The sequence below is a fragment of the Cryptomeria japonica genome, chromosome 1 (genome assembly GCF_030272615.1).
Source record: "Cryptomeria japonica chromosome 1, Sugi_1.0, whole genome shotgun sequence".
Taxonomy (NCBI): Eukaryota; Viridiplantae; Streptophyta; class Pinopsida; order Cupressales; family Cupressaceae; genus Cryptomeria; species Cryptomeria japonica.
Genome location: NC_081405.1, coordinates 57,250,197 through 57,322,285, shown reverse-complemented (window position 1 = coordinate 57,322,285; position 72,089 = coordinate 57,250,197). Strand labels below are relative to the sequence as shown.

The 72,089-nt window shown below is 36.9% G+C and overlaps 1 protein-coding gene across 2 annotated transcripts; it reads right to left on the bottom strand.

The window, feature by feature from the left end:
* Positions 1-21,230: 21,230 nt before the first annotated feature.
* LOC131063203 (serine/arginine-rich SC35-like splicing factor SCL33) lies at positions 21,231-48,447 on the bottom strand. 2 transcript variants are annotated; one of them, XR_009111023.1, is made up of 9 exons: positions 48,291-48,447; positions 24,668-24,841; positions 24,181-24,258; positions 23,073-23,237; positions 22,905-22,948; positions 22,714-22,777; positions 22,232-22,462; positions 21,667-21,849; positions 21,231-21,483 (listed from the first exon to the last, which is right to left on the bottom strand). XR_009111023.1 is itself a non-coding variant. In XM_057996992.1 (8 exons), the coding sequence occupies exons 2-7, from the start codon at positions 24,814-24,816 to the stop codon at positions 22,243-22,245; spliced, it is 720 nt and encodes a 239-aa protein (XP_057852975.1). In that variant the 5' UTR covers positions 24,817-24,841; positions 48,291-48,447; the 3' UTR covers positions 21,231-21,483; positions 22,232-22,242. The 2 variants fall into 2 exon arrangements, 1 of the variants encoding a protein (XP_057852975.1); XM_057996992.1 differs by lacking the exon at positions 21,667-21,849.
* Positions 48,448-72,089: the final 23,642 nt, after the last annotated feature.

Below are 72,089 nucleotides of genomic sequence, written 5' to 3'. Positions count from 1 at the left end.
CTGAAAATTTGGTGAAAAGTTGGTCAAACCGTGTCGGGAGTGCACATGGTCCTCGCCTTTTTTCCCAAAATTTTGGGAGCATAATTCTATGATATTATAATGATTAACCCCAAAATATTGGTAGGAAATTCAATTCCCAAGTCGAGATAAAGACATAATTAAGTCAAAATTAAGATCTAGGGTTTCATACATAGGAACTATCTTTCTTCAATTGAAAGAAACTAAGAACTATCTATCTATCGGATCTGAGAATCTAAGAGCGGGTTTTTGGAGCACAAGGAGCCATCTATGTAATGAAAGAGAAGCCTATGTGGACTCTTCAACAATATTCAACAATATTCAACAATATTCAACAAAATTTAATCAAGCATTCATCATCAATTAGGAGCCTTGAAGACATTGAAGAGTAATAGGAGATCTAGTGCCAATATCTCTCCCTTGGGGATTGGTATGATTTCATGTTATTTTCATGTCTTTGTATGAGCTTCTTTACATCAATTTGCACATTTACCTTCATTATTTAGATCATTTAGCATATTTGGTTTGAATCATTGTCATTTATATTCACATTTACATTTAGGGTTTACTCTCATGCATAGGGTAGCTCTAGTTTCTTATCATTTAGGATCTTGCATACACACAAGGTTCTAGCACACATATTTTCAGTACATTATCGGCTATTTGTGGAGGTGGAAATCACCAATATATGTTTTTGACTAAGGCAAAACCCTATATAGCCACCCAAACGCTTCCTTTTCAGTTGCAGGTGCAGAAACAGACATCCGGAGGCAGTTTTGGATCAGGAAAAGGCACAGGAACAGTCCAGAATCTTCATATTTGCCCTAATCTATCTGGGACAAGGGAGTGGCACCATGGTCCTTCCTAGGATAGTGGTGTGGCACCATGGTACCTCCATTTTCAAGTGAATTTTGACAGGTTGCAGCCTTAGAACCTTCATATTTTAGCCTTTCCGTTGCAGCTCTCTGTCAGATTCTCAGTGACAATGGCGTGGCACCCTAGTCCTGCACAGTTTGGCTCAATTTGCAGCATCAGGTACACATCCATAATCCTCCCCCTTTCATTCTTTTAGTATCTCAGTTTCAAATCTGCAAGTTTGTGCAATTTCAAGTTCATTTATGCTTCATTCTTCATCTCCTCGTCTAGTTGATCAATCAAACCCTAGTTTTTTCTCATCATTTACAACAAAAGGAATAGAAACCCTAAGAGGTAATCCTTGGATCTCTCTTTCTCACAAGAAGTATCCAAAGTGATCTATCTCTGTAGGCTCTTTTATATTCCCAATGTGTTGGCGAAAGTGGGATTAGGACCTAGTCACCCAGTCTTTCTTTCCCCGCCCCCACAAAAGGACAACTCTGACTTCCTCTAAACTTAGATCTTTAGCACAAGAAAAGGTCAAAATCTTAGATGGGATGGATTCAAGGAGAAATGATCATTTTTCTCCATTATCAACTTCTTCTTTGTTTAATATATTGTTCTAGAAGGAGAGCAAGCAAGGTCCTTAATCATCTCAATATCACCTTTGAATTCAAAATTCTATAAGAATTTCATTTGTCTCCTCATTTTACTATAGATGTGGAAGAATTTAGTTTTATATTCGTCTTCATTAAGCCATTTTATTTTAGCTTTATGTTTTCAAAATAGTTCCTCACATCTATAGATTTCCTCAAACTATAAGTCACCTCGTTCTCTTTATCCTCCAATGACTGAAAAACCAAGACTACTTGATATTCAAATTGGATTTCAACAATTCTATTTTCTAATCATTATTTTTGTTTAAAATATTTTTGGGCTCTAATATTTTGTAAGCCTTCAAAAATTAACTTCAAATTTATGATCTTTCTTGGAAAAATATAAATTTTAAGTTCTAGAAGAGGAATGAAGGCCTCTCTAGAAAAGAATAAAAACCATATCCAACTTCTTGTAATCCAACCACATTTTAAACCTAAAGGTAATAATCAAAGGTCATTAATATTGATAAATGATCAAAAACCATATTAAATAGAACATAAAAAATAAAAATACTATTAACATGCAACGTTGTAGTAAAGGCCAAAAATCTATCTAATCTATAGTTAAGAAATTATCCTCCACTTTCCTTCTATTTAACCATGTTAACCAACATCTTTAATTTTTGACATCACAAAAATATAGATCTCTTAAGACAAAAATAAATTTATGATTATCTCTCTAATCACGGGATACCCCTTCCTTCTTAGAGGAATCAATTATGGCATTAAATTCATCATCCATAAGAGACCCACCCTTGGATTGATTCTCATAATAGAAATTTATTTTTAAGGTTGGAATTGTTTTATTTCTTGACTAGATTGAGGGGCATTAACATCAACAAGAGAAAAAATAAGTTTAGGAGATAAGTTGCTAACTTGAACAACCATCCATGAGTCACATGAAAATATATCACTAATGTAAACCTCCAAAGGTTTGAAATGATAACAAGGCTACCAATTGAATCTTTAACCTCATTTTTTTGGAAAATCTCATTTCCTTAGAGGGATGTAAAGGGTTTCCAAAATATTCATATTATTCATTTTTTTTCTTGGAAGAGAACAATATCTAAATTATATTTGTCCAAGAGCATCCAAAGGAAATTATTCTTGGAGGAGGAGTTGAGTCTCTTTGTTTTGTAGGAAAAAAGCTTCATTTCTCAACCTTGAATTCATTGGTTTCCACAAAGATAACTTATAATTGGAATCAATTCCTTATTATAATTTCCCCAAGCTTTCAATCATTAAAATAATGTATGTTTTAGTTCTTCCCACCTTATTGTTCTCGACATCTCTCTTCAATTTTACTAGACATATATGAGAGATTTATTTTCCTATTTTTTTCTATTTTGAGGATACCAAATATAGGTGCTCTGCAACTTGTACAGATCCAGGGAGGATGCCCTGTCATCGGATTTCAAACCAGTCTATTGGCATTCGTTTGTGAGGTCATCTTGGTGTCATTTCATGTGATGTGTGTCCTCTTCCCCGTGTTGCTTTTTATTTTTAAGGGATTGATTGTTTTTGCCTCGTGTATGCATTTGTCATACTGTATTCTCTTCTTTATTTTTTCTTCATTTGGCATGCTTGTTTTCTTTCTTGCCAAATTGCCTCTAGACTTAGGTTTTGTTCAAGCCCTTTCATTGAAGCCGCTCGTGCGAGATTGATGGGTAGTCTAAGTAATGAAGAGCCCTCTCGAAGGAATAATGAGGATGTTATCATTAATAATGAGGGGGGTTTGGGAAATGAGGTTGTCATTCCGCAGAAGGAAGAGCATGAGAAACTATCATACGAAGCAATGGTTGCAAAGCATTCAGCCACAATTTGCCCACATTCTACATGTTTTAATGGATCTTTTTGCAAGCCCGAGCGCATGGATACGGAGACCGCCTCGGGAGGGACCGCAACTGATGGAGATAAACGTGAACTTGGAGATGACAAAGCGGCCGACGACCCCGAGGGAGGAGGAAATGGTAAGTCTTGTCCTCTCGGGTTGAAGACCCTCTCCCTGTCACCTAATGAGGATATGGTTAAGGCTATTAGGGTCAAGCAATCACATTTAAGAAATATTGCAGTTTTCTTTGTTTGCATGGATAGAGAATCATTGCCTTCAAGCAAGTTTTGTGATGATTGGATTGCTAATGTGTGGGGTAAAAAATTAGGCATTCATGTTAATTTCTGCAGAATGATCCAGAAGGGTTTGTTTGTAATTTTCTTTAAATCTCATAACATGCAAGATAGAGTTTTGAAGAAAAATTTATGGAATGTTGGGCACTCTCTGTTTAGGGCTTTTCCTTGGTCCCCTAAAGGAAATGTAGAGCAGTTTATTGCTCATTCATCCCCCAATTGGGTTGAAATTGAAAATTTACAGCCCGAATTTTGGCCTTTCATCTCTCAGATTTTGAAGCCTTTGGGCTCCGGCCTGCAAGTCGAGGGCTCAAGAACTACCCTCCCCCATTTGAATGCTCGAGCACTCATTGCTCTTGACCCCAAAGTAGTGTTTCCCGACATTATCTCTCTGGAATTTGAAGGGGAAAGCTATGCTTGGGAAGTCTCTTTGTTGGGCAACTTGGGGGCATGTTTCTTCTGTAAAAATAATGGTCATTTGAGAAAGGAATGCCCTTCTCTAAAGAAAACTCATAATGCTTATTTTAATATTGATGATATTAATAATCTGAGAAGTGATAATAGCAGAATGCCAAAAGGTGTTTCCTCCTCGAAAGAGGGGGTCTCTATACCTATGGATACTCCATCCGCCATGGGCAAAGAGACTATTAAGTCTGGCCTAGAATGCCTTTCTGGTGATATTAGTGGAAATAAATTTGTTAGTCTTTCAAATCCTCTATTTGAGGATGAATGTGAGGTTATTCAAGCCCCCCTCATTAATGATCCCCCAAGAACCTTGGTGAGTGTCAATCGGTACATTCTGATCCTCTGTTCTCTGATCAAGCAAGGGTTGTGAATCCCTCTCACCAACCCAGGTTGAATGCCCAACAGATTGCTCTTGCAAGTATTAAGGAGAAGGCTGATCTCTTAAGGAATGCCACCCTAGTTCCATCTGAGTTGAGGGTGATTAATTTTGTACTTGGTATCATGAACTCCATGGTGGAAGGTTCCTTTGATAGGCAGATTGTACCCTTTGACTTGGATGACTTAGTTAATAGTAATAATGCAGAGCAATTCATTGAAGTGGTTAGTAAAAATTTGAGAAAGAAAAGAAAAACATCTTATAGACAATCTCTCTCCAATGATACTAGTAATAAATTTAATGAGGTACCTGAATGCTTCAATAGATTGTATAAGAACCAAAAACCCTCCTCCAAATAAGTTATCATGATGATGCACATACATAGTTGGAATGTTAGGGGCCTAGAGATGTCTAATAGGAAATATGTTGTCAGAAAATGGTGTAATAGCATCAAGGAAAAAGATATTATATGCCTTCAAGATATTAAAGTGGTGGGGTTTCAAGCCTATACTATGTTAAGATTTATGTGGGATCGGGCCATAGGGTTTCATTCCAATCATGAGAGGGGTGAAGGTGGTACTACCATTATGGTTGGCCCCAAGTGGGCCGACAAGATCACTACTAATGGTGTCTCTCCCTGTCAAAGAGCCTTTTGGGTTACCTTTAAGGAGAAAGATTGTGTTTTTGGTATTTGCAACATTTATGATGCTAATGATTACAGAGACAAAGCTAGACTTTGGGACTGGTTAACAATCAGATTGTCGAATGCACATTGGAATGTTGTGGGAGATTTTAACATGATTGAACATGGTGATGATAAAAGTGGTGGTAATGAACATTGTTGAAGGGTAATGAACATTTTTTTTTGCCCAAGTTCAAAAGAAGATTTAACCTGATTGATCCCATGGAGAAGACAAAAGGATCCTTTTGTGGTATCTAGTTCACATGGTGCAACAACCAAAGTAGTAAACAGAGATTGTATTGTAGACTGGATAGATGTTATGCAGATGCCTCTTTTTTTTCCTTCCTCCCTCAGAGGGGACAAGCCCCCATTTGTGTATCCTCTGCTAGCATCTTGGATCACTCACATGGGGATAGTAATCAGAAGGCCCTAGAAAAATCCTTATTGCTAATCTCTAAGAAAATCTCTTGTGAGGATGCTAAGGCTCTAAGCCATAAGATCTCTCTGGAAGAAATCAAAAGTTCTATCAATTCATTAGCCAATGGTAAGTGTCCAGGGATAGATGGTCTACCTGTTGAGTTTTACAAGAAGTCAATATAGTGGATAAGCTTGGAACTATTGGCATTATACAAAGATGCCTTTGCACAGGGTTCTCTTGGAGAAAATATAAATAAAGGTGTTATCAAGTTGTTAATTAAAGGTGGTGATAAGACTCTGGTTAAAAATTGGAGACCTATCACCTTATTGAATATCTCATATAAAATCATTGCAAAAATACTGGCAAGGAGAATTGTTGGACTATTAGGTAAGTTCATTTCTGCCACACAAACTGGATTCATAAAAGGTAGATATATTCTGGAAAATATGGTCACCAGTTGGGAGGCAATGCACTGGGCCAAAGCTGATAATCAAAATATTGCAATGGTCCTACTAGACTTTGAAAAAGCATATGATATAATTGAATGGTCGTTTGTTAGGGGAATGCTACAAGCATGTGGTTATCCTTCATACTTTTGTAAATGGATAGATATTCTTTTTAAAGACTCTTCCACGGTTGTTGAGGTTAATGGTGATATGGTTGAAGCTATTCCACTAAGGAGGTCTATAAGGCAGGGTTACCCCATTGCCCCAACCCTGTTTGTCATTGTTGCAGATGCTCTCTATTACATTCTAAGGGCCTTGTAACTTGGACCCCCTATCAAAGGTCTTTCTCTTCCTAATGTTGATGATCTGTTTAATGCTCAATTTGCTGATGATATTGCTTTATTTCTAGCCCTGAGTGAGGACAACTTTGATAATGCCATGGAAAGACTCCAGTTTTTTTGTTTGGCCTCTGGTGCTAAGATAGCCCCTCACAAATCTATAGTGCTTGGATGGTCTGAGACTCCCCCAAATTGGATCCCAGGTAAAGCTTGGCAATGGGCAGGACCGAACTCTATTATAAGATATCTTGGTATTGATGAATAATGATGAATCAGTTAGTACCAAACCGGTACTAAGAGGGGGGGTGAATCAGTACAGACAAAAACTTTCCCTAAACCAGTTTGACTGCAAAGACTGTACTTAACAAGTAAATAGTAACACCGGTTTAAAACAGGGCACTACCGGTAAAACACAGTGAGAGTATGAAAGACATAAACTAGTAAACACTTAGATCTCTACACAATTTAATATCTTATTTCCACTTCACCTGTATACATAAACAAGTAATATATCTTCAGAAATATAATGATTGCCGGTTCAACATGCTTTACCACTTGACAGAGAATATTAAAGCATCACATGAAAAGCATCACACATGACATGCTAATTTTTCACGTGGAAACCCAACTGGGAAAAACCACGGTGGGAATGAATACCCACAAGTTGTTCTTTGAACTCTTCTGAAGTCCGCTTTGTTAGGAGCCTAGTCCGGTTAAAGACTTACAATAGGTTATGCTAGGAACCGATCCTACTAGGGATCACCCGGTTAAGGGATGGCTAAATACCCGGTTAAAGGTTAGAACCCTAATAGAGGTTACCTCGCAAAAGGATTTGAAGAACTCATTGAATTGAATCACCCTGTTAAAGGATTTACACAAAATCATGTTAAAGCTACCCGGTTAAGGGATTTTCCAACTGCTGAAATGGTTAGAAGTCAATAGGTAATACACTGATCTGATAACATCACACAATGCTAAGGTGGATCCTCTTTAGCTACTTTTCTTCTGCAATCACACTCTACAGGTATCAACACACTTCTCCAATCTGGCAAGAATCAAGTATCTCTTCACTTGGATACACACATAACATTTGCCAACAACTTCAAAATGAAAAACATCATCGACCTTATAGAAAATAGACAGGTCGGTACCATAAACCCTAAACCCTAAACATTTAGGTTTTACAATTCAATTGATTCAATCCTGGCTATTAATCATACTGCACTGAATACAACAGTCTTGAACAGATCTCAAGGCATTCTCCAACGTTCATTCTTTTCCGCTTCAGGAGGTTGATAACCCATCATGCATTCTCCATCGTTTACAGAGACTTCGTGCATTCTCGAGGTAGATAAGATCAATCTCCATGCAAAATCCTCAAGGAAATCCTTCATGTACACAAGGCTGACGTGGCAACACTATCTGATCTTCATTACAATGCTAACTCATCACAAGATGTCATCAGTTGAATCACACAAGCTTGGAATGCATCAACCGGAAACCCTAAAGTTGAGACTACCAACCGGTAGTCGTGCCAAATGAAACCCCGATACAAAGCTTCCCATATATCGGTTCTCATTCCAACATACCACTTCACTTTTTCACATATACCGGTTCACAATATCATACCGGTTCTCTTACCAGTTTGCTTACTTCAAAGTATTAGTTCGTACTTCAGAATATTGACATAAATGACAACATACAATATCATCATGTCATCAAGCTCTGCACATATGGCAACAATATCCCCCTTTGGCATTGATGGAAATATACAAAGATATCTCTCTGCTTCACATCTTCTCCCCAATACTGCAAATATCTTCTCTGCTTCACATCTTCTCCCCAATACTACAGATATCTTCTCTGCTTCACATCTTCTCCCCCTTTGACAACAATGCCAAAGTGGAGGCACAAACAGCTATGTTCCACTATGTTGGTCCACCTAAGGAGTAGCATCCTTCAACACACCAATCCTGAAAGAGATTTATCAATGCAATACCTGACTGATGTGGAGCACACACTTTTAGTTCACCTCTTGAAGGGGCAGCACCCCTAATTCACCTCTTAAATAGGTAAATGTAGCCTATGGTAGAGGCTTGGTGAATATGTCTGCTAACTGCTCCTTACTGGAAACATGTTCCAATACAACTTCTTTGTTCTGAACCTTCTCCCTCAAGAAATGATACTTGAGCTCGAAGTTCTTGGTTCTAGCATGCAAAACCAGATTCTTGGAAATATTAATTGCACTTGTGTTGTCACAGAATATACTTACCAGTTCAGATACAGGAACTTTGAAGCCACTTAATACATGCTTCATCCAAATTGTCTGGGTGCAGTTCATAAATGCTGCAACATATTCCACTTCTGCTATAGACTGAGAGATACAACTCTGTTTCTTACTCATCCATGAGACTAGTCTACCACCAAGAAAGAATGCACCATCTGTTGTGCTCTTCTGGTCGTCCACATTACCAGCCCAATCAGCATCTGTAAACACTTTTAGGTTGAAATCATTATTGTATGGATACCATAATCCATAGTCAATAGTTCCCTTCAGATATCTAAGAATCCGCTTGACTGCTACCAAGTGGGATTCTCTTGGACTTTTCTGGAACCGTGCAATAATGCCTACTGCATGTGCAATGTCTGGTCTGCTATGTACTACTTAGTGCAACTTACCAATCATTGATCGGTATTCCTTCTCATTCACCAATGCTGAGTCATCCTCTTTTGATAATTTACAACCGATTACCATCGGTGTACCAACCGGTTTGTTGTCTTCCTTGCCAAAGGCCTTCAACACCTCTTTGACATACTTGAACTGAGTGATAAAAATACCATCTTTCATTTGTTGAATCTGTAGTCCAATGAAGAACTTAATCTCCCCTATAAGTGACATCTCAAATTCCTTCTTCATCTCATCTGCAAAATCATGACTCATCTTGTCATCTCCATCAAAAATTATGTCATCAACAAATACCTCACAGATAAGAATATGATCTCCTTCTGACTTCAAATAGATATTGCTATCTTCACTTGTTCTTTCAAATCCAATTTTCACAAGATGGGAGTGTAAGCATTCATACCATGCTCTAGGTGCCTGCTTCAATCTATACAAGGCTTTATGTAGCCTACACACCATGTCACTATCTTCTGGAAGGGCAAACCCATCTGATTGCTCTATATACACCTCCTCTTCAAGTATTCCATTCAGAACTGCAGATTTTACATCCATTTGATATAATTTGAATCCCTTGAAGGCTGCATATGCAAGAAGCATACGAACTCCTTCCAATCTAGCTACTGGAGCAAAGGTTTCTCCATAGTCTTCTCCTTCTTCTTGAGCATATCCCTTACACACCAATCTGGATTTGTTTCTTACCACTGTGCCATCTTCATTCAGCTTATTTATAAAAACCCATTTGGTGCCAATGACATTTTTATGCTCAGGTCTGGGTACCAAAGACCATGTACCATTCTTTTCTATCTAGTCAAGTTCCTCTTCCATTGCCTTGATCCAGTCTTCATCGTTATGTGCCGCTTTAAATGTTTTAGGCTCAAATTCTGCGATCATGCAAGAATTTTCTCTCACCTTTCTTCTTGTAAGAATTCCTACATTCTTATCTCCTATGATTTGCTTTGGATCATGATTCAGCTTCACATACCTAGGAATGATCTTAGTTGTTTCCTCTTGCTTTTCTTCTTCATGCTCATCTTCATCAACATCAGTATCTGCCAGTGTAGGAGCATTGTTACTAGTACTAGGTTGTTTTGCAAACGGTTCCCAGAAGGTTACAACTGGTTCATCTACCACTCACTCACTGTCGGTTTCCTCAAGTTTTTCAGAGGTTTCATCAACTCTGACATTAATACTTTCAGCAATTCTCTAAGTCCTATTGTTAAAACACTTGAGAGCTTTACTCTTGGTGGAATATCTTGGGAATTTTCCCTCATCACATTTTGCATCAAACTTGCTCTGATGTTCACTCCTCTTGATATAACATTTGCTACCAAACACTCTAAAGTAGCTTACTATAGGAGTCTTACCGGTCCAATACTCATAAGGTGTTTTATCCTTACCTTTCTTGATGAGTACCCGGTTCATAGTGTAGATTGCAGTGCTACCGCTTCTCTCCAGAAGGTGTGAGCAACCTTCCCTTGAATCAGTATCATCATGGCTGCTTCAACTACAATCCGGTTGTTCCTTTATGCTAGGCCATTCTGTTGTGGAGTCTGAGGGGCAGACAATTGCCTCTTGATGTTGTACTCTTCATAGTACTTCTCTAGGTATCACACTCTGCAGGTATAAACACACTTCTCCAGTCTGGCAAGAATCAAGTATCTCTTCGCTTGGATACACACATAACATTTGCCAACAACCTCAAAATGAAAAACATCATTAACCTTATAGAAAACAGACAGGTCGATAGCATAAACCCTAAACCCTAAACATTTAGGTTTTACAATTCAATCGATTCAATCCTGACCGTTAATCATACTGCATTGAATACAACAGTCTTGGACAGATCTCAAGACGTTCTCCAACATTCATTCTTTGCCGCTTTAGGAGGTTGATAACCCATCATGTGTTCTCCACCATTTACAGAGACTTCACGCATTCCCGAGGTAGATAAGATCAATCTCCATGCAAGATCCTCAAGGAAATCTTTCACGCACGCAAGGCTAACGTGGCAACACTATCTGATCTTCATTACAATGCTAACTCATCACAAGATGTCATCGGTTGAATCACACAGGCTTGGAATGCATCAATCGGAAACCCTGAAGTTGAGACTACCAACCGGTAGTCGTGCCAAATGAAACCCTGATACAAAGCTTCCCATATACCAATTCTCAATCCAACATACCACTTCACTTTTTCACATATACCGGTTCACAATATCATATCGGTTCTCTTGCCAGTTTGCTTACTTCAAAATATCGGTTCATACTTCAGCATATTAACATCAATGACAGCATAAAATATCATCATATCATCAAGCTCTGCACATATGCCAACAGGTATCCCCTTTGCTATTAACCCGGCTACTCAAGATATGTGGCAATGGATATACTCTAAAATTGAAAAGAAACATCTTAAAAGTGTAGACTCACATGCTCTCCCTGGCTGGCAGAGTCCAGATTGTTCAAAAGGTTCTCTCCTCACACCATATTTATTGTGCCTCTGCATGGGTGTTTGCTAATTATCAAACCAATAAGCTTGAGAAGATTATGAGGGACTTTTTATGGTTTGATGGGATGGGGCACAAGAAGAGACACTGTGTGAACTGGAATTGGTGTTGCAGACCTAGATGTATGGGTGGATCGGGTATCAAGGATATCAGGGCTCATGGCATTGCCTTAGCTTCCAAATGGATTGTAAAAGCCCTATATGGAAATTAACCTTGGAAGGTGCTGATAAGAAACAATATTGAAAGGTTGGTTGTTAAGAAAGGTAAAACATGGAGGAATATCCCTTTATGTGATATTGTACTTGGGGATTATAGCATGAAAGTGTTTGGCTCCAATGTATTTGCATCACTTTGGACAGCATGGTCGCAGGTAAAGAAGTTACTCCCCTCTAAGGATGCAATAGCTAGTTCTCCGGCATATGTTGTTGCGGATAACTCTATTTGGTGGGGGGTGACCTGAACAATAAACCCCTTACTTTGACTCAAAGCTGCTCTACTAAAATCTAGAATGATAAAGGTATTCCTTGATTAGCAATGTACTGATTGACAACTGACTTGGCTCTTGGATGGAGATTAAGTCTAAATATGAGATACCTGCCTCACAAAAGAAAGCATACTCCCTCATTGGTAAGGCTACAGGTTGTTTCTTCCCTGGTAAGATCTTGGATACTGTCTCTTTTTTGGAACAGCTTAAGCGGTTGGATGGTTCTCCTTTTTTGGAAATTTCTACTAAACAGATTTATTTGATGCTAAAAGAGGATTACTCAATCTTCTCTAGAGTTAATCAAGGTTGAGGTTTTGAATGGCCTAAGTCTAGGTGGCAATTTTTTTTTTATTTCTTTTGGCATTCTCCCATTGAACCTAAAAACTCTTGCTTTAATCGACGGCTCCTTCTGTTAAAAAAGCTTGCTTTTGGTTCCTTTCTTTCTTCTGAGGGTCTCATGTCTATTAAGTGTGTTGTGTGTGATGTCCTAGAGTCCTTTGAGCACTTGTTCTTTGAGTGTGAGTATGCTTGTGGTGTGTGGTCCATCTTTCTTGGTCCTTCTATTGTCTGGAACCACATGCCTAGTCCTTCCTAGAGTGAGGTCCTTGTTGATTTTGTAGAGTCTTTTGACCTTAAGATGAACCGATTCTGGTATGTCTTTTCTTGTGAGGTGTTATGGTTTTTGTGGAAGGAAAGAAATGGAGAGGTTTTTCAGAACAAGAGGAGGAGGCTTGCTGACTTTAATAATAAACTCACACATTTCTATATTATGTCACAGGTTTCTGTTGTCCTGGAGATATCTAAAGATAGATTCATGACCTTGGTTCATGAGGGTGCCTTGCAGATTTACAAGGAAGATATCCAGTCTATCCAGTACTTCAAGAAACATATGGATATGTTGCATCTGAAGGAGATCGAGGCCTTGGTTCAGTACATGCAGAAGCTTAAACTTGAATATTCAGATGTGCTTCATCCTAGAGTTGGGGAGAAAGGCACAAGAGAGCAGTGAACATGGTGGCTTCTTTTTATTACCTTTTTGTATGGCCAATGAGGCATTTTGTATTAATCCCTCCTATATGTTGTTTATTTTGTCAGCTGACATGGGGCTATGGCCTGTCTTGATATACATGTAAAAAAAAAAAAAAAAAGATGTTGTATAAAAGCAGGAAATAGAGGAAAAGAAATGCAAAATATATGTAAAAAATAGGACACCTGATAGTATGTTGTATATGTTTTGAACTATTTTAATAATAAATTAAAAAAATCTACTTTGAGCTAGAACCTTCTAAATATTCTTGTGTTGCTGGAGGACTATCTTGATTCTCTTTATTATGAAGGCTAGTGGAGATCATTTGGCTTCTCTTATATGTTTAGAATCTCGGCATTACTAGTGTTCACTTTCTCCTCCAAAATGTGTTCCACATCTACTTTGAACTTATAGTCCTTTAGCAATTTTTAATTATTTAGATCCTAATTAAAGTTAAAATAAGTCTTAATGAAAATCACCTCATTATGAAAATTAAAAGATAATCCTAAAATCTTCTTGTTATTTCTTTTAAATAAAACACATTAAGTGCCAAATATATTAAATATGAGATACTTACAATAGTAGAGGAACATATGACATGTCAAGAGAAAGAGTTGCAAAAAAATGGGAGCAAGGCTCAACCCTTCAGGCAACAAAAAGACTGAAAAACATACTAATAAGAGGGGGGCTACAAAAAATATGGGAGTTGAGCTCAACCATTGAAGCAACAGGTTAACTAGATGGAGGAGGAGAGAGGAGAGATAACTGCTCGATGAACTTCAATGGCGGTTGAGTATTGAACTTGTTCAACATTATTGGCAGGCCATAGAAGAAGTCTCTAATCCTAGTCATGTGATCCTCAAAAAAGAGGTCGTCATTGTTGGCAAGGAACATACTCATTGGAGCTAAGTCATCATATATGATCCATGACTTGAAGAGGGACCATCTCTTCTGCATTTTCTCTACCTTGTCCTTTGAAGCCAAGTCAAAAACTTCACCAAGAGGGTCTAGGATTGCATTCACATCAATTCCTACCACGGCTTCAGTGATTGATGGCTAATACTGCTCGGATACTATCTTGCTTCCCACCATGCATACCCAGTCTGGGAATGCAACTTTTTGCAACAAGGGAGTGAAGAAGAAATCAAAGATTTGACCAATATGAAGGTGATTATCTCCACCCCCCAAATGGTAATGAAGGATCCGAGTGATGGCTTCCCAAACATCATCATCCAATTTTTGAAAGAGGCGCTGACATTATTGTTGTAAAGACTCACTCAGACACATATAGTTCACTCCAAAGTGAAGAGCCATATCCAGTCGGAGAAAAGAGATTTTGATGAACTTGGTCACTTGAAACTAACTTAAAATGACCAAGAAGCAATCGATGCAAGATGGAGAAGATCAAAATGAGAAGGATCTTTTCCAACACACGGCAACACATGATCAAATATAGGCAAACAAAGACTTGTGAGATTGAATCACAAGATGTACACATGTGATCAAGAGACTTCGGGAGTACAAAGGATTGCACTAATAGGTCTGAATAAAAGCATAAATTTTATCAAATGCTTGACAATGCATGCTTGGATTGCACCCACAAAAACACAACACAATACCAAAGTAATGAGAAGGCAAACAAGATGTGGATGAGACCCACTGAAAAGAGCTCTAAAGACAAAAACAAGTAATGTTAGAAATACAAAAAGCAATCTGAGATAAGCCAAATACATGTCATGGAATCATGGCAGGGGGAAGAGGCATCAGCTTGAGAAGGACAAATTAGATGAAGTCGTGCAAGGAGCATGTAAAACAATCTGGACTAAAATTTGAAGGTGGATCCCCATCAAATAAAAAGAGGACAAAATGAAGTCCAAGCTAGGACCAAACCACAAGAGGCAGTGTGAAAACCAAAATAGAAAAAAAAAGAGGGGAATTGAAATGATAATCCTACAATCTTCTTATTATTTATAATCCTACAATCTTCTTGTTATTTAGAGTTTTTCAGTTTTTTACTTTTGATTATTTTCTTCTTTTTCAATAAGATGAAACCTTCTCCATCCTTTTTTTCTCTTTAATTTTCTTTTTTTCTCTAGGATTTTTTTTTTAAATGGGGCAATCTCAAATGAGATGATTATACTCATAGCAACTTCTACATTTTTAAGGGAAATATTCATAAGCTAGAGCCTAAAACTATTTAAAATGTCAAACATGCAAGATAATACTCTTTGGAAGGGGAGTGCTTAGATCTAATACTATGTAGATTATGGCATAAAAAGAATGGTCATGCCCATGGTAAGGTGTAGAGATATTAATGGCAACCCACAAGTAAATGAAAATCATCTCAAAGGCATAGGGAGACCAAAAATCCTAGAGAACAACATGAATACATATGGAAACTAGTTTGTTGTAGGAATGTCCTCATGTTAGTGTTTAACCAACATTCTCTTCATCCTTGCCACGTGCACGAAATGTATAGCCTCATGAGCTATAATAATCCCCTCAACAATTGACCTTCCTAGCAAGAAGTCACTTTTCTCTTCTGAAATAACTAAGTCAAGGGTGCACTTCAATTTGTTTGCAATTGTTTTTTAGATTATCTTGTAAACCACATTGCATAGGGAAATAGGCCTAAAGTCCTCAAAGTTCTCCATAGCATCTTTCTTCGAGATAAGGGCAATGAAGGAATTGTTCAAATATTTTAGGATATAACTACCACGCCTTGACTCCACCACATTACAAATATCATTGCCCAGAATATCCCAAAAAATTTGGGAAAAACTTGAAGGGAACACATCAGGTCCAGGGGCCTTATCCCCACCTAGGGAGAAGAGAGCCTGTTTGAACTCATCATATTTTATCGATTCCATGATCATTATATTCTAATCTATAGAAATACATCATGGAATAATATTCTAAATTTCATCATCCTAAACCAACCCTACCCCATCATTTGACAAAAGACTACTAAAGTATCTGGTTGCTTCCCCATTAATATCTCCTTGATCTCTAAGTCGATGACCATTTGCATCTTTAATTGAGAAAAAATTATTAACACACCTCCTCGCCTTGACCAAATTATGAAAAAAAAATGTATTTCGATCACCTTCTTTCAACCATGTTTCCCTTTATTTTTAATGCCAAAAGATTTATTTCCTTGCTATAATTTCTAAATAATCATCTTCCAATCTTTTCTCTTCCTCGAAATCAATCTCTACCATGCCATGCTAAATAATCTTTGAATTAAACCTCTTTCTAAATCTTCTTCAAGTTGGACATTTGTAGCAAAAATATCGCTACGCTTTTCTCTATTCCACTTTTTAAGACATTCCTTGAGGAATTGTGTAACTTTTTTAAAAAAGTAAAGGCCAAACTACCTGATCTTACAGGAGCGTTAATCCACCAATTTCCAATAAGGTCCCTAAAACCTTCTACTCAAAGACACATCTTTTTGAACTTGAAAGGACACCACGCAGGAGCCAAATTATCATGGATCACCACCTGATGGGAAAGTGATCAAAGCCAATTACTAGTAGAATGTCTGCCTCATACACCCATTGGGACTCAACCCAATTTCGAGCCACCAAGAAACGGTCAATTTCTTCAGCAATATTCAAGAACCCTTGTCTGCAATTTGTCCAAGTGAAATCTCCTACCTTGAACTTAATCTCCATAATCCCATTACCGTTAAAAAAATTATTGAAATACATTTGCACCTAACCAAACCATCCTTTGCCACCTTTCTTATCTGAAGGTTTCAATGTGGCATTAAAGTCACTCCCCAAAATAAGATCATTTCCATGCCCTCAAATATCCTCAAAGATATGCTTCCACAACTCCCTTTTCCCTCTTCTATGCTAGTTGGGCCATAGATATTTATGAGGAAAAAGCTTTTATGGAGAGTCTTAGAATGGCAATTAAACAATTGTCACTACCTATCATGTTTCACTGATTGGACCACCACTATTGAGACATTCCACATAACACCCAATCCTCTGGAGGCACCCTCTATATCCACAAAGGAGCCATCCCAAAATAAAAGCATTTTAACAAAATTGGTGATTTCATCGCCCTTTAATTTAGTTTCTTGAAGTAGAACCACATCCGGACGGACTTGATCAAGACATCTCTTGATCAACTGCCTTTTGTCAAGGCCATTACAACCCCTAACATTCCATAAAAGGAACTTCATTGCTCCCGAGAAAAGGCTATGCTTTTTCCCGATCTCAGTTTACTTTGCCCTTTTGCGCTCCCTACCAAATCCAACCTCATCTCAATCATTCTAGGACCTCTCTACTTCTTTTCCCTAGTCGTTGCTTTATCCCTTCCTGATTTTGTCTGACACAAGGTCCGCTTATCCTAAAACCTTCTTCAACTTGGGTGCCCAAAATTTCATCCTCCATGTCCACTTCCAAATTCATCCCATTGGCAGGCAACTCCCCTAGAGAGGAATGCAAGTCTTAGCAATCTTCCAACACTAGATCCAAATTTTGAATAGGCAAAATTTGGATATCTTTGAAAGAGGGCTACTCCATGAAGTCCTCAACCGATCCTTGATTGATCCCCAAAACCACCATCCATCTATCACAACCCACTTCTTCCTCCCAGCATCTAAGATTACTATCACACATGACCCAATTATTAGAGTTATCCCCTTTTTCTTTGTTTGAAGCATGAGTAACATCTCCCCCCAAGCCATCACTAATCCCCATTTGACCTATCATCATTCTCTCCTCCAAGTTATTGTTCAATGACTTGAGGTTGACACTCCCATCCTGGGATGGGGAGGACTCCTATGAGATGTTCTTTGACGCCCTTTCATCCTACCTTGGAGTGCTATCTACATCTTTCTCCATAAAATCTTCAACCCCTATATTTGATGGCATTTTAACTCTCTGCAAAGTGTTCTCTACTATCAACTGCTCTTTACTTTTGCTTCATCATCCCAATCAAATTGAACAACATGATCACCCAAAATGCCATCACTCTTACCAAGTTTATTTGTGAGACTATCCTTCAAAATACCTTCACCTTTCTTGTTCTTCACACATTCCTCCACAGAATGACCCAACTCTTTGCATTTTGCACAAATCTCCACAATGTCTTGTACTTCAATATCCTACCACCAGAAACCTTCACCGAACCTTATTTCAATCACTTTCGATAACAGGGGAAAAGGCTTCCAAAGAATGCAAATCCTGGCATACATAGTTGTGCTCTTTTTTATCCGATGCTTCATATGCTTTTAAGAATTTTCAAATACCATTCCCAATACATTTGAGTGTCTCCATATCCCAATATTGATGAGGAAGGTTATACAATCCTATCCAAACAGGAACTTCCTCAATAGAATCATTCTTGGGGTCAAAATTTGGAGTCCAATCCTTGATATAAAAACCCATCCCCCCAAATCCAAAATGGACCATTTTCCAGAATCCATACCTTCTCTCGAGCACTGGTACAAATAACCAAGAAGAACCCATTGGGAAGGGTTTTAAGCTCAAAGTCTTTACCCCATTGTTCATCACACCATTTTCTCACTCTTGAAAAAGTGGGCCATTCCCCAATCCATTTCATGAAAAAGGCTTTTTTTCTAAAATTTAACTAAATCCCTCCATTCAATATTGTCTACATTCAAGGAAAGAACTCTATTATGCTCAATTCTAATACATTCTTGTTTGTTTGATGGTTCATTTCCCTAATGCTTTGGCCCCCAAAGCTTCCTTTCAATATTTTTGAAATCCACCTTCAACCCACTATATATTTTTGCAAACAACCATTTGTTATACTCTAAGCCATTCCTATAATCTCTTGACTTGTTTAACTAAGCAAAGCCCACTCCCCGCTTTGCCTAATCCTTCAATGCCCTGTCGAGCTGTCTCCACTCAATGTTTCGAAACCCTTGCATTCTACATCCCCAACTCAATCCACCATACCTACCCCAAAAACATTTGTGAAACCCTAGCACTCGACCTAGTCTTCACTCCATGCAATAGGAACAAAAATATAAAACCATATCTTCAATCTTGTTAATCAAACTACTTCACAAATTATTTATTTAATTTTTGGATTTTACAATCTAATGATAACTAATGTACAAATTAATTTCTTGGGTATTCCATTAATCCTGTTAAGAGTGATATGATTAGAATTAATCATTAATTTACATAAACTGAGTATAATTTAATATTTACAATTATTAACTTGAAATGAATTACAATTATAATTCCATCAAAGGAATTGTATATTGTCAAATAAAGGTCCTATATTCTTTAAATTTTTATCAAGAAAGATAAAAATCATATTCATCTATTTTTAATCAAATCTTATTTAAAGATTAATTATGACTCTTCAATCAAGTCTAATTTAAAGATTAATTATGACTGGTTGGCTTTGAATCAAATCTTATTTAAACATTAATTATGACTTCATATAATTCAGAGTAGCGCTAGGGGGTAGGGCTGTGTGTGGAGAGAGAACTATTTGTAAAAATATCACTATAGTAATCACTAGAATAATATTACTTTTGAGTACTCTACGTGGGTGTATAATTTGACGGTACACACAGAAAGATATATTCTCGACTAGCTTCACATCCAATTTTCAATATAAACGGAGTATATAAACTCTCTACTACCTACACATCCAATTTACAATATAAATGGAGTTGGTAGAAAATTTTGCTTAAACAAATTTCACATCAAAACACACAAATAACGCTAGATCTTTGTCAACAACCACGATTAAGGTCTAATATCCCCAAATCTACATCTTCCTCTTTAATCTCTTCCATGCTTAAGTTACAAGACACCTATATCCTCTTGTTTCTTAAATCTTCCATCTTCTTTTTGGTTATAAAACATTATTTAAGTTCCTTCTTCCACACTACAGATCCTCTCGTGCTTCTACATTAAGCTGTTTATGCCCTCAACAGAAGGATGATGGAGATCAAGGCATAAGGACGAGGGAGAGACGCTCATCCGACCATGACAAGAAACACAGTCTATATTTTGAGTCTCTACTCTTTAGTCATAGTCCCTTAGATATCCAAAGCGAGCTATCATTGATTAGTTTTCCATAATAGAACTTAACTGTTCTATTACTCATTCCCCATAGTAGTTACCTGCCCATATCATCCCCACATTTGCAAGGTAACCAGGCACGTTAGTGACCTCCCCAATGGCAATGAAAACCAATGTAGCTTTTGAAGTACGAAAAATGTATTAATGTCCTCATTAAGAACACTTAGTGTGCCATTGTTAACATGTAAATCAATTGTACATGAGGCGTAAATTCAGGAATTCGAATCAGCCTATATGTAAAAACACTCAGTTTCTTATTTAAGAGCTTGAACTTGTGCATCTCTTTTCTTGTAAAGCTTTCGGTTTAAAATGCATGAATGCCAAGTGTAAACAGCATTTCGTATAAGTACATTGTGATTCAAAAAACTACCAGCCAAAGATTAAAATAAAATATGAACCCGATGCTTCGATAGAATCTAAATATACATAAAGATGCTTTTGTATATATTTTACACCTAAATTAAAAATAAAAGAGGACGAGCCCCCACATGTCTAGAGGCATGCATCAAAATTAGGATTTATTTACTTGTAAATCAATCAGTCTTTTTTATTTTCTAAAGCTTTTCAAATCATTGAGCAGAATGCATGGATGTCAAGTGTAAACAGCATTTGCTATGAGTAGATTGTGAATCAAAAAAAATATCAGGTAAAAGATTAAAATAAAATATGAACCAACAACAACTCAATAAATCACATCGGTTAATGCTTTATTACATTTTAAATATACATAAAGATGCTTCTGTAAAAATCTGGGACAAAGCCCCCCAACACTGACAATACGATAGAAAATGTGATACCACGAAAATCATACTCAACCTCATAATCTCATCAACAAAGGAATATCATACTTGCTTACAAAAAATGGCTCAGATCATCTACAAAGAACTAAATTATTAGGTTAATTTAACTATACAAATGATTACAAACTACATCTCAACATGTCAAAGATTGAATGGCAATAGTTCCTTAAGTAATTTCAGATCGACCCTTGTAATTGTTGTCGAAGCAAAACTAGATAGGCAGAAAACTTGAAAGAACGAACAAGACCAAGATAAACATAATCCTGATAACTATTAACTTTTTTAACTTTCTTATTAATCGAATAAAAAGATAACTAAAACCCGATTAGAGTGCGAATAATGCAATGTAAATATGAAATTAAAACAACATATAATTAATTGCATTCTTATGGTTCAAAACTATGATTTACAACCATGCAAATTCAATCCAAACTAACATAGTGCTAACAATGAGACATGCAGGCAATCTTGCATCTTGACAAGCACATCCGATTCCTCCCATCTCTGTCTGTGAAGAAATCTGCCAATCAAACCGTCCAATTAATCAAAAGAAATTGATGTAATCACCATTTTAAGTCAACATGACTAATCCGATACCCTTGTGCTCTTAGAACAATTTACAGGAAAACAAATTGCTGAATATTTCTTATAGATGCTAAAGGAATTATAATGTGTGTATCATCATCAGTTCTTTCCAGCTTACTATTTCACCAGCATATCCTGTGTGACTAGAGCACTTAATTGGGAAACCATATTTGCATCATGGGACATTCATTAGACACCAAATAATGATTGCTTCAATATCATCAAAATGCGTTGCCGCTTCCTATTATACCAACCGCATTCATCTAGCATCCAACATAAACTGCCAACTACATTTGCATACCTATCATATTATATCAAGGTGCCTTTCAGTAAATCCAGTACTACAAATCGAAAAAAAAATAAAGACGCGTTTCTGAAAGAAAACAAAAATGAAGCTAATTGCAGACACACAGCAAAGTATTTTTGTATTTGTATATGAACAACAAATTGTTGAAAATAAACATAATAATTATCAACTACAATAACCTGTGATTGTAACGATTAAGAATTGGACTGGCAAATTAACATTACAATTGTGCTTATAACAAAGATACAAATCAATACAAATGCAATATGCACACATTATTGTCACTCATTTTTAACTCTATTGACATCCAACCCATACTTCTCACCAGAAATCATTGCAAAAACAAAGGTGGTTCAATTTCTGAAGTAGAATATACCTTCAAAAATGTCATTGAGACCTACTATAGGGCAGTGATCTATCACTATATTTTCTTTCAGGAGGGGACCGACTTCTCAAAGGTGTCGTCCTGGGAGACCTATCATAGGAATTGATTGGCCCATCAGACAGAGACCTTGAATGTGAATGAGAAAGGGAATGGAAGTCCCCATCGTAATGCCTCCTATCCGAGGAATTTACCCGGTATCTCCTATCATCGGGGGAATAAGATCTGCAAGATATCACCACAGTTGAAATATTTTACATAACATCATTAGCATATCAGAAACACTGAAAAACTGTCAGTAAAATGCAGTTGAGAATGTAATATTGACCAAGAAAATCTTTAATTGTTGCTACAAATGTCTGTTCCTATTTGCTTCTAACATCTAAATGTATGATGTTCCAAAAGACACTGCGAGTCACTCCGATGTTAAAATTGTAATGACAAGCATCAGTGATGAAAGGTTCATTGGGATCTACCTTGAAAACGGTTCACGATGAGGGGAGTAATAAACAGGTGACTGTGAGCGCAAATGAGATCGCACTGCAGAATAATAAGAACAATATCTTACATGATTTTGAGAATATGCAACTACCACACATCCTGATTTCTTCTAAATGACAAAGCTATTTACTGTAATATTTACAATAACTTGGTTTTCCAGCCTTACCATCATCACCAGGCGAATAATGTCGCACATAATCCACACGATGCCTGTAAACCAAACATAATGACCTATTAAGTATACTAAGCAACAATGACCTTTAAATTCATACAAACAAGCTAAATTGCCTTTGACGCAACTGCTTTATAAATGAATCTTCTTAGAAAAAGCTACCTTATTATCTCTCTTCTCCTCATGTCATCCGGTTTCTTCCTTCTCTCCTCTGCAAAGACAACTGTTATCTCTCGTCCATGAAACATCTGTCTATCCATGTAATACTTTGCTTCTGCTGCATCAACTGGGTCCATGTACTGCACAAACCCAAACCCACGAGGCTCCCTGGACCATAGAAGAGAAAAAATAACTTTAGAAGTTGTTCACAAAACACAACATAAAATAAGACATACTTGTCACTCTCATAATTATGTCGGTAGACTTGTGGAGCTAGTTTGACGCCAAAGAGCTCACCAATCCCTTGTAATGCATTCAAGATGAATTAAAGCAAACCCTTAGCTGCTGACCTTGCCATGCAACTCATTACACATCGCCAGGTCAATTATAAGATGACTTCAAATTCCTCTGAAACTTTTTCTTCAAAATAACTAACTTCAATATTGTGCTCAAACTATTTCTTCACTTCTCACGACCCACTATCTCCTGAACAGAACTAGGTAGATGCCTTCAGACCATTCTTTCACTGTAATAACTCTACAACCTTAGAGAATTAAAGATGTTAGGCATGCATAATGAAATCTCAAGTCTGTGCCTCTCAATTTTGTCCCATAAACAATTGATGTAACTATGCACAAGTAGAGAGCACATCCACAACTGACAAAAATATAAACTTAAAAACAACATAAATGACAGGTTCACATGACATGACATATGATGCACTACAACTTGTTTCCACACACCCAGGGGACAGAACGCTAGATGAAAAGATAGTGCATGTCAATGGCCAGCTCCGAGTTCAAATAGTTCTTTTATTGCCAGTTGTCGGACTTCGAGGAAAGCATTTGAAGAATTCGATCTTCTAGAAAGAAAATTAAAAAGAAATACAATAGATTGGACATTATGTTGCCACAGGTTAAACAGAGTATAGTCTTTATTGGGATGTTTTCCTCATCAACTCAGTGCAGGCGTGCATTAGATTTATGAAAATGCTTAATGACAAATAACATGTGCTCAAAGCAAAACCAAAAGTAGTATCTCCTGGAAGAGAACGGCATCAGAGATGCACAATCCTGTAACTCAGCAGAATAGTCTAGTAGCTCATACTTACCCAGTGTAGTAATCTCTAGGAAGATATATATCCTTAAGAGATCCAAACCGCCCAAATGGTTGACGAAGATCTTCAGGCCTGCAAAGTGAAGAAAAGATTTAAGACAGTAAAAGATAACCCAGGTTTGTCAACTACAAAAAACAGAAACAAATTTACATGAGCATTCCTGTTTTAAAACAAAGGTCTTATTAAATTCCAATAACAAGAATGTGAATAAATGAATGTCCAAATAACGCTGAGCCATTCATATCCAGCAAAACAAAATATTCAGGAACGACTGCACTCTTAAATGGGTGACCGAAATAGCTCAGTGTGAGCAGACATTTCCCACCAAAATAACAATCAAAATCAACTTGATTTGAGCACTCCTCACACATATTGAGCATGAGAATTTAATATTAATTCACTGGACATCTATAGTATGAACTCTGTTGTAAATTCATCATAAAAAGTTCATCAGAGATTAAACAATGTTTTAGAAACATACCTGCAATCACGACAGATATTGCGCACTAGGAGACTTGTTGGAAGATCCCTAGCTCGAGAATCATAATGGCCCCTTGGACTTGGACTCCTACCTCTCCTGCCATACACTCTTCGAGGTGGAGGGCTGTAGCTTGGAGTTCTCCGCCCCATATGCAATGGTGACAATTCAGGCAGTCTGTCAGAAACGATAAATAGATCAGTTGTATAATCATGTGAGATAAAACCTACCATTAGATTCAACAATGTTAGGTATAGTTAATGTAATATCATATGCACTGATAACAGAATGTCCAACTTTAAAATGTTTACGTTGAAAAAAATAGAAAATGAACAGAAAATAGCGAATGGATATAAAGAACTCGATGAATAGGCACCAAAAGAGATGTGCACAATACAATAAATATAACCATTTAGGGGTAAAATGAAAATATTTAGTAGGTACCTTTGATAAACAAATCCTAATACCAAATAGTCAAAACGAAGTGCATAATTCATAACCTGTTTAAAATTTTTAAAAGGATAATATTATCCAGTACTTATCATTGCCACAGCCCTCAATATAACAAAATATACCTTTCATACTTGATGTCCTTCTCAAGTACCATTTTACTATATGCTACAATAGTGAAACAAAATGACCAACTTGGTGTATTGACACCTGAAAAGAATTTTGCAAAGATAATCCAAACCTTTTAAATTTTCGATGCAAGGAAAATGCTTTGCCGATTCTCTAATTTTTTTCGTCCCAAGGTTCAGTACAGCTGAAGTGTATATATAGTATAACTTTTAAGCTACAAATAGTGACCCAAAATGACTCAATGAATTAACACAGGCTCCCAAACAAAAATTTTGCAAATATAATCCAGTCCTTTTAATACAAGTAAACTGACAATTTAGGTTAGGATTCAGCAGTTCCTTGATTTTTTTGTTCCTGTTTTATATGGGCAGTTGCACTATAAACCATATTGATTTATATTTAACAGTTGATAATTGACATTGTAAAAAAAGGCAGATGTTTTGCTGGAATACTTTAGGGTTTCAGCTGTAGCCAAGCCGCCCACCTGGCTCAGTTAAGACCTTCTACACCTTTTGTCTACTGTGAAAGTTGCACTCTATTTCACCAAGTCTGAGCTAAGCTCTAAAGAGAAGTTTTAGCGTTTTCAGATCCCTGGCAGTTAGCTGGAGTCATCTGTTATATGCAGCCTGTTTTTTTACATTTTCAATGTATTTTGGTTGTTCCACCTGCATGGCTCAAGGTTCCTACAAAGATATTGGTGTTAGAGTTGGCAACAAGATGAAACCAACTTTGGTTCTAAATGCTTCTTCTGTTGTGGGTATCCTCAATCTTGACAGAAGCAATGAAAATACTTGGATGGTCATACACTGGGAAGATATTCTCTTTCTCAAGATTCCTTGGGGAGAATCAACAGATTTGATTTGCAAGAAGTTTGACCATGCTTTGGCAGGCAAGTTTACAAGTGCTTGGCCCTCTTACAGTCACCAGAAAACTGGTTGCACAGACAGTGGGACCAATGATTCAAGGAACCACTGATATTTCAATGTGTGGGAGGGGTTTTTCATTGCCACCTTATCTGTCCAAGAGGAAAAAGACATGATTTTTGAAAATGGTCCTTGGTTTTTGGGCTCCTTTGGTTTGTACATGAATTTGGGCAATGTTGATGTGTTTTTTATGCACTTCGTACACAGAACAAAATACCAAGGTATCTTATCCTCTCTTGAACAAAATCTTCTCAAATCTAAATTATGTGATCAACTAAGATGACTCCAAGGTTTCTATTGTCAGGTCTTGACGTGTGGGTAACTCAATGGTTGATGTGATTGCTGGTAATCCAAGGGGACTTACGTAATTGTTCTTAGGAGATGAATCGCTCAAGGCAAAAGGACGCCCTACGAGTCTACTTTATACTTTTGAATGATATGCAGTGAGGCTCTATATTTACTGCTACTAATAATGGCTTGATAAAAAAATGCAAAAGGATTAAAGGTTGAGGAAAGCTAGACTAAAGCTAGGAATGCAAGGACAACGGACGATCTTTAGTGAAATTCAACTAAGCTTTGCTTTGACATGCAAGAAACGACTCCACAAAGCTAGTGTGATGTTTTAAGGTAAGCTAAGGATGTTCAAATCACCACCAATAACATAGATACCATTAAAGTGATGCATATCAATGGGTAAGTAGCAATCGAAGTTGAGCTTGAATAAGGGGTTTAGTTGACCACGCAAGGTATTTAGCAATCAGTGAAATACAAGTGGTATGAACATGCAAATTTCACCATTAATCAGCCACAATAACATCTATCCATCTAATCAACATGAAAATATATGAAAAGTAGAGACCATGCAAATGTTGAATCAACACATGAAATTCACCGTATCTTCAATGAAAATAATATCTAAGTTACCGATTCTTTGGGTATTGGCTTGGGTCTGGGTCCTGGTTCGTGCCCTGTCCTAGTCCGGCCCGGGTTCGACCTGGATTCCACCCGGGTCCTTCCCAGATGGCCGGGTTCCCTGTGGGTCCTGCGTCGCAGGACCCACAAGGAACCCGGCCACCTAGGAAGGACCCGGGTGGAACCCAAGTCGAACCCAGGAGGATTCGGGTGAACCCAGGCCTGTGGGTTCCCAAAAACGGGGCCCACGGGTCAAAAAACAATAAAAACCAATAAAAAAGTACTTTAAAAAATAGTTAATTAATAAGTAAACCCTAATTCGCCCCTTTATGATGCATTTCATGCATCAAAACATTCATTCAACTCATTCTATTTGCATTTTTGAAGATTTTTTCTCTAAAGCCGGGTTTCTTAGTTTTTGCATTTTTCTTCGAAGGTAGAGACTATGAAGATGTGAGACACACATAAAAGGCATAGGAATCACTGGAGAAGGAAGATTTAGCCATCAAAGGTGAGTGAATCTGAATTTTTTACAAGTTTTCAAGAACTTTTTTAAGTTTTTTTCAAATTTTTTAATTTTTTTTTTAAGTTTTTCTAAAAAAATTTAAATAAGTTTTGTATATTTTTTTTCCACTTTGTATGCATAGTATGGGGTTATAATGCCGAAATTTTATCAATTTTTTTCAATAATGTTGTGTTTTCTCTTTTTTTTTTAGGTACATTATTCATATAATCATACATAATGGCTGAAATTGAAAGTGCAAGTGCAAGCTCTAGTTCAATTGCCCATGCCCGAACTGAAAATAACGCCTTTAAAATTGATCAAGATTCACCACTTTGGCATTATACAACAATGATCAAGCAAGTGTCTGGTGGTGGGGGTTTTGTTTGGAAGTGTAACCATTGTGGCACTGAGTATACCAGCTCATACTATCGAGTGAAAGGCCACCTTTGTTTCATCCTCGGGCGTGGAATAAAATTTTGTAAGGGATCAGATGGCAAGGGGCTGCCAAAAGCTCTAGTTTTGGAATATATTAGAGAACAAGAGGAAGCTGATAGGAGAAGTGGCAAAGCAAAGACTGATCATCCTCTTGTCCAGTCAAGCTCGAAGACTATGAGGCCTTCTAGTAGTATTGGCTCCACAAGACCAGCCGGATCGCATCCTTTCATGCCAAAACCACCAATTGCTCCACTAGAGAATCAAAATGTTGTGGCTTCACGGAAAAGAGGCCCATTGGATACTGCCTTCAAAAATGAAATGAGAGAGATTGCAGATCAGAGCATTGGGCGTTGCATTTATGGCAATGGGCTTCCTTCCAACCTTGTTAGATCACCTTACTTTTGGGACATGGTACATACCCTTTGCAACACACCTTCTGATTATGTTTGTCCAGGGTATGAAAAGGTGAGAACCACCTTATTGGCAAAGGAGAAAGCATCCGTAGAGTCACAGTTGAAAGTCATCAAAGATACATGGCCGAAAACAAGTTTGACCATCATTTCTGATGGATGGAAAGATTGTAAAAATAGGCCATTGATCAATGTTATAGCAGTGTGCCCTAAAGGGGCAATGTTTTTGAAAGCGGTGGATTGTGAGGGGCAAGTGAAAGACGCAAGTTTCATTGCCAATATCCTCACAAAATGCATTGACATGGTGGGGCCTCAAAATGTTGTCCAAATCATAACGGACAATGCTAAAAATTGTAGGGCAGCGGGGACTATAGTGGAGGCTACATACGGTCACATCTTTTGGACACCATGTGCAGTCCACTCACTCAATTTAATCATGCAAAAGATTGGCAAACAAATTGATTGGGTGAAAAAATTGTACGAGGGTGAGGAGATTCAAATGTTTGTGACTAATCATCATATGTCACAAGCCATTTTTAGGACCTTCTCCAAGTTGGAGTTGTTGAAGGTAATTACTAATTTAAATTTTTTTTTTTTTTTTTGTTTTATTTTTTTAATTTTATTTTTTTATTTTTTATGATTGATATATGTTGTGTATTTTTTTATGTCATGTTAGGTAGCTGAAACACGATTTGCATCTCACACACTCGTCTTAAGACAACTTGTGAAGGTGCGAGAGGCCTTGAGTTCTATGGTCATCAACGGATTCTGGAGTGTATGGAAGCAGGCCCAAACAGAAAGAGCTCTAAAAGTAAGAGCATTGATCCTTGATGAGAAATGGTGGGATACTGTGGAATATGTTTTGAATTTCACTGAGCCCATCATGAGCATGATTTGTTATGCTGATACTGATCGCCCATGTTTGGGTGAGATTTATGATGGCATGGATTGCATGGTGGAGAAAATAAGATAAGTAATAAAAAGAAAAGTAAATGACCCAACGGAAACATTTTTCAAGGTTGTGCAGAATATTATTGTTGACCGTTGGAACAAGATGACCAATCCCTTACATCTCTTAGCATTTGCTTTGACACCAAAATTTTATAGTGCAGAGATGCTTGCAACACCAAGGAGGGTACCACCATATAGAGATGCAAAAGTTGCTTCTAGCTATAGAGCTGCCTTTAAAAAGATATATCAAGATGAGGAGACAAGAAATGTTGTCATGAAGGAGTTTGGCCAATTTGTATCCACAAAAAATCATGATGTTGTAGCTCTCAATGCTAGATATGGGATGGATGCTGATGAGTGGTGGTATGTACATGGTCAAGGCTCCATTTACTTGCAGCCTCTTGCAATTAAACTTCTCTCCCAAGTATGTATCTTTTTATTTTTTATAGTTTTCCAATTCCATTTGATGCTATCATATTTTTATTTTATAATTTCTAAATTTCTAATAATGTTCTAACCTTTAACAGGTTGCAAGTTCTTCTTCAGCTGAGCGGAATTGGAGTACATACTCCTTCATCCACTCAGTCAAACGTAATCGTTTGGGTGCAAAGAGAGCTAAGGATTTGGTCTACGTACACTCCAACCTTCATTTGTTGTCACATAAGGACCTTGAATATAATGTGGGTGCAACAAGGAATTGGGATCTAGCCCCTGAGTGTGCTGATTTAGATGCTACAGTTGCACAACTTGCCCAAGTCTCTATAGACGAGGCAGATATGGAACTTGAGAGAGACTTGGCTAGTGGGTGTGACATTCCATTCGATAGTGGTTCAATTGATGCTGGATTTGAACCACTTGATGACCTTGGGCTTGGGTTGGATGGTTCAGATGAAGATGAATATGGAATTTAAATCCCATAGATGGCTTGTAATTTGAATTTTTATTGTGTCATGACATATTCACATTTTGAAACTTGAATCAGTTGAAACTTGAAACTTGAATATTATCTTTTTTGCAAATTATGAGTATGATATTAGACTTTAGTTATTAGTTTATTGATAACATTTGCGATATATGGATATTTATTGGCATTGGCAATTATGGATTTATGATTTATCATTTATGATTTATGTATGGAAAGTCACATTGTATATTTTATTTTTGTATGGATATATATATAAATTTATAATTAATATATGTATATATGTACGGATGAACCCGTACCCGTACCCAAGAAAAAAAAAAATTTGCCGAACCCACAAATCCGTACCCGAATCTGAACCCGAACCGGTAACTTAGAATAATATGCTTCTTGCAACAAAGTCTTGGCAAAATCTCCTTTTCTCCTACTCTACTCTAGCTATCTACTATCAACTATGGATCAACTATTAACTATTAACCTACTATTAACCTTTACAAATGAGGAGAGCAAGCCTTACATAGTGCTCTCTATACAATTTGAATGGCTTGGATCAAATACAAATCAATGGCCAAGATTGAAAGATAGAAACTCTAATTAGAGTTTGTTACACCCATTACATAACATTTAATGCTTGACCAATGATAAAATTACAATAAATAGGACACATGTCCTTCCTTGAATACCGACCAATGAATGACGAGGTTAGGTACATCGAACTTTGTGCCTCCACACGTGGTAGTTATCCTCCTCGTTGGATGAGTCAAGTGCATTGAACATAGACGCTTTGATTTGGGATGATGTGATTGGGTTGGCGATGACTAGGTGCCACCTCACCTTGCTCATCCTTGATTAAGTCGGCCTTCTCTAATTTAGGAATTCTTCTCTTTCACAATGTGTTTCACTTCCCGACCTTGGAATCCTTCATCTTGACTACCCTTGGCCTTCTTTGATCTTGAAATTCTCCTTCCTAGATTACTTGCCTATACTAGCAATGATTCTTGGATTTCTAGAGGAAATTCAAGATTATGAAATATCTTCCTCTGTTGTAGATTAATGCCTTGAACTTGAACATCTTGAACAGGATCATGTTCCTTGCCACTACTAGAATGTGAATCTTGTCCTTCCTAGCGTAATCAACTTGAAGTCTTCATGTTGTTGACTTGAAGTCTTCAGGTTGTTGAGTCTTGACTTTGATGTTCTTGCACATGTTGTGAAGTCTCCCTCATGCTTGGGGATTTTTCTTGTTCTCTCCTTGATGTCAATGATCTTGATGTTTCCAAGTGATTGAATCTTCCTTTGCTAAAGTGTGCCCCAAACTTCTCTCATTGCGAAGTCCTCTCTCTTGCCTTGTTCAATCCTCCTTGTTATGTTGATGCACTCATCCTTCTTTATGAGCTTGGGTGCAGTGTGAATCTTGATGATGTGAATCCTCCTAAGAGTTGTTATTTGTTTGCAGTCTGCACCATCATATTTTTCCTTGGCCTTACCTGCAAAACAAAGAAAGATAGCATCAAACATACAGAATATAGACAGATTTCCCAACATCCTTAATCTGATATGCATCCTAGGTGATGGTAAAATGGTGATTTAATCCCCAATTTCCATGTCTGATTTGTAATGCTTCAAGGTCCGATCTTATTTCAATTTTTTATTTTACTCTGATCTGCCTTTGGCCGTGGATCTTGACCAGCTAAGGAAGAAATGCCTGATGATTTCTGTGGATTTAATCTTGCAAAGGAAGGAACCCTACACCTAGGCCGTGGATTTGGGGAGGTAAGGGAAATTTGCTCCTTGGCCATGTATTTAGGTGTGACGTGGAAGTGCTTAGGATTGTCATGGATTTGGATGGGTGGAGGAAGGTGCTTGTTAAGATGGTCATGGATCTAAGGCAGTACAGAAGTTTTTTGAATTGTGGCATGGATCTTAGGCAATAAGGAAGTTCCTCTCCTTGGCCGAGCTTTTGGACATGCAAAGGAAGTATGTGGGCGGGATTTTAAGGGGATAAAGGAAGTCAGCAAAAGATGTGGCCACGCTTTTGGGCATGCAAGGGAGTATGTGGAGAATGTTAATGCATGGTAGCTTCGGTAAGATAAATGATTGAATGAGAGATAAATGAAGTCTCTCATTCAATCATTTATCCTATCGATAAACTATCAGGAAAACTTCAAGCTATTTCATTTGATGATCATTCCTCATTTGTATATATCCAATCTACAATATCAATAATCATATCATAGCATGGTATATCGGTTTGCATTATAACTGTGATCACCGATGATTATCGGGTTAACCATGTATCCCGATTTATATCGGATATCTTCTCAGCAGCAAACAAATAATGATTATCAAATTGTTATCGGGTGGCAAAGTATGCACCGCTTAATATATAACTATTAGTTAGTGATTGATGTCGGTTAACTTAGACACCGATTGACATCGGTTAATATGCCACGCAAACACCGATTGACATCGGTTAAACATACCACGTGAATACCGGTTGGCATGGAATGCTAAGTTACGTAGACCCCGATTAGTATCGGGCTGGTGATTAATATAAACACCGATTGATAGTTATATATCAAAGGGTGCGATCAAGTAGTGTCTTGATCAGTCATGTCCATAAGACATGACCGGTCAAGGCACTGCTTGATCCTCCCCTCTTGCATATATATATCAATCGATATTTGTGAATAGGATATTGAAATCGATAAATACTCCTCTCACCTGCCATACAAAAGAAGATAGACAGAGTTATAATATAAATAGATAATACATAGATAGAGAGAATACAAATTAGAATACATCTTGCATATTGAATTGAAAATTGAACATCATTTATAGAGAATGGTAGGGCTTTTGGAGTTGCGAGGACATGAGATGGCCAGGTACTTTGATGTGCAAGGGATGTAGATGAAAAATGGTCAGGATTTTTGGAGGGTGCAGACATGATGTGGTCGAGGTTTCGGATGGATGAGAAATGTAGCTGGCCAAGGTTTTTGAGGTGCAAGGAAAGAATGTGGCCAAGGATTTTAGGAGGTGAGGACAAAATTCTAAGGATGGCTGGACTTTTTAGGGTATGAGGACAAAATGTGTAAGTCATATTCTTCACCTTTAGCATCAAGAATTCCTCACTTAAATTACTTTCAAAACGTTTTCATCCTCATTCACCAAGGCAATCTCAAAATTCCTCCAGCACTTGAACTTCATAAGGCGTGGATCCTAGCAATTCAAGGAGGAAAATCGTCATCCACTTTCCTAGTCGTGGATTGGAGGCAGTGATGGAAGTATTCCTCCCTTCAAGTACTTAACCGTTCACTTTGCCCTTCTTGATTGTGCCTAGCTTCTAAGTTCTAACCTAAGGCCATCCACTTGCTTGACATACTATCCTAACCGAAGACTACCCTATAAGCATCACTCAATAACTATTTTCGATCTCCATTCATCACTTATAATCATCTTGACTTCTACTCACCATCTAAGCACTAAGAGCTATACTGACTTCATTCTAACCTAAAGAGGGGCCTAGCTGCTACTAGCCTACTTGACTTGATCACTTCTTGACAATCAAAGGCACTGCATCTCTCACTAGCAAAAGGTTAACAGCTAAAGAAACTACTACCAAGCTAAACGACCAGCTAAAACAACTATGCTAGAAAACAAAAAAGTGGGGGTCCCCATTTGCAATGGGGCGATGTGTGAAAACGTCACAACAGGCAAGACTCCCCTTTTTTCCTTTGTTTTTAAGGAATGATGAAGCACTGAAGGCAATAGGAAATGCTATTGGGACTTGGAGGACATGGGCTATTTGTGTGGAAGTTGATCTTCTTAACGGACTTCCTTGATCCATTATTATGGAAATAAAAGATTTTATCTACTTAAAAGGATTGGCTATGGGTATATATATTTCAAATGTAATTTATGACATGACAATGGATATTTTCAAAGGAATTAACACAAAAAACCTAAATCTAGTGAAGGTGAAAAACATGAATTTCAAAATTTGGATGCTTTTGTTAAAGACCCCTCTTCCTCCAACACCTTTTATGTCTTGTCCTCAGATGCAGGTCCTATGGAAAACTTCGGTGCTTCTATGGACATTTGAAAAGGTGACAACTTTAAAAGAGGTGACACTACCTAAAGAGGAGGCATTACCAGTTGAAGAAGCTGCTGAAGCAAAATGTTTAGCACCTTTTCTAAATAGCATTCAAGTGGTGGAAGAGGATGATACATTAGCTTCCCTAGTCAATAGCCAAAAAAGTTACAAAGGAGGAAGAAAATCCAAATTCAGATCCAAAAAGACATCAAGTCAAATTCAGATCCAAAAAGACATCTAATAGCTACATGCAAACAATCTAATGAGCACACGCTTATACTAAGTGGGGGGGTGAATTAGTGTAACAACAATCTTTAACTTTTTAAACTTAATACCATAAGCATATCAATTGCACAATAACAACATAAGATGAAACAATTACGCAACACAAGTAAAACACAATTTACGTGGAAACCCTTACAAGAGAAATCCCCAGAAAAATATTGCTTGTATAAACTCTTTACAAACTTTATATGCTCCAACCTACTAGAGGCACCAACCCCTCATTCAATTTGTGAGCACCAACCCACTAGATGCACCAACCCCTCATTCAATTTCTTCTCTAAACTCTGCTATAATCCTTTTCTCCAATTGGCTATAATGGTGATCATAAATCTGCCACAAAACTGATGACAATCTCCTCATAAAACTGATTACTATCTCTGCATATGTTGTTCTTAAATTCTGCTCCAATATTCCTCACAACTTCATAAAATCTGCAAGTAATCTCCTTAGGAACTAACCTTTATCTGCTGGTATGTATTTTTATCTTTCACACTCAAGACACACCACTATCACACTTCAAAGAACTCTTTATATATCTTTACCAAGGGAGGTGATCTCATGAAATGATGCATCTATTTGCAAAGTGAGACAACTTTAAATACACACCCCTTCATTACAACCTTAACATAAATGTATTCTCATGATCGCATATGTTTGCATATTCTTTTCTTCATTACTTCTCTTGAATGATCTTTATACATCTTTTATTATATCCCACCCCATCAAGGCCACCACACGACGCTCATCCCGGTTTGAAGTGTCAATCCAACGAATGAAAGGCAGAAGTGGTAGTGCATCCTCCTCCCGGTTCGAAGCATCGCCATCAACCAAGAAACCTGCACTAGATTGGACCTTCGCCAAGAGGAATTCCATCTCGTATAACCACTCTTCATCCACACACCTTTGCAATACCCACAGCACCTCCTCCTTTTTCCCCAACTCAAGTCCCCATGCCATCACCATCAAAACAATATCAATGTTTGTCCGATATCGATGCTCCATCTACATAAATTTCTCCCTGTTGACGTGTTTATTATGACTACGTCGAACACAGAATAAAGTTGCCTAACGGTCACTTCACTCTCTCTTGATCAAATTGCGATTGCAGGCTAACATGCTAAGACTGCAAGAAGTTCAAACAATCGACTCCAAGGTTCCTTCGATGCGTGGACGTGACTCAGTTGGCTGATGTGTTTGTTGGTAATCCAAGGGGCCTTACGTTTGCATCATTCTTTCACTTCTTTGTTGTGGCTGGAACTCCATCATTGGATATGGCAATTCTACGATGCTGCTGCTTCGAACGGACTAAAATGAACTGAAAGTAAAAGGGAAAAAGGTTTAGAAGGATCTAAATCTACTCCTAAGGGCAGCGATAACAATGAATAGTGCTTTGGTGGACAAATTCCAAATAAACCAAGCTCTGCTTTGCCAAGATCAACTACAACTCCGCAAGAACCGGTGCAATCTTTTGGGGATGCTAGAGGATTTTCAGATCGAGAAAGTACATTTGAATACCAAAAAACGGCGCAATCCAAACGACCATCCACAATCGAACTTGGCACAAATTTAGGGGGTTCAGGCTAACTTTACACTGCAACTTACAATCAGCAAGATGCAAAAAGTATGAAACACGGAAATTCATCAAACACCATTACATTTTCCATTGAAATCAAAGCATTATACTACTTCTACTCTAAGCGAGGAAGGTGAAACCATGCAAGCTTTGAAAAAATAATTTAAGTGGACACCATCAGAGAAAATGTTTCAATATCATTTTCTCAAAAACTTATCGCAACAATTTCATACAAAGCTCCCCTCTTTACAAATGAGGGGAGTCACCCCTTATATAGGCTTCAATCCCTCGCTACATGCAAAACCCTAATTAGGGTTTGCCCAAAAGATTCTCCACACATGATGTAACAAGGTGGGAATCTCCAATTAATAACCCATCATGCCCATATACAATTAATTCAAAAGTACCCAAAATAGCATCCATTGCGCATTAAATGCACCACCTCCTTCAAATTCGCCCAACATGCGTTGAATATTCATCCATGCAAAAATCACCCCATTATGTTATAAATGATCCATCATTTCCACATGCGGCGGCTGCATGCAAAAGGAATCTGCCATAAATTCAACATGCAATGACCGGGTCGCCATTTGGTCAAATATTCCGATAATGAATGTGCCACTCTATTGCCACATGTTCAATAGATCCTCGCCATGCAAGTGGACCCCGCCGTCGTATATCCGCTCCTGCACATCTAGAATTGTTGGAGAGGGAAAATTCGATTCAGTAAGAATTTTCTTGAAGTCTCTTCAACTTTCCTTGCTCGGGGAAGGTTTTTTATCAATTCTGCACATTTCCTATTTTTTTAGGAAAATTTCCAAATTAGGGTTCCGCGGTCCAGGAGAGAGAAAATTCTCCTACGAATCCAAATCTGTAAAACTTTTGAAATTTGGATGTGATTTGATGCCCAAGAATGGATTTTTCAATTTTTTCCCTGGAGGGGAAATTTCTTGTTCAGTTCATCCTGATTCCTTCCTTGCCTTAGAAATTTTATGTTCAATTCATCCTTGGGTGTATTTCTTCCTTGCTTGGAATTTTGTCTTGAAGGAAGGAATTTCCAACACTTAGCCAAATTTTCACCTTTTTCAGGAACTCTGTCATGAAGGAAGGAATTTCCAACACTTAGTCAATTTTTCACCTTTCTTGGAATTATGTCCTAAAGGAAGGAATTTCCATTACTTTGTGAATTGTCCATGTCTCCTTTTCAACATCCCTATTTTTAGGGATCCTCCTAAAATTTAGGAGTCGGTTCATTGGATGGAGAATTCTGCCACGATTCCGAATCTATAAAAATTTCCACACTCTGTCGAGATTCGATGTCTAAAAATAGCAAATTCAAAAATTTGCCTGAGGGGAATTTTGTTTTTTTTTATTCCTCCTTGACTCCTTGACTCCTTGGATTCCATGCCTTAGGCAAAATTTCAATTTTTTAGCTTGGGCGGAATTTTCATCATGTCCATGGATTCATGGATTTTTCCACTTGTGAATGCCTTCTTGAATTCAGCGCCCTAGCCCGGCTTTGGGCGCATTTTGGCTTTGTCCATGGACTGACAGATTTTTCCACTTGTGAATGGCATCTTGGTTTTGGTGCCCCAGTCCAACCTTGGGCGCATTTTCACTTTGTCCATGGACTGACAAATTTTTCCACCTGTGAATGGCATCTTGGTTTTGGCGCCCCAATCCAGCCTTGGGCGCATTTTCACTTTGTCCATGGACTGGCGGATTTTCCCACTTGTGAATGTCTTCTTGGATTCAGCGCCCCAGTCCAGCCTTGGGCGCATTTTGGCTTTGTCCATGGATACATGGATTTTTTTTCACAAGTTCCAGGCTCTTCGTCAGGATATAGATATGAAATATAACATTTAAGTATAAGTGGCATCTTCAATATGTATTTTTCCTTTCTTATACTTTAAGTTATATTTCATATATATTGTCAGGATGTTTGAGAGTGGTTTCAGGTCCATAGGAATCATAATGCAAATTCTGGATTTTGGAAGATCTTCCAAATTTCCAGACTTAGTCAAATTTCAGGCCATTTTCGGATCAGAATGACATTGATGGATTGATGTGAATTTCTGGACTTGGATGATTTTGCATGCTTTCCTCTTCTGGAATAGGAGTTCCAAACCTAACCTTTTTTTAGACCTAAATTGTTTGCCTTCTGACTCTTTCGGATTTAGAAATGGTCTTCAGGAACGTTCAATCTTCAGCGTCTTCAGAGATATTCAACTTTCAGTGTTTTCCTGTGAAGATCCTACCAAAAATAGATTTTCCCAAATAGTAAGTGTTTCAAAATGTCAAGGTTTGGGCAAAATAGGTCAGAAAAGCACTTACTAAAAATAGAAACTTACTAAAATAGTAAGTTTAATTTTTGGCATAATTAGACCAATCCGGGACTCAGTAAAATCCCTAAAAAATAGGAACTTTTTAAAAATAGAAAGTTGCTCCGTTTTGGCTCAAATTTTACTAGGAGGTTCCTTGAAGGGTCCTAATTCCAATTGTATGTTCAGTTTTTCCAAAACCCTAACAAAAACCCCTAAAATGTAGGACAGAAGGTAAAAAACCCTAAAATTCACAAAACAAGTCCTAGACTTAGCCGAATTCGCTCAAACAAAAAGCAGATTTAATCAATATGACCCCCAAACACTTGCAAAGCAAAGAGATTGACAAGACTTCTATGAAAAGACCACAAAAACGCAAGCCAAAAAACCGGGAGGGCCTAAAAAGAAGGGGGTCCCCATTTGCAATGGGGCGATGTGTGAAAACATCACAACACTCCCCCAACAATATTTCCATGATCTTGAAAAAAATTGGGTCATCAAACTTGAACAAGCTCTTCATTCTTTTCTCCATCACCTTGCCCAAAAAAGTTAATTGCTGCTTCGTTGTGATGAGAATGAAGTTGGCCTCCATTTTGTAGACCCACCTTACCCGTCACCACCAAAAACTATGCCATTTGGCCAAAGCATACTACAAAATTAATAGCAAACCAACTTTCCATTTAATCATTCCCTCCTTTCTTGTCATAATAAATGCCATCTCCCAAAATGATGGCCCTGGCATTGATGGTGTACGGTGCACCTCGTGAATCCAAATTCTAATCACAATAATCTTCCCAAATGCCTTGCACTCCCTCATCATTAAGAGACACCGCCAGCTTGGAGAGTGTGTCAGCAACCGTATTCCCCTGTGGCACAATGTGAGAAATTTGAAATTTTTAAACGTTGCAAAGAAGTTCCTTATACTTTTAATATATTTAGTAAGTCTCCAAGCCCTTGCCTCCCCTTTGATCAATGCATTAACAATTATCTAAGAGTCTCCTTCCAAATGAAGCATGGAGATGTTCAGTTTTTTCGTCATTCCAACCACCAACAAAGTTGCTTGAGCCTCCACCTCATTATTCATCCCTTTCGCCAACCTAGTAGCCCCAAATGCAATAATGCTCCCCGTCCAGTCCCTTGCCACATACCCTACTCCCAAGGGGCTTGGATTACCCTTAGACGCCCCGTCAAAATTCACCTTAATCCACCCAACCTCCAGTTTACACCACTCCATATTCCTATTCACCTTGGAAACCGGATTAACCCCAGTCATCCCATTAACAGGCTGATCTTTACTTATATCTTACAACTTACAAATTACAATTATTAATATTGCTTACTTGCAAACTTTTGAATACCTCATTTCACATTCTAGTGCAAAGATTGGGATAGTAATACCCAACATCTTCAAAAACTAGCCCACCAAAGTTTGTCTCAACCTTTCAATGCTTTTGGATATAAGCACAATTGGAGTTTGTTTCAGTCTATTCACATGAACAATGCCTCAATGACCTAGTTTTTGTGTGATACAACTTTCAACTTCACACAAAAAAGGTGGACACATCCACATAAGAGCTTATAGACTTGGATGACATTGATATCTATAGTGATTAGACTAAGTATAATGAAGAGGAAGAGACCTCCATGTTCATAGAGGATGATATTGCTGAAGCTATGGAGATCGTAGGTGCAACAAAAGCAAGGGAATTCAGATTGGAGGGCATTAAAATGAAGCAGGGGGATTGTAATCATCTAGTACTATGGTGGAGTTGCAGGCACAACCTTCTAGGTTGAGTGAGGAGCTGTAGCTAAGTGTGAGGATTGGACCCTCTCCCCATTTTTTACTAGAACAAAGAAAAGGAAATTGTACAATCTTGTAGTTTGTATCTTGCCTTGATATGCTATCTATGATGGATGATGTTCAAGGGCAGTCATTATAAATTCATAATAATTATCAACTGGTTGTGTATTGGCATGATGATGCAATATTGTACTCTATTTGTATTCAAATCTAATAGAAAACACTTTCCCAATGTTTTATAGACTCATTTGATAAATTTTGAAATTGCATTTTGCATCACATTAATGTTTATGAAGAAATTTAAGTATTTTTTTAAAATGCAGATTTTTTGCCAAGTTGGAAACTTTTTGTTTGCCAAGTCCAAGCCTGCAAACTATGAAATATACCATGCAGGATGCTTTTCCATTCAAGGGGCTTCTAATAATTGAATTGGAATCCTTTTTTAAAATGCATTTTATACTAGGAGTTTCTTTTGTTTTTTTGGTTTTTTTTTAAAATCAACCCTAAAAGCCTAACAACATGCAAAAGCATATTCCAGGCTTCCCTGGTAATTTGCAGGTGTTTATTGACAGTCCACGAGATTCTATTGGCAGCCCATGAGAGTTTGTTGATAGTTTGCTGGCCATTCACAGTGTAAGTTCAACCCATTCATACCAGTTAACTCTGGCTACTTACACAGTTAATGCCTCTCTTGTGAAGGTGTCTGATGGCAGACTTTGTGATGCCTTAGGGTCTAAATGTTGTTGCAAAGAACTTTTTTGTGCCTGTTTGGGCTGCCCTTTCCATGCCCAAACATTTCCTCACAAAATTTAAGATACCTCTTGTTGGTGTTTGTTTTCTCATCTGCCAAACATTAGAATAAAATATCCAAAGACACTCGATCCTCTCTTGAAAAACCACCGCTTATGCTAATATCATATGGCAATTCCAAGGTTTCTTTTGTCAGGCCTTGACATGCGGATAAGCTCAATGGGCATTGTGATATGTTGGCAATACACAAAGGGACTTACACTTGGCATGTTCAATTCACAATGGAGGTTTAGACAATGAAGCTCTATCATCTGGGACTTGGATCATGGACTTCAAGAAAACTGAAAAGGAGATAAGGGTTCAGAAATTCTTACCTATTCCTAAGAATTCAAGAGACGGCATCGACTAGGTGACTTCAATAACAACACTTTGCTTCGCCACACTTAGGACAACTACACAAAGTGAGTGCGATCTTCAAGGGATGTGCTTATGATTTTCATACTTATGAATAATACCAACAGTTGAACAATATTACTCAAAGTAGAAGTTAAACCTCCACAAAATAAGCGCAAATTAGCTTTACACAATGAACAAAAATCATCTATTCATCAAAAGTATGAGCAGAAATTCACCATAAAATCAATACTTATAAAATCTTGCATTCTTCTAGAATACATGAAATGAAATCTAAACTATGATGAGGGATAAGAACCATACAAATTCCAAAATAAAAGAGGTAATCACCATCAATTCGAACAATGTGTTACTTATTACTTTGGCAATCATACGCAACAATTACTTATCTCAACATGTTTTGCAACATGCTCCCATAATTTACAAATGAGGGGTTGAGCTCAATTTATAGGCTCCCCAATTACAATTCAATGGCTAGGATTGATTTTCAATCAACAGTCTAGATTACAAAATAAAACCCTAATTAGGGTTTGCTACAACTAACTACCTCTCGACCAATGAGAAAATTACATTTAAGGACACTTGTCCTTCTTGCTAAATATAAACCGATAATAAAATAGAAGGTTGTTGCATTGTGAAGTGTGTTTTTCTAGAAGCTTTTGGATAAGTCAAATTCGTTGAACCTGGACATGTTGACTTGGAACAATCTAACTGTTGAGTGTCCTCCTTGTATTCTCTAATTTGTGAAAAATTGCTTGTCTGGAAATTTGTTTGGAATAGTCTTCTTGCCACTATCTAATCTTAATTGGGAGTTTGTCTTTGACTCTTCAAGAGATAAAATCCTTTAAGAAGTCTGGAATTTCTTTCTATATTTGCCAAGTTTGAAGACTTTCTTTCTTGATTCTTGGAAACCCCTGTGCCTATGCCACAATGGAGGAAATTGGAACTTTTTTGTGAAGTATCTCCCATACTTAGACAAATTTTGGCTAGTCAATTTTATTTTGTGACACTTTTATGTGGATCCTCCAGCACCTAGCCAAGATTTTTTTTTTTTTACCATTTTTATGCTTGGACACACTTTGCCTATGGATTTGCCTTCAATTATGGATCTGCCTTGTGCTGAGTAGAACAAACTCTGCCCTTGGACAAGGATTTTATTCATCTTCTCCTTACTTTTCCTCTTTATTCTTCTTCTTTCTTCATGTTTCTTCTCCAACACTTAGTCAAAATTTGATTCTTTTGGTTGTGGAAAATTCCACACTGCCATTTTTCATATGTCAAACTTTTATTTTCCAACCTGTTCATTTGTTTGACCCTTGATTTCATGTGCTACTTTGTCGAATCTGTTTTTCCTAGCCATTTTTGTGTCTTCGGCACGACAAGTCGATTGTCTTCATGTCTTATCCTTGAGCCATAGACAAATTTTCATGTCTTGCTTAGGCATCTTCACATATTCCATTTATGCCTAGTCAACTTGGAATGTTTATGTCTATCCTTCTTGGCAAACTTTGTGTAATTCACCTTACCAACTTGTATTTTCTTCCAACCTTGTCCAAAGATCTCTTTGCTTTTCTCTTTCACCCTTGTCTTCATGGCGGACTTAGAGTCTTTTATGCCAAGTCGGACTTGGCCAATGTTTTGCCAACTTCAACTTGCCTAAGTCGGAATTTGCCAACTTTTAATTCTTTCTTGCCAAAACCTTTTTCTTTTCTTCTTGGGTGGACTTGGAGGAAGCCTTGCCATATCTCTTTCTCCTAACCATGCCTTTTTCTTTGGTAGACTTGGAAGATGTTTGGTCATGTGCTCATGCTTTATTTGTTTTTCCAATGTTTGCTTTCTTTTGTGCTGAACTTTGAAGTGCTTTATCCATCCTAACCCATGGGTGGAGTTTCCTTGACCTTAGGATTTTCCCCTTGACTGCAGATCGTAGTTTGATGTTCATTTGCTAACCTTTAACCTTTTTGTGCATGGGCGAGATTTGAAGAAGCTTAGACATTGTCTTCTTATGCTTGGCGGACTTTGAAAGTCTCTTGCCAACTTTGTTTGCTTTATCCTTTGCCACTTTGGCGGACTTGGACAATCTCTTTCCAAACTTGCCTTGCTTTTGGAGGGCGGACTTGGACAGCCTTATGCCAAGTTTGGGCGGGGTTCAAGAGTCTCATGTGTTTGATCATGGGCAGACTTCATGTGTTTGATGCCAAGGTGGACTTGGCTTAGCATTGGACAATTATTTCCTTGGCAGACTTCACATGTGCCTTGACATGTTTGTTCTGCTTAACCTCAAGTAGGAGTTTGTTTTACTCTTGCCATGAGTTTCTTAACTAAAGGTAGGAGTTTAGCAAGTGTCGGACAACTTGTTTGTGCATGAGGCGGGCTTTGAAAAGTCTTAGCCATCTTAGACAAGGCGAACCTTGGTGTGTCTTGGACATGCTTCCTCTTCATGCTACCTTTGCCATCCATCTTGACCTTGGCGGACTTGGAAGTTTGTGTGCCATTCTTGAATGTGCTTAGGCTTTGACATGATTCCAAACTGATCAAACCTTGTTCCCTTATCATGGGTGAATTTTAACTTGGACAGCCATGTGCCATCTTCCATGCTTCTAGACAAGGCGAACTTCAACCTTTCTCAGTCTTAACCTGCAAAAACACATGAAAATTCCATATTATTTTCAGATTTTAATTCTAATTTTTAATCCTCTTTTCTGAAAATTTCACTTTCAACTTGTCAAAAGGTTAGGTTTCTGCGAAAAAACAGACTAAAAGTGAAAGATTTGGTCTTGATAAAATTGAGAGAAATAAAACAGAAAGGTAAGAAAATTCAGTCGGATTGAATCTTTGAATGACTGAAATTTACCTTCAACTTTGAAATTATGTCTTAAAATCTAAAAACAAACACCCAATTTCTTGATTTCAACACTCTGAAGAATTTTATTTTGGAAAATTTCTCTTCAAAAATTCAAAATTCACAATTTTTGAGAGAAAACTTCTTCTCAATTGCTCTCTAAATTCTCAACCTGAATAATGAATTGTGAAAGTGAATGGTTGAAAATATATAGAATTCAGGATTTTTAAACTTAGAAGATTTATTTTTTGTTTTTTTAATTATTTTATTATTTTTTGTGTGTTTTTTTGTTTAAGTCTTTCCAAAATGGAAAGTTTATTTTCCTCTCAAAATTTCGTCATTGGCCAAAAAAGCAAAAGAATCTTCTAGAATTTTCCAAAATTCTTGAATTTCTTGAATATTATTTTTTTTGAAAATTTTTAAAGTGTGGAATTTTCTCTTGAAAATATTTTTTGTAGTTTTGGAAAATAATTAAAAAAATTTATGTGACAAATTTATTTTCCAACTTGCTTTACACTTCCATGCCTTAATTTTTTTATTTTTTTTCTTCCAAAATGGTCTAACCTCAAGTAGGAGTTTAACTAACTCTTGCCAAGAGTTAATTAACCATTGGTAGGAGTTTACCAAGTATCGGACATTTTTGCTTTATCATGAGGCAGACCTTGAAGACTGTCAGACATCCTTGTGTGTGAATGAGCTTAACCTCTGGTAGGAGTTTGATTCACCACTACCATGAGTTCGTTAACCCTTGGTAGGAGTTTACCAAGTGTCGGACATTTTCACTTGGACAACTTCCTTATGCCTTGACGAACCTTGATCATGCTTAGACATCTTCCATGCTTGATATTCTTGGGCGAACTTGACTGATCATCTACCATTTCACTTGTCTGACTCTGAGCCTTGGCGGACTTGACTGATCATCTGCCATTTTCATTTCTTAAACTTAGGTGAAATTTTTAATGTGTCATCTCCCACTGTTACCCTCATACTTGATCAGCAATTCATCTGGAATGAAACCCTAATTAAGGTTTCCACTTTGCTTTTTGCACTTGGTGACCTAATTTTCGAAATCTGAGAACATGGGCACTAATCATTTGGTTGTTCTTCTGGAACGAAACCCTAATTAGGGTTTCTACTCTGGTTTTTACACTTAGAGACCAAATTTTTCAATTCTGAAAACATGGGTAGTAATAATATGGCCTAAAGATCAAAACCCTAATCTCAAAAAAAAAGCAAAATTTCAAAGCCTTGCTTTTTATACCTAGAGAAGATTTTCAAATTCCGAAAACATGGGCAAAGGTGAAATGACCTGAGGAACAAAACCCATATGCCACTTTCAAAAAAGCAGAAAAAAAGCAAAAAAGCAAAAATTTCTAAAAATAGCAAGTTGTCAGAAATGACCCAAAGCAATTGTGATCCTCGTCCTTCAGACCTTCTAAGCACTTTGACAACATCCATACATGACTCTGAGCATGATTTCTCAACTTGGCTTGGGATGAATTCTCAAAAACTCGAACTCCTCGTTGTAAAAAGACTGGTGATTAGCAATTGCGACGCCAAAGCAGAACCCTAAAAAGCAAAAACAGGGGGTCCCCATTTGCAATGGGGCGATGTGTGAAATAGGTCACAACACCTCCCTGTTTTGAATCAATTGAAATGTTGTTTCTATGCCCAAACATTTTCTCACAAAATTTGAGATACCTCCCTGTTTTGAATCAATTGAAATGATGCACCTCTAAGAATTTTGGGGACTAATTGTAATTTATTGTAGCAATTGCCTAGCTCTGCACCCACATATGGCTCTCAGATATAGGCAGTACCATCAGCTATTTATGCGTAATCAGAAATTGTGACCATTCAATTCTGTGATGTAGAAGTTGATTGGTTATTGTCTAAAGTCACTGATCAACAGTGATTTGTTTTTCCTTGTCTTTTGACTGTCCCTTACCCAAAATGCCATATAGCCTACATTATAGGATTTGCTTTTCCATTTATTTTTTACTTTTATCTAATGTCTATTGACAGTAGCTTTCAACTAATTTTCAATGTGAAAAACAATCGTATGATAATTTTTCCACTTATTTCTGTTTACTTTTTACTTTTTCTATGTAGAGAAGTCCTACTTAGCAAAGTAATGTCAGATTTACTTTGCAGGTTTTAATTTTTAGTATAAAAAATTTCATAAATTTAACTTTATTTTTAATTTACTATTAAAAAATTATAAAAACAATTAAATATTTAGTATATTAAATAATATAATATATTTATAAGTAGTTTAATATCATAATGAAAATTATTTAAAAATTAGAGTTACATTCTTTGAGCTTAATCATGAAGAAAACATTCCATATTTTATCAGTGACGAATTATATTAGAATTTTTTCATTGCCAAACTTGAACACTAACACGAACCTTGTGAATTAGGGTGCAACTAATCTCTAAATTTGTGGAAGGCCCAATGTACCAGCATTGAAATATTCTGCTTTTATTTATGTTATTGCCACTCAAAAGGAGCAATTGTGCATGAGTCGTTGATTCAGTAAAGATATATTTATTTTTGACTGGATGTTTTTTACCATGATTTTCCATTCTCCATTCTGTACTATGCCGTGTTTGTTCCAGTTGTAGTTTTGAGTGTTAAACTGCAGGGCAACCTATGCATTGGATCCCGTTTGCAGGAGCAAAGGCTTGTCTGCATCGTATCATTAGCATGAATTTTTACATTTTTTAATGATAAATATAAAATATGTTACCTTTCCCCGCTTCACATTCTACAATGAAAATAAAACCCTGTTATACAGATGAGAGCTTCTGAGCGTTTAGTTTAAAGAGTGGTTCCAAAATGCCATCGTAATAGTATTGGTATTAATAAAAACTTAAGAGATAGATATACTCTATAAATGATTGTGCCGTTGTGGAAATCTCATCTGCAAGGGCCGTATGGAATCCCAAACACCAGATAAATTGTGTATGTAATTTCAGACATTGTAGTAAGTGATTTGCTTCTAGCAAATTAAAAAAAATTATGGAAATAATCAATAATGATATTCTGTTAAGGAAATCTCATCTGCAATGACTGTATACAAATTTAGGAAATGGGAAGTTTTGAACCTTAAACCCAGAAACATTGTGTACTCAATTTCAGAAATTAAAGAATAGAAGGACTTCACTTCCAGCCCACAAAATTAAAAAAGACATGGAAGTGATAGAATATAGCATATACAATATAATGATATTTCTAAAAGGAAAACTAAACTGCAATGGCTGTATTATAAGCTCAGAAATGGAGGGTTTTGACAGGGATAAATTGTTTATGTAAATTCCGTGGGTGTTAAAAAGATGCCCCAATTCTAAAAAAATAAAAATTAAAAGATGGACATACTTATAAAGGTATCTTGTTATGGAAACTAATCTGCAATGACTGTATCAAAATCTAGGAAATGGGTAGTTCTGATCCGCGAACCTTAAATACACTCTGTAAGTGATTTCGGAAATTGTAACATTTGGAATAACGAAATTAAACCTTTCAAACGAGCAAAGCATTTTTTCCTACAATTTTCAGTTAATTTGAGCAAACCCGTATAAACCCAATTTCCTATAGAGCCGCCACTTACGATTCACCTCAAAGCTACTAAAATTATTTCAGACTGTTATCAATATTCAATTCAGAAATACACCACAAAGATACTATGAAGAATTGAACAAATGCCAACTACCAAAGTTGAAAAGGCGATTCAGAATATTCCCAGAGCTTTAATAGGGTTAAAATAAGCCTAAAAATGTAACCCTGATTAGGTATAAAACCTATCCTCTGGAAACTTCAGTAATAAATTACTGCAGGGAATGTGTAAAATACATATAATCAAATATAATGCAAAATTCAGGGAACATTATACCTACAAAAACTTACCAGTAGCTAGGGAATAATCGAACCAGGGAAAAACATGAAAGTAAAACCCAGAAAGTTTGAAAGCGTATACTTCACGCAGGTGCCGAGTTTTTTGGAAGCTTCGTTTCAAAATTATGAATGAATTAAAGCGCGTATTACAATTTAGCAAAGTTTTATTATTAGTACTTCTTGTTTAACTGCAAATAATATCATAATCAGTGGTCGTTAAATAGTTCTTAATAATCGTATTTCGAAGAAAATTAGAAAAATAGTTTTTTTCCACTCAAAATTTTTTTTAGATTTTTTAAAGTAAAGATGTAATTTCAATTATGGAATTGAATTGTTTAGAATAGTCATGTTTATATATTTATTATTTAGGAATTGAATTAGTTTTTTATAGTATAATTAAATTCTTTTTATCTATTTCTAATTGATACAATAGATCTTTTTACTAATATCTCTAATATTTAATTTTCTTAAAATAATATTATACACTTTCATATCTTATTTATAATCTATTAAGAATTATTGTTCTATTAGTCTAATATTACAATTTTTATTTTTATTTTTTATTATTTTTATTTCAATTGTATATTATTCTTTATTGTTATTATCTTCTATTGAAACTAGTGTACCAAATCAAAATACATCACAAGGAGTTGTTGCTCTAAAAAGTTTCAAACAAGATCACTAAGGAGAATATCAAAAAATATATGTGTTCATACAAGTTGATATCAATGAGAATCAAAATAAAAGTCTAGAGAACTAATCCCAAGAATTGGTGATATTGTTATTGCATTTTGCTTGATCACACTCATAAGTGCCAAGTGGTGGCACAATCAAATTTGGATCTATCTCTATTGGTTAAAATTGGATACCAGCATTCAAAAAAATCTTATCATTATTAGGGAGCCTTATACCATTGATAGGTGCAATAATCGAGTTTGATTTTAGAACATAATGCAAAGCATCGATTGCAATCACAAAAAGGTTTGGGGTTATAGGGCAACCCTACATGATAGGCCTCTGAAGAAATATGGGATCTATGAGCTCACCCTTCACATCAATTTTAGTTGAGGAGTCACTAAAGAGAATGTTTATCCATTTACAAAACTTAGAGGTAAAACCAAAAGTCTTCAGCATTTTAATAGCAAAAGGCCATTCAATTCTATCATAAGCCTTTTCAAAATCTAGTAAGATCATATGAACATTTTGGCTATCATGTTTGACCCAATTCATTCCTTCTCAGCTAGTGATCAGATTTTTAGATTTATCTCCCTTTTTAGAAACCAGTTTGGGTAATTGAAACAACTCCATTCAGTATCTTGGTCGACCTTCTAGCAAGGATTTTGGCAAGGATTTTACAAGAGAAATTTAGGAGGGTAATTGGCCTCCAATTCTTAATTTGAGTTTTGTCCTCCTCCTTGGGGACCAACTTGATGATTCTCCTATTCATACTATAACCCCTGGAACTGTGATGAAAAAGAACATTGAAGACCTCAAGTAATTTTGCCCCAATCCAATCAATGTTGGTCTTATTAAATTTCGCAATTAAGCAGCCTACCTCGGGAGATTTTCCATTAGCCATGGATCTGATGGTACAGTCAATCTCCTCAATAAATATATCTTGTTCGAGAGTTTTGCTATCATTCAAAGAAACCTTATTAGGGATCATTCTAATATAGAACTCCCTTGCTTCAAGAGCCTTCAAGCTGACCTCAAAAGAAAAAAAGGTTCTCAAAAAAAGAATGAAAGGCTTGTTTCATGAATGAGGGGTCATCTGAGACCTCTCCATTAACCTCTATTGGTCCAACTACATCTTTGTTCTACTTGTACTTGATCAAATTTAAAAAGTATTTTGAACCCATGTCCCCTTCCTTTTGCCAATTCATCCTATATTTGATCCTTTGACCTTTAAACTTATAGTTTTGAACCATTATAAGGAGAGATTTTGTTCTAATCGTCATAGTCTCAACTTGAATGTTAGGGCAAGAAGACTGAACTTGACCGAGACCAACGAGCTTGTTGAATGTTAGGGCGAGAAGATGCTTAATTGTATTTATATCTTTAGCCTTCTGTTTGCCAACTATACCAAAAAGATTGAACTCCACACAAAGATCTGGGCCTCCCATTTTTTGATAGGTTTGAGGTTTTTGTTCAAATTCTTGGAAAGGATAGTAGTAATTTTGATGGCCCTCAAACAATCTTGATCATTAAGCAAAGAAGAGTTCAATTTAAAAGAAGAGGGATGGGACTAAGAGTGGGCTGATAAAGAAAGGTCAACCCAAATGGAAGTCTCAATGGGGGAGTGGTTAGAATGGAGGAGGGGAAAACTAAGACAAGGGCCCCATCATGATTGCCAATGAATGAAACATGCTCCTTATTGACATAAAACCTACCCAATCTATAGCAAATCCTTTTAGACAATGATTGGTTGTTACTGTAGACACCTAAAAATGTCTCATTCATCATGTACTAATTATTTGTCTAATTGATTAAATAATCTTTATTATTTAATTAATTTAATTAATCTATTTCTTCTAATTTCATATTTTCTCATCATCTTATTAATTATTCTATTTTTCTATTCTATCATCATTTAATCATTTTTAATCATTTTTAAAATATTAAATAATTATTATTTAATTAATTCTGATTAATTCCCCAATTTAAATAATCTTTATTATTTAAATAAATTACTAATTATTCAAATCCTATCTCTAATCTCTAATCATTAACCCTTTTCTAAATATTTATTATTTAATTAATTGTGATTTAACCCTTTAAATGAAATAATCTTTATTATTTAATTAAATTCCATTTCTAAATAATTAAATAGTTTCTTTAAATTATTTAATTAACTAATAAATTCTTCAATTCCAAATCCCCAAATTCTAATTTCATTTAATTTTGTTTCTTCTAATTTCTTCCAACATGTGCATGATTTCAAAAACCAAATTGAAAATCAAAGTTAAGTTCTAAATACATTCAAATGCTAAATTGAATTAATAAATTCAATTATTTGAATAAATATCTCATGCAAAGATTAAATTAAAAATCTAAATCTAAATGCAAGCACATGCTAAATTAATTAATTAAATCAATTAATTAATTAAATCATTTATCTCTCCAGTCTCTATTTCCATCTTTTAGTCAGCTTTTTCTAAATTAAGCTTTCTTTGTCATCTTCTTTATTTCCTCCAATCATTCTTTTTCTTCCTTCAGTCAGCTTTTTCTCAATCAGTTGACTCAATTAATCTATTCAATCTATTGAGTTTCACTCCTACAATCAGCAGTTCAACTATCAATTTTCATTTGAGCTCACATGAGTTCACACCTCTTGATCAATCTATTCCACCTTTCAATCAATCTTCTCCAATTTTCTATAAATTGAGCATTCAATCCTCACAATCAACCTAAATCACGAACTTTGAATCTTTGTGTCACTTGCAGGTTACCAGCGCAATATCTGAGAGCCATCATACCACGAAGAGGAGAAGAGCAATGGAAGCAATATGCAAATCTTGGAATAGGGAGTTTTATTTGAATTGATTTATAATTCCTATTTTATTTGATCTTGCATCTTTTCATTGTTAGTTTGTTAAATTCTTTGATTAGAAGGGATTCGTGATTTACCTTGTTTATAATTGATTACTTTGTTAATAGAAGAATGAATTTTGCATCCCACAGTTACACCATGTATACCAAATAGAGTTAAAGAAACCCTTCTCTTTTCAAGGAGTTCCACAAGATTTAGAATCCTCTTCATCCTATCCTATAAGAATAATTCATCTCCCTACCAAATGGAGTCCCTTCCACCCTTTTTGTCATGTTTATTTTCAACCATATTGAAGTCCCCTATGCACAACCATTGGACTCTTGGGAGGTTATCTGACATCTAGTTACATAGTTCAGCTCTCTCTCTCTCTAGTCATTAAAGGCATACAAGGAGCATACACTAATAGATTTAGAGTCACTTTTTTCAGAATAAAATCCAGACCAGTCTATTACAGGGAGATGAGCCCCAATTTGCAATGTTATTATTCCACTTAGGGTGAACAAGAATGGCAGTTCCACCCTTCCCCTTATCATGATTTGACAACACTTTTCTAGCATTATTCTAGACAAAGTTAATTACAAATCCTACTTGAAGATCAGCTACCTTCATCTCTTGTAAGAAAACAGTATGGGTTTGTCTTTGCAGAAAGCTCTCATAACATATTTCTATTTGGTGAATCCAATCCCCTTACATTCTAGTTGTTGATCCTAAGATTCGCTAATGGGTAGGACAGGAGGTTTTTTGGGTACTTGTAGAGCCTATCAAAACATATGGGCATCTTATCAATTTTATCTCCCTTGATCTTTTTGGTCACTTTCTTATTTGAACTAGAGTCAAAATTCTTAGGTTTGTCATATAATTTCCTCTTCTTTAAATGTCTTCCTTCAAGGAGGAAGGTTTATGTAGATACCAAGAGGAGTCAAGATTAGACCATGAGTATAGAGAATTCATGCATGAAACCACCAATTATTTTTCAAAAGCCTCATCCCCCACTTTGAGGTTAGAGTCTTTAATAGGTGTTGAGTCTACCCAACTTTGGTTGGAATATCTTGAGGCTTGTCTAGTTTTATCTACCCTCTCTTGTAAGGTTTATAGGGAAACTTGTTGGGCCTTTTTGGAGCCAAGGGACTATAAATATTTCTCTCTTTTTAGGCTACCTCTCAGTTGGTCTTGGGAATAGTTGAGCCATGGGCTTTGATAACCTCTATCTCCCTATCAAATAAGGGATCTTCCAGAGAAGCTTTATCATTACTATCCATATCAATATATGATATTCTTAGGTTATTATGAACAATTTTCATTTGTTGGGGTTTCATAACATCCCTATTCTTTGGGTACTTATCTTGAATAGGACCATTCTCTTGAGTCAGGAGGTTCTTGTTGGGCGGGGGGGGGGGGGGGGGGGCTTTGGAGGGCTAGAACACCCCAAAAGGTTTAGGTTTTTCTTTGGGGAAATATTTTTTAAGATGCCCATTTCTTTCATAAAATACAAGCATTAAGTGTCCCTATGATTTCCACTTCAGATTTTATAGAACTATTTTCGATTTGAATATTGAGAATATCATGAATCTCAACATCTGGATTTAAAGAAATTAGAACTCTAGCATTAACATGGGGCAGATTCATTTTAGACTCTTTAATTTGCATGACATTACCAATGGATTTCAAGATGTTAGGATTGAATTTCCACAACTAAGGTGGAATGTTTTTTTATTTACAACTAGTTTGGAGCCAACTTGGCCAAGAAATCTTCACAATTTTCCTTGGGAGCCCAAGATACGGCTCGAAACATTGACTGACAAATATTCTAATATTCCTTTTAACAACTCTATCTTGCATGATGCAATTTCTAAAGAAAATAACAAATAATCCTTTATGTGTCATTCTATAAAAAGAGACATGAATTCTCTTTTTACCCCAAATTGAAGCAATCCAATTGTCAAACAAATTATGGGAAGGAAGGAAGTTGGGGTCCAGACGAAAAAAGAAAATTGCAATGTTTCTCAACCTAGATTATTCAGCCTTGAAATCTTTGAGCATATCTTCATTTGGAGAGATGGAGAGGACCTTGGGTAAAGATGAAATCACACCTTCTTCTCCAACTTTGCATTTTCCTCATCCAATGACGCTTTTGATTCCATCTTTGACAATTTTAGCCCCCAAAAGTCCTCCTTCCATTGAGGTATTGGCAGGAAGGAGACCTCCATTATAGGAAACAAATTCCACAAAAGGCTATAAATTCAAATGTGCAAGTGTTTGAATTCAAAGTATCCATGTAGGAAGTCTTCTCACTAATTTTTTCAATGTTAATCTCCTCAACTAACTTAACATTCTCCTTGATTTATGATTCCTCATTAATGATATTCCCATTACGTCCCATGTCGGTCATATCAACCCCATTTGCTATGAACCAACTAGCCTAGGGAGGTACACTGGTGAGGGAGGAGTATATGAGGATTAAAATCCCAAGTGGGAAGAAATAAATGTAGGTATCAACCCACAAACTTGGGACAAATGGCGAGTAAAATGCCACATTCAAATTTAAAAGTTTGCAAGCAAATAAGATTCAAAACAGAAAATCAAAAATCAACTTGTCAATCAAACAAACTAAACCATACACCATGGAAACATGGTAGAAGAGGAAATCAAGATATAGAATTGAAAAAGGATAGACAAATAAATATTCTTATGAGCTTTGCTAGGGTTTGAGGTTGCGTATTGCTTTTTTCATACTACATTTACTGCAGGATTTTTGCGTTTATTATCCCAACAGTTAATGTTGGTGTTGGAGTTGCTGCGACGGACCCTCATGGCGCCTCAAAACAAGCGCCCTCGCAAATTTGTTTTGAAAGTGTTTCACGAGGTATGTCCTCGCCTGATGTTGTACTTCTTGTTCAAGGTTTTGATAATGCCTGTGAGTGGCTTGAAAAATTCACTTTGATAGGATATTTTGTGGGTAGGATCCCTCCTAAAAGCATGCTTCGTGATTGGATCGCCAAAGCCTAGTCTCCTCATGGAGTCCGGCTTGATGGCGTCCAAAGTCTCACGAAGGGTTTCTTTTTGTTTCTCTTTTTGAACCCTTCCCATGTTGAGGCTATCCTCTCCCATGGGCCATGGATCGTTTGGTCTTCCCTCCTAGTTTTTCAATGTTGGTCTCGCAACTTTTCTATCTCAGATGACAAAAAATTGTGGGTACCGGTCTGGGTTGAGTTCCCCGGTCTTCCTTTGCTTTGTTGTCCTTTCATGCAAACCATTGCTTGGTATGTTGGCAAAGTTGTTTGCCTTGAGCCAGACCATTTTTTAATGCTTGCCCTCAAAAGAGGGTTTGCGTTGAGGTAAACCATTCACGCAACCTGAAAGAAACTATTGATATCCAAGTGGGAGGCAATACCTTCACCTAGAAGGTGATTTATTTGAACCTTCCTAATACTTGTTATCGATGCCAGTCGGTGGAACACAAGATCAGGGATTGTCCCTTAGCTACTCTAAAAATAAAACCCCATGTTAAGGAGTCCAACTCTCAACCTGTGGAGGGAGCTAAGAAGGATGAATGGACCACTATAGTTTGCAAAGGCAAAAACTCAGTGGCTTCGGCCCAAAAGACTCCTGTCAGTTCTAGTTCTTAGTCGACGGCGGAATCTCCTACGCAGACACCGTCTACCCAAGCGGTTTCTACTTTGGTTTCAAACCCTGACCAACAGGGGAAGGACTCTTCTGAGGGTGTCGCTCGACCACCTTGGGTGCGCACTCCTCAGGCTGCATCTGCGATTTCTGCTCCACACTCTCTGCCCCGCTCTTGTAGCCCTTCTGGGCATGCTTAGATTGCAGATGGTGGTTCAGAAAAACAATGAGTTATTTTCGGTGGGGATTCATATTTTTTGCGCAATAGCTTTTCCTCTCTTGGGGACAAGGAAGATATGCAAGTTTTCTCATGAATTACATCTCATGGAATGTTCGAGGTCTCATAGACCTCACCAGAAAGTATTTTGTTTGAGATGCTCATCAACGTGTTGTAGGCTTGGATGTTCTCTGCCTCCAGGAAGTCAAAATTGTTGGTTTCATGCTCAATATTGCATGTCATGTTATTTGGTGGGATAGCCTTGTTTTTGCCTCCCAGCATGAAGTTGGTTGAGGTGGAGTTGTTACAATCATTTCACCTTATTGGCTCTCTACAGTTATTTCTCACGGTTTTGATCCCATGCAGCGCGTCGTCTGGGTTTTGCTGGCAATTGATAATCATTTTGTTGGGATTGTTAATGTTTATGCTCCCAATGATGCGGTTGATAGATCATATCTATGGCGTTGGATTGCTGACAATCTGGCACCTGCAACTTGGGTCATGTGTGGGGACTTCAATATGGTTGAGGTGGCGACCGATAAGGATGGAATTTTGTCTTTTTGCTGGACAGCTGGTGAGCAGGAAGCTTGGTACTATATGCATAATAAGCTGGGTCTTTTCGACCCCAACACCAATCATCGCCGCCCTGGTGGGGTCTGGCACACTTGGTCTAATTTCAGAGCTGGCTCTGAGAAAATTCTTAAAAGGCTTGATTGTGCTATGATAATTGTGCAATATTTTTTTTCTTTTTCTAAAGATCAAGATCTGCCTGTCACTCCACTTGTTGATGTGACGTTGTGTGATCACTTCCCCATAAAGTTTAGCATTGAATAGCAGCCAGCTAGGCAATGTCCTTCCAAAATGCAATTCTACCTCAACACGTCTCTCCTGCATCATCAAACTGTGATGGCCCACATTCAAAGGGTTTGGAATTTAGAGCCAAGGCCCCATCATCACACTGGTTGGATTTCTTGGTTGCATGACATCATCACTCACTATGCGAGGTTTCTGTGCATTTATGGTAGACAACTTGCCATGTATCGCAGGTGGTCATATGAGGTGACCACCAAAGATCTTTGTGCTGCCATAGAATCTCTGGCCTTGAATCCTTTTGATTCTAATCTGCAACTTTGTTTAGCCCAGCTCCACCATAAAAAACAAGTTGTAGATAGCCATTTTTCCAAAGGATCTCAAATCAAAGCCAGGTTACACTAGCTCAAGGTGGACGATAGGGCCTCCAAGGAATTTTTCCTGGCTTTGTGTGCCCATGATACCTTTGTAGGGATCAAGAAAATCAAAGAGGGGCAGGCTCTTCTCACCGAGCTACCTGATATTTTGTAAGCCTTTATCCATCATTATGAGAAGGTGTTCACAGCGTAGGGAGACTATCTAACTAGAGCCCAAGCTTTGCAAGATTGCTTAGTTGTTGTTCCCAAACGTCTTTCCGAGTCTCAAAATGCCTTCTATTATCTCTTATTCACCATTGATGATCTCAAGGAAGCTATTTTTCTATGGCACATGATAAAACCCCTGGGTGTGATGGCTTCCCTTGCGAATTCTACAAATCTCTTTGGCCTTGTGTTGGTCCTGACCTCCTTAAGGTCTATCTAGAAGCATTTCATTCCTAATACCTGGGAAAATTGATTAACCAAGGTAACATCAAGTTTATCCCTAAGGCTGGGGATCCAAAGGACATTTTCAATTGGAGGCCTATTACCTTGCTCAATGTCTCGTACAAGATCATTGCCAAAGCCTTGGCTCTCAAGATTCACCATCTCCTGCCTCTTGTTGTTCATCCGGAGCAGACTAGATTTATCAAGTCTAGGTTTATTTTGGACAATATTATTGTCATTTGGGAAGGGATGGACTGGGCCAAACGCTCTAAACAATGGGAAATCTTTCTTAAGATTGACTTCACTAAGGCATATGATCGCATTGAGTGGCCATTTATCTTGGCTATGCTCAAAGTCCTTGGCTTCGGTCCTAGATTCATTTAGTCTGTCCAGATGTTATTTGGAGATGCCTTGGCCTGTATCACCATTAATGGCCGGTAGTCTGAGGCTTTTGGCCTTTTTAGATCCATTCGCCAAGGATGTCCTCTGGTTCCTTCTTTATATGTTCTTGCGGTGGAAGTGTTTGGTTACTTACTTGCTAATGCTATCTCTGTTGGGCATGTTCATGGTATCTCCCTACCTGAGTCACCTTCTCAACTTGTCAATGGCCACTTTGCAGATGATTCCTTCCTCACTCTCATTGAGGAAGAAGACAATGTGCAGGTCTCTCTTTAATGTATGAACACCTTTTGCGTGGCTTCTGGTTCGACCGTTCAATGACACAAGATGCAATGTTATAGGCAGTATTTTCATCTCGTCCTGCCTAGGATTCTTCAATATGACTGGAAATGGCTTCATCATGGTGAAAATTTTCGCTTTCTGGGCATTCCCTTTGCCTTTTAAGCTTTGCTTGTGGATCTTTGGAATGTTGTTTTAGCCAGGATTGAGAAAAAGTTGGCCTACTGGATTACCAAGCCTCTCTCTTTGGCTGGTAAATTCCAAATTTGTTCTAAGGTGTTGGCTGCCACCCATGTCTATTATTCCTCATGTTGGGCTGCTTCTAAGACATCTTACATGAAGTTGGAAAGACTTTTGTGGGCTTTTCTTTGGGCCTCTAGGTCTAACCATCAAGGCTTCCACGGGGTCCCTTGGGAGTATTGTTGTCTTCCCAAGGAGTCTGGAGGGCTTGGCCTTATTTCTACCCAAAAACAAGGGCCTGTCTTATGTGCTAAATGGATTATCAGAGCCTTATCTGCCAACAAGGCTTGGAAAATCCTTCTTCGGCATTGCATTTCTTTAGGATTTCCTGCCAACAAGCCGACTTGGAAGGGGATTAGTTTTCAAACCCCACTCATTATGAAAGACCTTGTTTGGATCCAGGGTGCTTTTGTGGTTAAAAGCATCTGGCATGCTTGGAAAGCTATCAAGCCTTGCTTCGATGGGTGGGTGATGGTTTTCATGACGGGATATCCATGAATCAACACAACCTTTGGTGGTCACCTCTTTTTCAGGTGCAAGGGTGACCACTGGCCAAAATTCAAGGTGTTAGTGCTCTACATTTTCACAAACGCAACATTAGAACACCTAAGGATCTTTTTTCCATAGTTTCTATGAGCCTCCAATCATGGGAGGACCTCCAGGTCCAGTTTCATCTGTCTCGACCAGATCGACAGACTTATGACCTTCTGGTCTCGGCCTTACCCTCACATTTGTTACATAAGATTGGCATTCAGTTTGTCAGACCTTGGTGGAAAGATTGGAAGTGGTATCCTTGGACTCCTTTCACTAGCTACAAACCCAAAATGGGTAATCTCTGGCTGGTTCCTCATTTGCCTATGGTCCATATCCTCAACAAGCGATGGCACTTGCAGTCTTCTCAGACTTCCTGGAGATTTAGGTTTCTTGTTGTCTGGTCCGCCACCACTGAACCCAAGATTGCATACTTTGCTTGGTGTGTTCTTTTTAAAGGGTTGCCTTTGGGTTCCAAACTTAATCATTTGGGGTTCTTGATCCCTGGTGCCCTTTTTGTGGTCACCCAAAAACTTTTATGCACATTTTTTGGTTTTGTAGAAGAGCTCAATAGTATTGGAGTTGGATTCATGATTTCTTTCGGCCTTTTCGGCCTTGGCATATGGATCTTCTGGGTGATTCACCTAGAATCCCCTTCAAAAAATCCCAGATATGGCATGCTTTCAAAATGGAGATCCTAATCACTCTTTGGAAGGATAGAAATGCAGTTATTTTTACTCACAACTTTTTGGATATTAACGTCTTGCTTTATGCTAAAGCTTGCATTTGTAATAATATATTAATCTAGATTCAGGTATAAGATGACAAAGTGGCCCTAGAGGTGGGCCACTTACAAGAGCTCCTCCAACACTTGGGCAACACCCCTTGTGCAATTGCCAAAGTGTCACTGGATTCTGTCTCTATCGACCACACTCTACCATCATGGCCGCAGTTCCTCTGCCCGTCGCTCTCAGATCCCGCGGTCCCTAGCTCCTCGCCACTCCTTTGGCGAGAAAGACAATGCATGGAGGCATCGCTCGACTTCTCCTCCGTTTCGTGGCTCTGCCTTGGGGTGGCCTTCTACTACTCCTGTGACTTTTGCTCCTCCTACTAGTGATGGTCCTCGGTGGCCTTCTGCCACCCCTTCCAAGTTTCCTCACCTAGCTCTGACGATTTCACCTCCCAGGAGGGAGGAAGGAGAAACTGACAAAGATCCTGAAGATGGGTGGTCCGTGTTGGACCCGACTCCTGACCCTGCTGATGTATGGGGCAAGAAAGATGATCTTGATCCTCCTCCCTCGACTACCTCTGCTTTGGCTACTTGAGGAAGTTTTTTGATGAATAGATTTGTTTTTTTTATTCCAAACGCTAGTTGTGTGACTCTCGCGGGGTGATCTTGTATCTCCCAACCTTTTTTTGTGAATATGTACTTTAATATTTTAAATTAATAGAGAAGGCCTATTCATAAAAAAAAGATATAGAATTGAACTAAGAGTGACAAAGAGCACTGCTCTGGTTCTTTGCAGCAAAAGCAAAGCTCCAAGAAGCAGCGATGACAAAAAACCATTCAACTCCTATAGGGCTTTGCACTCACCCTCCGAGCTCCAGTTTTACCTTCTCTTTATTATTTTAAAAAATCATAATGTAATATTAAAATTATATTTTCTTTTTCATATTTTAAAAATATATATTTTTAATTTCTTTGGTCAAGATATAATAACTTAAAATTTGATGGTTATTGTCATATTTTTTAACTAACACTTTATCCAAATTTTAAATTATAATATTAATTCTCTTTATTTTTATTATCTCTTTATTATTAATTTGAAATAATATTATTATAATATAGCATTTCATTTTTAAAAAATATAAGTTAATTGTGTTCTTATAATATAATAATATGCCTTGTAATACTTTTTAATATTATAGGATGAATGAAGAGAAAAAAAAAGTGCAAAGTGAAGTTGCAAAAAATGGTAGATCATAGAAAAGGACATGAACAATGAATTTGTACTATGTGGATCTAGGACACAATTGAATGACAAAAAAAATTGCAACTTGGGCAAAAAGCAGTGGATCATGAATCAACTTCCAAAGGAGACCCTAACCAATGTCAAAATCCATATATTTGAAGAAATGTTACTTTATTCAACTAATATAAGAAGATTCATTGGACGAAAGTAATCCAAAGAAAAGATTGTTTCATGGGTGCAAGAAAATATGAAGTCTTGATTTGTAATTAGATTATTTTCAAATAGTTTCTTCATTGTAATTGTTTTGAGTGAAAAAGAATACGATGAAGTCATACCAAATGGGTTATGGAAGGTGGGTGATATACCTCTTTATTTACGATAGCCTTTGTTGGGTCTATGTATAAAATTTATAATTATAATATTGGTTGAAATAATGTATATTGAAAATCAAAAGAACCCTTAGGACAGTGGCCAATGTTAATATAGATCTTGTAGAGAAGGATGCATATTATTATGCCCGAATTCAAGTTGTAGAAATTAAAGGAATTCAAAAGAGAAATAACCCTTGTAGAAATCAATAAAATATAGATTCAAACCATTGAAATTGAGGAGTAGATGAATAAGTGATGACAATACCTTTTGTCTTTAAATCCCTATTGTAGTTGTCCAACCATTCTTGACTAGCATGAATGATTGGTTTCATTATATCATTCAATGCAGTTGTCTTTGAATCTACCTAAGTAGGATCCTGAATGGGTTGATCCATAATTCCTTGTGCATTATACACTAGATCAAGGATATTTTTATCATTTCCCTTGATCTATGGTGGGATATTATGTGATCCTAGTGTCCTCATTTGTCCTTTAGTGAATCTATGCTCTGTTCTTTCCCTCACTTCCTAATCATCCACATAGTCAATCCAAAAGTTATTAATGTGTGGTTGGCATACAATCTTCTTGTTAATGTAATTATGCAACCTTCCTACTAAGACATAAGATGACCTTGTCAACTCAAATTTCTCTAAATTTAAATCCAACAAGTCATTATATTCTTCCTTGGCATTGCACACATATAATCCCGTATGGAAGGGGAACTTGATATTACCTTTTATGTGTGCCTTATAAAATTCCTCTTAAGATTCTAATATTTGCCTTGCAAACTTTGTTAGCACAATTTTTTTTGTAGGGTACCTAAGTATCATATATGGATGTCTAGTAAATCCCTCCGCTTTGATGTAAGCAAACTTCATAAATTAAATGTACCAACTTTCACGGTACTTGATCACATCTTCATCTTAAGAAGGAATCATCCCACTTCAAAAAAATTCAAGCTACCTCCACCAACAAAGGCATGAAAGAAGAAGACCAATGGGTATGCGCACAAAGATGGTGGTCAGAAAAGTGGACACCACCAAAAAAAAACATGAAAAAACAAGCAGCACGTACGCAATTCTAAAATTTGAAATCACCCCATACGAGCTTAGGTTCATTGTTCCCGAGCCTAAAAAAGATACTGTGTATACGTTGTCATTAGGAAAGTGAACATGTACATGTTGTCTTTAGAAAAGTGAGCGCATACGTGCTTCTTTTAGGAAAGTGAGCGCATACGCGCTCATAAGCCCTAAAGAATCGCGTACGCAGTACCTGTCAAAAAAAGTTTTTAAAAAAAGAATTGGGTCTTATTTTCTCGTGACCACGGTATTTTTTCCTCCACGAAACCATGAAAGGGCTGCCTCATTTCTCCACCAAACGCTATGGATCAAGGTTAGTTTTTCTTAATTTTTGTCTTTCTTTCTCGTTTATTCAATTTGTTTTATGTTTTGAATTTAATTTCGTTTATTTTGATTAGGTTTTTTTATTTTTTGTTTCAAAAACTAGATTTTGATAATCCACAAAAACAACAACAAAATGCACCTCCTGAAAACCCCAAACAAAACCCACAAGATACACCTCCAGTTTCTCCTTTTGACCGTACACCTAAAACACAAGAGAAATTGATTAATCAGTTAGGGCAAAACATGTCTAAAATAAATAGACTGATTAATAAATTGAAAATATCTGAGCTTGAGCATCATAAATCCCTCACCACTAGGCTAGAAACATTAGCTAGTGGTGCCACAATCGTTTCCACTTAAATTACAAAATGGGGAAACTTTAGGGATATATGTCGTCAATACTATGCTGGTGGGTTATCATACGAGGGAGTGAAAAACAAAAATATTAGTAAACAACAAATATGTGCCCTTTATGTTGATCCTAAAATTGGTCAGTCATTACCTCTTAATGAAAAGAGGTTTCCCATACATTAGTGTACCCATGTGCAGATGAAGAATCTTTTTCGGCAGAGGTGGTGGATGGTCTTAGATGATCCACCTTGTAATAATTATGAGGTGCCATTGTATTTTTTGAGAAAAGTATACTGTGATTTTGTCCTCAATGTGTGGCCAAACTATTTTGACATGAGAGAGTTCCATGGTAGAGGTGGCGGCTCTACCCAAGATAGACCTGGAGCCCGTAGGCGAGTAGCCCCGAAGAGTCGTCGCCCCCTAGCACCCAAACCCAATGTGCATCAGGTTGTCCCAGTAGAGATGAAAGAGTCGATGGAGCTACAGACTCCTCAGGAGCCCACAACATTGATTGGTGCCATCATCTAGCATGGGACACAATTAGCACACCCTCTTGTACTGGATGATGAGCCATTAGTTGCTCCAGGTGGCGACAAAGAGCCCATTCAACATAAGTGTGTCAATTGCTCAGGGATATGCTCAAGGATGGATGTTGAGGCTTTTGCAGATGGATCCACATCTCATTCGTGCATGATTTGCGGGAGTAGATGTCAGACTTGCATGGCTGAGGATGTGGCACTGACAGAGGAGTTGATGCAGATGTTGTTTCCCCATCAATGGTAGACACAGGTGTGTTGATTTGAATTCATATCATTTTATTTATTAGTCACTTTAAATTTTTAATTACATAAATGAATTTTCATTTATACATCGATTTAAATTGATACAAATACTATGCATTTCAGGATGCAGTAGTGGTATCCCATACTCCTCCCGCAGTTACTACAGCTGCAACTTTTATGCCTGAGTTATAAATTTTGTATCATGTTAAAATAGAATAGTACACTTTAAATTCAAAAAAATTACAAGATATACTAACTATCTTTAATGCTTGGTCCAATTTTTGGTTTGTAGGTGTTGACAGGGGACCAAATGTTCCAAATTCATGACATCACGCTCTCAACAATCGATTTTGGCCTACAAGGCTATACGGTATCATATTTTGTACAACCTTTTTTATGTATTGTTTTGATGGTATATGCAAGTCATTTCATTTTAGATTTTTAAAATTATGTTTAATATATTATCTATACTTATATCTAATGTTAATTTTGTTTTTTTAGGGTACCCCCTCCGTGTCTAGGCCTCGTCCTAAGCAAAAGAATTCCTCAAAGATGCCAAAACATGGGAAGAAGGTAATTGAACACATTTTTAGTTGTACAATTGTTTGAAAAAGTTGAAATCAAGTCTTAGTTGGGGTTTGAAGATTGATTAGTGTTTTTTGTCTATTTTAAATATATAGCGGCCATTGAGCTATGTGGATTTTTTGAATGCACCTAATTCGCCTGTGGATCAAGAGAGGGCAGAGGTATGTATCTCTACTTCATTTTCTTGATTTCATGATTGTATGCACGTGTATATTGTATATTGGATCGAGAGAGGGAAGAGGTATGTATCTCTACTTTATTTTCTTAATTTCTTGATTATATTCTCTTACCGACTTAGGAGGTGCTTGTATATTGCATTCCTGCAAAACATCGTTAGTGTGCAAAGTAGAATAAATATGACAAAAAATATCATAGTGCATAGAAAATTCAATATGCATCCTACAACAACATGTGGTGCATACATGATTAATCTTAATATAAAAAGGTTTTTCCATTTCAAAAAATCTTTGAGAAATTCTTATTTGAAGAATCTTTCATAAAATTTTGTTTGAGTCATTTCCAAATAGTGTTTGGCATGTAGCTCACGATTTGTAGACCCAATTCGCCTTCTAACAACATCTCTTTGGTTGGGCAAAACTCTTGTGTTGTCATGCCAAAAAATTTCAATTAATGTTCTTAGTGCATCAACAACAACCTTGTCTTTGCGTTGTAGTCTACCCAAGAATGCCCAAAGAGAATTATTGTTAGGTTCCTTTATTTTTTCTCGCCTCTGTAATGCTTTACTTAATGTTGTTCTACTAACGTTTAATGACTTACTTGTTTTGTTTATCAAATGATCTTTTTTTATTTTCTTGCTCATTATGGTTGATGTAATGACACATCGAGTAGCACTAGAATCTTTAGTACGTGATTTTGAACCAATATCTTGATATGCATCAAATAGATTTCTCACAATAGTTATTTCGTTGTTACTTTCAGATGATCTTAGGCCTAAAATTTTCATTGTCTCTCTAAAATTCAAATTTTTAATCATTTGAACAATTAATTGACATCTTGCGGTTTGATTTAAGTTTTCAAAATAGTTTTTCCATATTATTTTAACCATTCTCCTACAAGTTCGTTCATTCATTTTATCAGGCATTGGCTTCAATATATTCTCATCAATGTTAATTAGATACTTTGGTTTCCTACGAATGATTCTAGGAGGTGTTAACATCGATGCATTGTGTACATTCAATTCATCAAATAGAGCAAGTGTATGCTCATCATTTAATTGATTATTCAATGTGGTATCTTCTTCAATTGTATTAGGTTCATACGGTAAATCAAATGTCTCTTTTTCAATTGCATTAGGTGCATTATGTTCATTTGGTAAATCGAATTGAGATGTTGAGTACGACATACCTTCTTCTCCCATTGTTCTTATGTCATGTAATTGCTTCATACATTGTCTTTGTCTTTCCTTTTCAGCCTCTCGTTGTTCCATCATTCCTCGCTTGTTCTTTCCCATGGTTGATATTGGTTGTCCTAAATATAATCATATTACATATATGTAAACAAAAGTTTATAAACAAACAAATAACCATAAATATGCATCTTATCATTATTTTTTTGAATCAAAACTATTAAACAATCACAATAATATTACAAAACAAATAAGAACAACATTTCAATCATTTGAAATCATGCAAAAACAAAAAAATCACTTACTTCTATGTATAAAATAGTGATAGAAGTGCAAACACGATTGCAGTGGAACCTTCAACGACCTCAAAAACTTCTTTTGAGGTTGTTGAGGCTCTTGGGCAAATAAAACTATGTCTAAGTACCACGTATGCGGTATATTAATAGTTGTGTGCGCGTGATTAGTCCCTAAAATGTTGGCAAGCCCAACGGTATTTTTTTCACTATGTATGCGCTTAGAACTTATAATTAGTGCATACGCGCTCCTACACCTTAAAAATGTTATGGTAGGGCAGTGAACTAATAGGTTCAATACCCTGTACGCGTTATTTGTAGTAAAGAAAATATGAAAGAAAAGGGGAGAGAGAGAGAGAGAGAGAGAGAGAGAGAGAGAGAGAGAGAGAGAGAGAGAGAGAGAGAGAGGCACCATGTACATGCTTGAGAGGGGGAGAGAGGGGGACAATACACATACATACACATATATGTGTGTACATATATACTTAATATATTATATATTATATTATATATATTATATATTATATATTATATATTTAGATATTATATATAAATTATATATTATATGTATATACACATATTATATATACAATATCATATTATACACACTCCCAAATTTTAAACAAAAGTAGCGTGTATGCATTGTTTATAGTAAAGATAGAGCGTACATGCTTTTGACTGTTTAGGCTTGGAAATAGGCCTGGATGACAAAGCTACAGGTTGGAAGTTTGATTTCCCTCTATTTCCCTCCCTTTTGACATGTTTTATTTTATCAACTTGGTTTCTTGACTTTGTCATCATTAGGTTTACACTTCATCAAGTGGGTATTTCTAAAATTGCCACCATATTTTCACCCATCTTTTGAGCTTTCTAACCGTATAATTTTTTTAAAATTTGAACAACAATAACATATTATTATTGAATTTCTTTTACCAGTGTCTCCATAGTTCTCACAGACATATGTGTACCATTTTTTTAATAACTTTTGATCTACTTATCCAAAATAATTTTAAAATGATATATTATTGTAGTGCACTTGATTCTTTACAATTTAAAAAAAATTGTATTTTCAATTTTTTTCGTGCAAGTTATGCTTCGCGCACGAACAAGTACCTAATTTTTCAGGATGTGCTCGATTGGAAAAATCATAAAAATAAAAATACTTAACAAAAAATTACAAAAAAATACACATCTTCTAGTGCTCACTCTTAACTATCTTTCTACCAAAGGATTTATCAAAATACTAAATCTAACTATGACTTTTTTATGCGCACATCAAACACTATGTTATGTTTTTCAGAAAAAATTTAGGGTCTATTTTTCGTGCGCAAAGGATTTGACCCCCTTAATCTTATCCAATTTTGAAAAAGTTTAGTAGTTTGGATACAATATTCAGAGTACTATAATATTTGTTCTCTTATTGTCTTCATATCTTGAGTGGATGACTTTCAATCTTGCCTCCAAGTTCAGGTTCACCTTATTTCAGAAAAAAAAAAAAAAAAAAAAAGGGGTCTATTTTTCGTGCACAAAGGATTTGACCCCCTTAATCTTATCCAATTTTGAAAAAGTTTAGTAGTTTGGATACTAGATTCAGAGTACTATAATATTTGTTCTCTTATTATCTTCATATCTTGAGTGGATGACTTTCAATCTTACCTCCAAGTTCAAGTTCACCTTATTTCAAAAAAAAAAAAAGAAGAAGAAGAAGAAGAAGAAGAAGAAGAAGAAGAAGAAGAAAAAGAAGAGAAAGAAAGAAAAAAAAGTGTCCACTTATTCCTCCCTTTTTGACCACCATCTTTGTGCAGTTACCCCAATGTAAGTGATACTGATCCAAAAATAGAATGAATGAAAAATAAGACTAAAATAATAAATATGTAGATGAAATCCCTACTCAAGTTGACCACATGGCTCAAATGAAATCCACTTATGTTGGAATCACCTCTCTAATGTTAACGTGGCTCCAAAACCTATCAAAGACTTATGTAAATACCTTGACGTTTCTCCCATGGATCCTAATAATGATAATTATTTTGAAAAGATACTCAAGCTCTTTTTGAAAAATTCATGGATGATCCAACCACTTGTGCCCTCGTGCCCTATCAATGCAAGCTACTAGGTAGCTTGATGATACAATTTTTTTCGATGAACTACAAGAGGACGATATTGGTCTCTTCTATCATAGATCAATCAATCAAGCTACTTTCAAAATTCTCAAACCTAATTTGAAAGTCAAGAAAAAGGGAAGAAAACCTAATTCAATGTGTTGTGTTAAGGATGCATTGTTTGAAGGACTTACTTCCATGAACAAAATTTTGTATCATAATAGAGGAAACCTCTCCATTAGCATACAATGAATATATCCATATGAAATTTTAGGGGTGTCAATGCCCCTAAAAAATGGTGTTTAGTTAAGTATCATCTTCTAATATCTTTGTTAGAGTTATTTTGTATTAGCTAATAATTATTTATTTAATTATTAGTCTATTATCCTCTACACTTAAGCCAAACTTATACATTTAATAATATTGTATGTATTTGATAATTATTCTAATTATTATATACACATTACCCCTTTAGGGTTTCTTTAGGGTTGCACAACTTTAGGTTTGCATATTTTCCTTTTATAAGGATTGTATTGTACTTTTTATTTTATTCCCTCTCTGAATGATAATCTTTTTCTTCAAAGTCATTATTGCTTTTGTGCCTCCATTCTTCTCTTGTGACAAGTATTTTTCTTGCAGGTGTTCTTGGGATCTCTGAAGTTGTATTTCTCAACTTCTTCATGGTATCAAGCTCAGATCTACTACTGTCTATTCTTGATTTTTCAGATGATTTTTTGGAGGCTAGGGTTTCAAGTTTTTCAGAGTTTTATGTGCATTTGGGGTGCTTCTTTGTTTATGGTCTTTCTGGGCTCAAACGGACCTCGTCGTTGTGCTAAGAACACCCAAAAACCCCCATTTTCATATAAAATTTGTCCAATTTGGATAGCTTTGGCTCTGGAATTTTTTTTTGGTTTTTTTGCCCTTTTATGGGCACATATTTCGAGAACAAAATTAAAAAATAAAAAATATATTTTTAGTAGTTTAACGACATACCCAAGTCAAATGCAACAAAAATTGTAAAAAAACCTTCTTTTTTTTTAAAAAAAAGGGTTTCATTTTTTTTTTTAAAAAAAGGGTTTCATTTTTTTTTAAAAGCAATTTGAGGGGGGCGGGGGGGTCGGCGACCTCTGCAAGTCTGTATGGCCTACAACAGCTTGTGGACCCTGCACCCCCAACCTCCAATTCATATGCCTTGGGGTAGCCGCCTCCTGCCCGCCATGCAACCAGCCGCCTCTCGAGCCCTGTGCAGGTGTTGTCGCCCTCCGACCCCCGTGCAGGTGTCACTACTTCGTCTGGCCGCCTGTCGTCGACCTCCCACTCCGTTCGGCTGCCTACCTCTGCTATCGTCCACGACCGTCGCCTCCTGCCCACCACCTTGCGGCTGCCGCTGCCCAGGCCCCCAGCCCACTAGATTTTTTTTTGACCAGGGTCCTTTTCTGAAAGGGGCGATTTTTTCTAGCAAGGTGATTTTTTCCGAAGGCAGATTTTTTTGGCTGGTGTGGAAATTTTTTTTGACATATTCTGCTAACATCAGTGTTACAGACAACATATTGGCCCCTGAGACCCTTTTTGTGCCCTAAAAGAGGGGTTTTTTTTTTATTTTGGCCATAACTTTGGCATACGATATCATTTTTTTGCAAACAAGATATCGTTAGAAAGTTGGTTTCATCTATTTTCCATATTTGTGGGTTTTATCACCTGGTTTTTCTACTAGTACATTCTACAACCATTTGAAGTCAGAGGTGTTGTTTTCAATCTTGAGCTCATATCTTTTCACCCGTTTCTCTGTTTTTCGCGATTCTAGCAGCGTTGGGACGGTATTTCAGAGCTCTTCACAGTCATTCATGTACTTTTTCCAGATTTTACTTCAGGTACATTTAATCAGTTTTTTGTGTTTTCACATTATGGTGAATTACTTGGACATATGAGATCATGGAGGCTTCTCATTTGCGTGGGATGACTTGTTTTTTGTTGTCCTTCATGTATTTCCTACTTTTTGTCTTCTTTGAGCATTGTATACATTATTTTGTAAGCATTTTCCTTTTTGCAAACACACTAAAGTGCCACTATGCCTTGCATGCTTAGGAACTTGCACATCTTGTGCCTTATTGTAGTCACACTCCATTATAAAGTGTCATGGGGGGTTTGATGTTTGCCTTTGTTTTCCATCTACCTTTGTCACGTGAGTGTTCCTTCCACGATATTAGCATTGGGAACCCATGTTGAGAACCCATGTTGGGAACCCATGTATGATCATGGAGGAGGATAATAGAATGTTTATTTCACTAATTTAGAATGTTTAGTACCCCACTTTGTGAGAGATTTCATTGCATTGGTTTGCATGCATTTGCATTTGTACATGGGTACCTAACATGGCCTAGTAGCCGAGACCCATCTTGCATTGCTTGGTTGCATTGTAGACTTAAGTGCATTCCTCTAAGTTGCACTTAAGGGGTGGTGTTGGTGTAAATAATTATTCATGTTAGATATTATTTCACCTTACTTAAGTTTACTTAGGAAATGCATTTCATAGTAGTTTGGGTATGAGACACTTGGGTGTTTGTGCCACATTGGGATAGTGTGTGTAGGAGAATTTCCACCTTTTGTGGACTTATTTTGTTGTTACATTCCACATTCAGTGGGTGATCCACCTCATGTGGAATATTATATTGTTTCTCTTACCTACCCTCACTTATTTCCTACCTACCTTTGTTTCTTATTGAGCCACATGTCATGTTTGTGTGCTCACATATCCATATAGCCTTGTTTATATAAGCAAGCTCATATTCATTGTATGTAACGCTTGATGATTCAGTTGATCAGTATTTTCATCTTTATAGAATACAGCTTATTTCTATCATCTATTTTGTCTCTCTTGTACTTTTAATTGAGCTCTTGATCTTGGCAAAATCTCACATGGTATCAGAGCCTAAAGGGCATCTTTGATTTGTCTTGGAGAGGCGTTTTTTGAGCCTTCAATTTTCGGATTTGGGGATCTTTAGTTTTTGGGGCATCATACAATGATTTGGACATCACGGTTGAGTCCAGGAGGCCGTTTCCATAAATTTGACTATAAAATCGACTATATTTGTGATAATTTATTTTTTTGCCTATTTGGCTATAGTTGTACGGATTTCATTTTTTTTTTTTACAAAGGAATATTTTTGAATTTTTTTCTTTCGAAAAAAGCAATAGTGAAAAAAATAAATAAAAATCATCAAAAAATATATATATATATATACACACATATAGATATACATATATGTATATGTATATGTACATATAGATAGAGATATACATATACATATATATATATATATATATGTATATATGTATATGTACATGTAGATATACATATACATATACATATATATATGTATATGTATATACATATATATATATATGTATATACATATATATATATATATATACATACATACATATATATGTATATACATATATATGTATATATATGTATATATATATATATATTTATATATATATATTTCGTGGGGGGGTCTGCAGACCACCTTGCGTCAGTTTATGCAGGTCGTCCTGTCGTCGTACCTCCTACTCCAAGCGTCGTACCTCCTGTTATAGTCTGCGCGTCATATCTCTTGTTCCGGGGGTTGTATCATGTGTTCTTTCCAGCAGATCCCCAGGCATCTCCACTAGTGCCGTCTCCATTCTCGGCCACCTACCACCTTTGCTTCGGCTCCCGCTGCAATATCCCCTATCGATCGGCCACGCGACTCTCGCTGGCCACGCTGAAGCTCCGGTGACCAGTCTTCCCGCCAGTGTACCTCCCTGCAGGCCCCTCCTGGGCCCCGTGAACTCTGCCAGCTCCTTCCCGCCATAGAGATTCCAACTACCATGTCAGACACCTAGTTGGCAGTCCACGTCACTCGACCATACACTGCCCGTCCCTTGCCATGTAGATTGCACAGTCACCCAGTCCTTACTGTATGGACGTTGAATGAGTAGGGAGGCGGATTTTTTTTTTGACGGCCATACAGACATCAAATTTAAGCCCGTCATTGCTGACATCAGTGCCACATCAGTGGTATTTTGAAATTTTTTGACCCCCTCTTCATTTGGCTTTTCAGTTTTGCAGTTCAACTTTGGAAGGCCATAT

Coding starts and splice junctions, on each gene's coding strand:
- LOC131063203 (XM_057996992.1), bottom strand. CDS start 24,816: ATGGGGCGGAGAACTCCAAGCTACAGCCCTCCACCTCGAAGAGTGTAT. Junction 22,778..22,904: donor TTATTCGCCTGGTGATGATG/GTAAGGCTGGAA, acceptor ATTATTCTGCAG/TGCGATCTCATTTGCGCTCA. Junction 22,463..22,713: donor CATCGTGAACCGTTTTCAAG/GTAGATCCCAAT, acceptor GATATCTTGCAG/ATCTTATTCCCCCGATGATA.